General features: G+C 31.6%; 3 protein-coding genes, 3 long non-coding RNA genes and 1 pseudogene across 9 annotated transcripts; 2 read left to right on the forward strand and 5 right to left on the reverse strand.

Annotated features, from left to right (window-relative positions):
* Positions 1 to 2,182: 2,182 nt before the first annotated feature.
* Positions 2,183 to 3,382, reverse strand: LOC148206628 (uncharacterized). The gene is made up of 2 exons (XR_015786175.1): positions 2,835 to 3,382; positions 2,183 to 2,455 (listed from the first exon to the last, which is right to left on the reverse strand). It is a non-coding gene; the product is annotated as an uncharacterized LOC148206628 (long non-coding RNA).
* A 4,483-nt stretch (positions 3,383 to 7,865) lies between these two features.
* On the reverse strand, positions 7,866 to 10,483 carry LOC148206629 (pentatricopeptide repeat-containing protein At1g11290, chloroplastic pseudogene; annotated as a pseudogene).
* Positions 10,484 to 15,644: 5,161 nt separating this feature from the next.
* On the forward strand, positions 15,645 to 18,637 carry LOC148206630 (uncharacterized). Of its 2 annotated transcripts, XR_015783666.1 has the most exons (3): positions 17,121 to 17,776; positions 17,880 to 17,950; positions 18,023 to 18,637. It is a non-coding gene; the product is annotated as an uncharacterized LOC148206630 (long non-coding RNA). The 2 variants fall into 2 exon arrangements; XR_015783665.1 differs by having other exon boundaries at positions 15,645 to 17,950.
* Positions 18,638 to 26,228: 7,591 nt separating this feature from the next.
* LOC124845726 (transcription factor bHLH91-like) lies at positions 26,229 to 27,989 on the reverse strand. Its single transcript, XM_088114055.1, has 3 exons — positions 27,226 to 27,989; positions 26,547 to 26,954; positions 26,229 to 26,467 (listed from the first exon to the last, which is right to left on the reverse strand). The coding sequence occupies exons 1-3, from the start codon at positions 27,970 to 27,972 to the stop codon at positions 26,378 to 26,380; spliced, it is 1,245 nt and encodes a 414-aa protein (XP_087970181.1). The 5' UTR covers positions 27,973 to 27,989; the 3' UTR covers positions 26,229 to 26,377.
* Positions 27,990 to 29,351: 1,362 nt separating this feature from the next.
* On the reverse strand, positions 29,352 to 34,609 carry LOC124845725 (protein STRICTOSIDINE SYNTHASE-LIKE 10-like). Its single transcript, XM_088104469.1, has 3 exons — positions 34,294 to 34,609; positions 30,069 to 30,338; positions 29,352 to 29,987 (listed from the first exon to the last, which is right to left on the reverse strand). The coding sequence occupies exons 1-3, from the start codon at positions 34,548 to 34,550 to the stop codon at positions 29,474 to 29,476; spliced, it is 1,041 nt and encodes a 346-aa protein (XP_087960595.1). The 5' UTR covers positions 34,551 to 34,609; the 3' UTR covers positions 29,352 to 29,473.
* Positions 34,610 to 38,111: 3,502 nt separating this feature from the next.
* LOC148206631 (uncharacterized) lies at positions 38,112 to 40,225 on the forward strand. Of its 3 annotated transcripts, XR_015786188.1 has the most exons (4): positions 38,112 to 38,352; positions 38,425 to 38,549; positions 38,686 to 39,559; positions 39,669 to 40,225. It is a non-coding gene; the product is annotated as an uncharacterized LOC148206631 (long non-coding RNA). The 3 variants fall into 3 exon arrangements; XR_015786187.1 differs by having other exon boundaries at positions 38,112 to 38,549; XR_015786189.1 differs by having other exon boundaries at positions 38,139 to 38,549; positions 39,437 to 39,559.
* Positions 40,226 to 52,222: 11,997 nt separating this feature from the next.
* LAG13 (LAG1 longevity assurance-like protein) lies at positions 52,223 to 60,433 on the reverse strand. The gene is made up of 7 exons (XM_088104470.1): positions 60,161 to 60,433; positions 59,813 to 60,042; positions 59,550 to 59,705; positions 59,057 to 59,242; positions 53,680 to 53,864; positions 53,117 to 53,183; positions 52,223 to 52,663 (listed from the first exon to the last, which is right to left on the reverse strand). The coding sequence occupies exons 1-6, from the start codon at positions 60,290 to 60,292 to the stop codon at positions 53,155 to 53,157; spliced, it is 918 nt and encodes a 305-aa protein (XP_087960596.1). The 5' UTR covers positions 60,293 to 60,433; the 3' UTR covers positions 52,223 to 52,663; positions 53,117 to 53,154.
* Positions 60,434 to 72,089: the final 11,656 nt, after the last annotated feature.

The following is a 72,089-nucleotide window of genomic DNA, read 5'->3' on the forward strand; positions in this document are numbered from 1 at the left end:
ATATATAATATATATATAATGTGTGTCAGATTTTAGTAGACAAAAATATCCTTATATATTATGGATTCCAAGTTTTAAGGTTAAGGGTATTTTAATAATTTTCATTCTCAAAACTTAAAAAAAAAAAGAAACCCCCCAAACCCTTACTCACCTCTCTCATTGCTCTCAATCCTTTCTTTTTCATCTCTCTCACTCCAACATTTTCTCTGTCATCCCTACTGTAGCCCCAATTGAAAAAAATCAGAAACACTTGCCTTTAAAAAATTTGCCTTTATAAAGAGTTGAGTCATTGACATATTCACCTTCAAGGCAAAGGTTCATTCAAGATCTCTTCAATTTCACCATCTTCACTAACCTCTCTAATTTCATCATCTGTATTTGTTGAATCATCATATCTAAAAAAAACCCTCCAGGCCAATTACCAATTCTTTCGGATGTCATTATGCTTGTGAAAATTAGATAAAATTATATACGACAAAAATTATAAAATGAAAATTCATTATAAAGTCATTTTTTGTACAAATTCCTTTGATGTCATTATGCTTGTGAAAATTAGATAAAATTAGATAAGACAAAAATTATAAAATAAAAACTCATTATAAAATCATTTTTTGTAAGAAATTGTTTAACAGTGAGTATTTCTGATTTTTTTCCAGGTCAATTACCAATTCCTTTATTCTTGTGAAAATTGGATAAAATTAGATAAGACAAAAATTATAAGATGAAAACTTATTATAAAATCATTTTTTTGTAAGATTGTTTAACGACAAGTGTTTCTGATTTTTTCAATTGGGGCTACAGTAGGGGATGACAGAGAGAAGATTGGAGTGAGAAAGAGGAAAGAGAAAGGGTTGAGAGGAATGAGAGAGGTGAGTAAGGGTTTGGGGGGTTTCTTTTTTTTTTTTTAGTTTTGAGAATGAAAATTATTAAATTTTTTTTTAGTTTTGAGAATGAAAATTATTAAAATACCCTTAACTTTAAAACTTAGAATCCATGATATATAAGGATATTTTTGTTTACTAAAACCCGGTACACATTGCTAAAATGTACCAACTGAAAAAATAGGTGTACGCGCGTTAGCAAACCCATATATATATATATATATAAAATAAAGAAGTAAAAATAATTGTTTTCCATAAATTAAAATTGACTTAAACGTTATTATTTTATTAAATATATATTTTAATTAAAATAATTATCTTATTAATTTTATTCTGTTGGTAATATTTTGTAAATTAAATGTTATTATTTATTTAATTATTTCTAAAACTTACTATTTTGATAAACTAAAATAATTATTTATAACAAAAAATTATTTATAAAATTAATAAAAGTTATTTATATTCATTGCAATATGAGTTTCATGGATGATAAATATAATTATTTTCTATAAATACAGTTTTTATAGTAAATGATAAGTTGTAATTTAAATAAAGATCTCTAATATGAATTTGATGATTTCTAGTCTTAATTTGGCTTGTATAAATGCTTTTTTTTATTTGCTTTGCTAATGATATAAGATAATTCTTATGACAATTTTTTTTTTGCAAAGTATAAAATAAATTGAAAGAATTTAATTAGTAGTCACTTAAATTATTGGAATTTTCTATTCTTTTGTCTTTCAACATGAGTTTTCTTTGGATTTCTGTTTTTTTTACATTATCTTTTTATTGTTTGTATTTTGGGCCAAATTAATTATTTGTTTAATTTTTGGCAGAAGAAATCTGGATTATTATAGGTGTGAAGCAGTGTATGTGGAAAAATGGAATTGTTGTCGAAGATTAGAACTTCTAAAAAAACGAAATATTATATCATAATTTAAATTCAATATATAGTTTATATATTCAAACAAGATTATTTATAGAATTTTAAGTACGAAAAATAAATATTTATTTTATATAATAAAAAAGATAATTAGATAATTTTGGTCTATCAAATATAATTGGATCATTTATAGAAATTATAACACTTAGACTTGCAACAAATTAGAATTAATTACACTTTTTTTTGTATTTAAAATAAAAAAATTTCTAAAAAAAGTCCATGGATTAGTCCTAACCCACAGGACTTTTATATATATTTTGGCCCTATGGGCTTTTTCTATGAGGGGCTTTTTGGTCCTGTGGGTTTTTTTGGCCCCAACCCACGTGGGTCAGGACCAAACCATATTAGAGGAGCCAAATTGACGAGTCTAATAACATCAATCAATTTTCAAAGTACATTATCACAGTTCAACCATAACTAAGATGATTATCAGTTATAACACATGACTTATAATATATTATCATATCCACTAGTACCTAAACTTGCACACCACACACCATTTGCTCACCTAGCACCCATTTCAATTCTTCATGTCCTTGTAAACCCATCAATTCAAGCTCGATCATCATAATGTTCCAGTGATCAATTGTTGCTTTTGCATACAAACACCATGGTCGAAACATGTACCTCCCTACAACCAACAAGAGAGACTAAAGTCAATCCAACTTGAACAGACAACAAAAATAATATATGAAAATTTAATAAAACATAAAGCATTTTAGTAAGTAAAATAATCTACAGCTATACTCCATCGATCCAATATCCATCCTCTTAACTGCAACACAAGTAGAAGTAGAAGAACATTCATCAAAATCAACTGCCAACTGTCCAACAAGCCTGCCACTCATAAAGTGCCTACTTTCAAGATCTACCACTCCACAAGTTTAGGTTTGAAGAATGATAAGGTTCACCAGTTTTCATAAATTATAGAAAACACGAATTTTCAAAATCCCCTTCGAAACCATAACCCCCAAATCACAAGAATCAGAAAAAAAGAACACGATTCGAACCTTATCTGGCGAAGCCCATCCCCGTGTCGCGAAGACGTCACCGCCGTGGTACCCACAGCGCGACGTTGAGGTTGAAGGTCGCGCCTGGCTGCCGAAACTTGAGTTTCCTCTCTACCAAAACTGAACCCAAACCTCCTCCTTTGCCATGCTCCTTGCGCGAGAACTCCACACCTTGTTTGAAATCCAGAAAACGTGAAGAACAAAGTTCGAGACGCGAAGGCTTTAAGACGCGAAGATAAGCCTTTGAGACGCGAACTGAAATCCCAGAAACGTAGATAAACGACGCGGGAAAGAAGTAGGGTTGGGGAAAATGAATTCAGAAAATAAGACGTACGTAAAGAAAGGCTCAAGAAAAGACAGAAAAAAAGACTGAGAAAATATTCGTAAAAATAAATAAATTAAATATTATGGACGGTTTCTGTATAACTTCGAAAAGTTTTAAAAAATTAAAAAATAAAAACATAGCTTCTGTCTTTCGTAAACACCGTCGCAAAATAACCTCCCCTAAAATATGCTATTTTTCTTTTCTAGCGACGGTTGTTGATTAACTTGAGACGTGGCCCACAATTAGTTGTTTGTGATGCTTTTTGATGGTTTACATTTGATGACCAGTGACTCATATCTTATCCTTTCCATTTTATTCGCTTAATTTCAATTAATTATTACAAACACTTTTCATCACACAAAAAACATTCCATCGTGTTGCACATTCACCTCTTTTAAATACAGTTATATATTTTAGAAGAAAATATAGGTCCAATATCTTAGATGTGGATATTGTTCTATAATTCGAAATTCAATTTTTTTTAATATTAGTTTAAGCTTTTATCACGGAAATCACTACTCAAGTAAATTTTCTATTTAAGAAAAATACCAAAACGTGAATCTTTTGTTTGGCGTTGAAAATGTAGTTCATGCAAAACCGTTAGATTCAAACACTAGTTAAGAACTGCAAATTAAAAAATAGACTAATTTCTTTGTTGGGAGGAGAGATCCAAAAATTTTTAAAAAGTTCAAATGCATTATATTCGAATTATTTTTAATTATATTTTCTTTATTTTTTAGATATTTTATTTGGATAGAGTAATTAAAGTATTTTATATTTTAATTTTCTAGTTTTAGAGATAAAGTAATTAAATTTCTCTCTCAAGAAAATATTTCATTTCAAAAATATGTATTTTAAAATTAAAATTTACTAAAGTTATTAGTCAAATTTGAATATTTAAATAATATTTATAATTTAACTTTTTTGTTCAATATGCATGTGTTTATAACGTGTATAAAGAGAAAGTGATTAGTTATGAAATTTTAATTTTTTTTAATGAATTTTAAATTCAGGTGTTTTATTTCCTTTTTAAAATTTCTTAATTTCACATTTTTTTTAATGTTTCTCATACAAACAATTTATTTTGCTTCAAAGAATTTTAAATTTATGAGATAAATAAATTATTCTCTTAAATTATCTTATCCAAACACATAAAAAATATGGTAGGTATATTATATAGGAGGAAGCACACAGGAACTTTAGGAATATTATATTTATGAAACTTTAAATAGAAGAGAAGAAGAGAAGAGAAGAGTAAAAGAGAAAAGAAATACTGTATTGTAGTCATATTTTATTTGAAAGATATAATTTGAACTACTTGTAAGCAATAGTTGATTGCAATTTTGAAGAGAATTAAAATATTTACTATTGAATTTAGTTTGAGTTGAGGAATCTTAGTAAGGTTCCAACGTATTAGGAGTGGAGCAAATACTCAAAAGAAATATCGATTAGGATTGTTGAGTACCAGAAATAGTGTGAATACAAGGAACTTTTAACTAAGGTTATTGAGTATTAGAGTGGTGCGAATACTCAAACTAAGAGTTGTGTGAATACTTAAAAACTAGGAGTAGTGAATACTAGAGATTGGCTAATACTCATTTGTAATTGTGTGAAGAAGACATGATGTAGTTTAGTTGGAGCGAACAAGTATAAAAATACTTGTGCAATTATCTCTTATCTAAACGATTCTCTTACAAAAACTTGAAGTTGTGCTTTAGGTCTAAACACAAGAATCTTCTAAGTTAAACATTTATTTTTCACAAGAGAAGTTCTTACAAAACACTACAGGATGTATTATGAATAACACGTTAAAAACTGTTATCGTTTATTCATATTTATCAAGTCGAGCGTTTAAGCTATTAAAAGAAAATTTCAGAGTTTGATAACGTGCTAAATCGGAAAGGTTGCAAAAAGTTTTCCATTAGCACTATTCAACCCCCTTTCTAGTATTTTTCAAGTACTTCAGAGTCCACTTTGGGAGATGAATGAGTTTGTCATCATTTGATAGATGTATCTTGAAAAAAGGAGATGTGGTTAGTGCATAGTTGACTTATCATGTGTTTTAGTTGACTTTGTATTTTTGTCATATATGTGGTTTTTAATATCTTGATAATGTTATTATGCGGGAGTGCTTTGTATGTAGCTACAAAATGTGTGGCAATTGTTTTCGTGATTGTGGTTTAGCTTAACGAGAGTGTCACGGTACTTAACCGACCATGAGATAGAATGGTGTTTATGTGTTTGGGTATGACTTCTTTTTATGCTTCCTTAATATGCGTTGGTAACTTTCCTCTTGTGAGTGGGTAGAAAGGTGAATCTCTTCATCTTTAAGAGGCGGTGAAAGAGAAGAATCTCTTCGTCTTTAAGAGGCTGTAGAAGAGATGAGTTTTTTCATCCATGATGGGGCGGTAGAAGAGATTGAGATTCAAGTGCTACCCTTTTTTCTTTTGAGGGGGTAGAAAGGGATGGATGTTTCACCTGTAGGTTTCCAAGTCATATTGAGTTTAGTGCTGATGGGAGCATATTGAAGTTTTACTCATAAGCCTTAGGAGCAGAGGAGATAGGTCTGAAGTTGTGGTGGAAGACCACTCGAATCGATCTGTTTTGATAAACATGAATTGTACGATGAAGTATTGAAGTTGACATATGTTTATAGAGATTGTTAGTAATGACACTGGTTTCCTTTAAATGACAGGTGGTGTAAATCTAATGGGTTGATCATGATTCGCTTTTAAGGGAGAATATGATTTGATATTGTATTGCAAGTTATAGTCTTAGTATGTATTGATATTGTTTGTTGTGATGAGATTGCATTAAGGACTTGATAACTGAGATATGAATGTTGTATTGATATTTTAATGTTTATTCTATTAGTTCACTCTTGGTTGCTTGTGTTTGTGTGATGATCATATAACTCGTGTTGTTATATAGAAATAAATGATAATCAAGCAGAAACTTAAAGCATCAAAGTTATCAAGAAAATGATTTTTTTTTGAGTTATTTTGAAAGTTGTTGATTTTTCCTATATTTTGAATGATTTGCTGTTTTCTTTGGATTGTAAGTCGTTGTTTCGAATTTTCGTTTAAATAGTTTTTAAAGGATTTAGATTTTTATTTACGAGTTGATTAATTTTTTTTTTTTGCAATATAAACGGTTTTTCCCACACTTGATCATAGATGTTACAAGTTCCTTACCGGGGTCATGTAGACTTTCTGCATTTAAAGTTTAGGGTAATAGTCTGGATTTAGATATCTTCAAACGGTAATCGCGATGTGGATTGAAGGATTCATGAAATTTGAAAGGCACGATGACAATTCGTTCCGTGTGGAGAAGAGATTTAATTTGACATTAATTTGTTGGCACATGTGTAAGTAGTACTTTATTTCATCATCTAGAGGTTGTTTTCTAAGACCATAATTGAAGATTGATTCCAGTTCAAACCAAAAGTTTCAGCATATAACCATAGAGAAACGTTAATGCTTATACTTAGTAATTTTTATATCCAAGTTTCATTAAATTAACTGTGGAATTTGTTTTAACTTTGTGAAAAGGGAAGAAAAGTTGCTATAAAAAAGAAATAGAATACATATTTGGCAATTGAATGTAGACACTAATGTTGTTCCTTCCATTGGATTTACTGTTGAAGGGGATGGAAAGGTGACTGATAACTTTGTTCTTTTCTAGTGATTTGGAGAGATAAAGATGGATTTGAGGGATGTTAGGATTGATTTATCCTAACTCAAGTGAGGGATGTTAGGATTTTAGGAATGTTCCTTCCATTGATTTGATATTTTCTATCTATATGTTATATGTTATGTATTATCAGAATTTATAATATTTTATTTAGTAATTTTATACTAAACGTGATATAGAAAATCTTTCAAAATTATTTATTTTTATAATTATCTTGTATAAAAATTACTTTATAATTTAATAATATTTTTTATTTCAACAATTTTCATTATAATAATAGTAATTTATTATTATAATAAGAGGAATGTAGATATATGCGCGTAATTATAAACTTCTTGAGTATTCATTTCTGAAATATTACACTTTTGTAAACTTGTTAGATATTCAATTCCAAGATATTCCACTTTTGGAAATTAATTCTCCAACTAGGTCCTTCCAAATAGAAATTATATTATAATATTATATATATATATATATAATATATATATATATATATATATATATATATATATATATATATTTAGTGTGGCTATTGGAAGACAACATCTGTAAAAATAAAAAATATTTAGAATTCTTAAAAAATTAACATTAAAAAATAATTTGAAACTGTCAAACTCTCTTAAAAACTAAATTGTCCAGTATTTCTTATAAAATTATGTTAACCCAAAAAATTCATTTAAAATTAAAGTGTTTTCTTTAATCTTTACTTTTAAAAACTACGTCATTGTCCCCCTAGTTTCATATGTTCATACAAAGTACATAAAAGAGTTTTTAAATGAAAACTTCAAATACTGAAATACAACATTCAAATAGAGAGGACTTCAGGAGTTTACCAAATCTCCAAAGAGTTCTAATGTTCTTGCCATGATTAACTAATTGAGACGATTGTCAAGTTCACCAACTCCCATGTTACCTACACAACTACCAAAGTATGGAATTTCTAAAGTGATTCCCACATATGTAAAAAAAGAATTACAACACACCGCACTAACACAATTGACTGGTTGGTAAAGTTAAACGATGAAATAACTATAGTTCTCTTATTATAAGCATGTAATGAATAGAAGGGTACCAAAGGGGTGACATTAGTCATGTTCATTCTCATTAAGGAAGCTTTTGTTACTTTTGCTCAAAACTTTTCAATAAGTCCTCATTACCAGTAGTCATTACATGAGCATTTCCCATTAACAAAGTGATGGAAACGATTAGCATCCCTGACTATAATTTCCCTCTGAACTATTTTTGATATGTATTTGGTAATAGTATGACAGTCAACACATACACGAAGATTTTTTGTGATCCTAATCAAGCTTCCATATGGAGTGCTTAAAAGACCAAATGCAATGGCTAGTCTCTCACTGTGTCCCCAGAGTAACTTAACCTTCATTGGCTCATTTACATCACGAAGAACACAACTAGTATCAGGAATGTAACCTTCTGCCTCCACCTCGAGTCTCAAATTTTCTAATACTTGATAAATATCTGACCAACGAGGATGTGAATCGTCACTAGCAAAAAATGTGTATACCCGATTCCCTATTTCTATCAAACTATATCCAGGTACCTTTTTTAGACCCTGCATCCTCATGAGGCCTCGTATGTAATTCACTGATTCCCATCTTCCTGCTTCAGCATAAATATTTGATAACATGACATAAATTCCAGAGTTCAAGTAATCTAAGGAAATTAATCTATCTGCTATCTGTATCCCCATGTTAATATTCTTATGGGTTCTGCAACCGCTGAGCAAAGCTTCAAACACATCTGTGCTGGGTTGGAAGGGCATTTGTTTCACCAGAGCATCTGCTTCCTTGAGGCGGCCTGCTCGACTAAGAAGATCCACAACACAAGCATAGTGTTTGTCCTGAGGCTTAATATTATGATCCCGTTCCATACAGTTGAACAAAGCCTTACCCTCTTCAACAAGGCCCGAGTGACTGCAAGCTGTTAGCAAAGAAATAAATGTTGTTTGACTTGGCTTGAGACTTTCCTCTATCATTCTATCGTATAAAGATAGAGCATAATGCCCAAGACCATGCATTCCATAACCCATAATCATAGTGTTACACAGTATAACATCTTTTAAATGGAATCCATTATTGAATAACTTCTCAGCAGAGCGAATTTTACCACACTTGGCATACATATCAAGCAATGCTGACATATTAACTGCATCAAATGCATAGCCATGTCGGATCAAATAAGCATGGACACTCCTTCCTTTCTTGAGGGATCCTAGGTGGGCACAACAATGCACAAGGCTAACAAGAGTGACAGAATTGGCGGGAACTTTTTCTTCTTGCATTTGACAAAATAATTTAAGGGCATCCTCTGCATAGCCATTTTGAGATAAACCCACCAGCATGGCAGTCCATGTAATTACATTCCTTTTCTCCATTCTTCCGAAAACAATAGTTGCTAGCTTTATGGCACCACATTTAGAATACATGTCAACAATTGAAGTGGACAAAACTATGTTCGATTCAATTCCTTTTCTTATAATACAAGCATGGAGGATTCTTCCATTTTCCAAGTCAGATGTTTGAGAACATCCTCGAATGAGGCTCACCAAGGTCCCAGAATCAAACCCAGAACCACTTTGGATTAGTCTACGAAAGAGTGCAAAAGATTCAGGTATCAAACCATTTTGAATATATCCTGAAATCATAGCATTCCACGAAATCAAACTTCTATTGAACATGCCATTGAAAACCAAAGCAGCAATGTCTGTGTCACCTAAATTGCTATACATATCAACCAACGAAGTAAGCACAAATACGTCATTCCCCATGCCTAAAGCAATGAGAACACCATGAGCAGAGGTTCCTAGTTTTTTAAGTCCACTCTCTCCACACGCTTTGAGTAAGCTCACCATTGTCACTGGACTCGGCCTTAACCCACCACCAATCATCGCAAGGAACAGTTTAATTGCCTCCCTGAAGAATCCCTCCTGCACATAACCACCAATGATAGAATTCCAGCATACAATATCCTTTTCCGGCATTCCATCAAATACTTTTCGCGCATCATCAAGATAACCACACTTGACAAAAAAGTTAACAATTGAACTACCAACATAGGGATGCACATGAAACCCCCTTCGAAACACTGTCATAACTATTTCCATACCAATTTCATCATCCAACAAGTTGGTGCATGCCTTGAGAGCAAACATGCACGTGTAACTATTGATTTCTAAATCACCAAACACCATAATTTTGAACAACTTGGGAACCTCCACGTGTTGCTGGTTCCTCAGTAACCCAGCCATCATGGCATTGCAAACAGCTGTACCTTGTAAAGAACATTGATCAAACACCTTGCGGGCAGGGCAAATAAAACCCAAATCAGAGTAGACCCTGATGAGTTTTGCGGCAAGATAGTTTTCAGTTGATACCCAATTCTTAATAATCTGAGCATGGATGGACTTGACATGGATAAGGGTGTTTGAGAATTGATGCAAGAGTGAGTAGAAAATTGAAAGAGGTTGGTTGAATGGGGCATAATGAAGAGAAACAAGTGTTGGGGATGGTGCAGAGTTGCACATACACCTGCACCTGCAGTGGATCCTGGTCTTCGCAAATGTGTCTCTGAGATGGAAATATAATAAAGGCATCAACAAACCATAAATGAGAAAGAAAATTTTAGTTAGAGTTCAAGTTAGGCGCTCTGTTAAACGACCTAGCTTACTTCAATTCGGCTTCTTCTGCCGTATAAATATGATATAACCATTATTATTACATAGTTGAGAATTTAAATATTTGGCAAAAAGTACTTTTTAGTCAAAAACAAGTATATATCACGAACTTTTAACGAAAACGATATATTTACACACAATTCTGACCACGTGTTGCTCAATGGTTGGTCCAGATAATTATATTTTTGAATTATTTTTGTACTGACGTGAAAATGAAACGTGGGAAGAACGAAAGCGTGGCACAAGCGTTTCAAAGTTTCGACTTTTCGTTCCTTGTTCGCAAAACTTAGGTCATTGAGCTTGGTTACATAAAATCTCTTGGTGGCGAGTTTGTTCTTTGTTACTTCCTTCTGACGTGATTTGTGGTTGGTCTGTGTTTGCTGGTGATTGAGAAGTGATATTATGAAGTTTTAGCCCTCAAAATCTAGGTCAAGAGCGAATCCTTTTAGCTTTGTAGTGCTTTGTTTGGAGTCACGACCTCATTGTTCGATGGTAGATTACTTTTCGTTGTTGGTCATCCTTTTTCGACCAAGCATTGTTCCTTGTGTTTGTTGTGTTTCTCTATTTTGGGGTTAGACGTTTTTTTATCGAAATGGACAAAGGTCATGAACTTGCTCAATGTAGTCATGGTAGGAAGATATGTGTGTTTGTATGGTAATACTAACAATTTTGGTGATTTGTGTATATGACTTAAAAGGAATATTGTTTTTGTAGCTGTCTTTCTGCCATTGTTGTAAAACAAAGTTACTTGGTGCTTTAAATCAAAGGTCAAGTATGGAACAAAAAACTTTTATTGAAAACACACCCTTTGATTGGTTGACAGGGTAGCACGATTCCGTTAAGATTGGTAAGAATGTCTTATCTATGTTATGTGGTAGATGGGTTGAGAGGAGGGTGACTTTTCTTTCGAGAACAAAGTTGTTGAATTTAATTATTAGATGCATGTTTAGGGTTAGGCGTGAGTGGTGGGAGAAAAAATTGATTTAAATAAGGTTGGTTTAGATAGTGAGTCTAGAAAGTACTTTAGTTGTGCAAAAGTTGATGTTAGTGTCACATGATTTTTTGTTGGAAGAACATCCAAATTTTCCTATAAAATATTTTTGTAAGATTTATATTTTGATAAGGATATCTAAGTATTTGCTGCCAAATCGTAATGGAATAGTTTTTCTGATTCTTTTTAACATTCTTGACGTTCTTGACAACTTACAGTGTGTTGGTAATTATAATTGGAGTAGTTTAGTTTATGTGGAGAGTTTGTGCATGCTTCAATAACATTGAAGAATGAAAAAACCAAAACTCACTTCTATGTTGTTGGTTGCATTTACTTATTGTAGGTGAATGATGTGTATGTACTTGTGATTTAAATGGAAATTTTTTATATTGTACGATGCTATATGATTTAGTTGTGTGATTTTGTTAATGTTTTAGTTATGGTTTTGAGATCATTTTGTAACTTCCAACCAAAAGTACAATTTCCGAATAACTAAATTTCCACAATAGTAGTATTGGATTAATGTAAAAGTAGGTGACACTTTTAACATGAGTGCTTTGGAAAAGGCTGCGGGAGTAGTTATTTTCCTATTGTTGTATTTATTTTATATAATTTTATTCCCTTAATAAATTGTTACTTTATTTTTCAGGTTGTTGTTGTGTTGGTATGTCCAAAGAAGAGTTGTGCTATTCTATTGTCAAAGTAGCATTTGAAAAATATGGTGTTGGATTTAAAAAACAAAATAGGAAACACAAGGAACACCTCATCCGTGTTGTACAAGAATAAGAAAGGGTTATTTGTAAACTCGAAGTTTTTGTTAGTAAGTTATAGAAATTGGTTGAAGAAAGGACTAAAGATAAGGCCACAAATAATGTGGAGAAAGATGTTGGTGGAAGTGTTGATGAGTGTGAATTTCCTACAGTAGACAACATTTGTTGTGGTGATGCTATGTCGGTTGAACATCACCACGACAACATGCTGGTTGAAGATGAGGTTTAGAGTAAAACAATATGTATATGCAAATGAAGACTAGACTACAAATGTGGTTCAAGAGTCATGATATTAGAACCCCATTTCCCAGTTATGGGAGTGAAAGGGACTGAAATATATACAAAAAGTTGACATCGTTGTACACTTTAGTAAAAGAACATTAATTTGTTAAATTGTTCTTTTACACATTGTTGTAAAGTTTAGTGAAAACATTTGTAACCGTAAGTGATTTTGTAAAATTTGGCATTACATTAATTTTAATTTATTGTGCAAATTTCTGTTGTTATCAGTTGTATGAGTTTTAATTGAAAATTGGTTTAAAGATGTGCAAATCTTGTTCATCTACTCAAATTATATCATGTTAATGTAAGTGAAAAAAATCCAACACAAATACCAAATTTTTTGTACATTGCTTTATACTTATCTTTGTTGTGTGGTTTCATAGTTTATGTGTCAATAAAATGAGGCTACTAAAGCACTTTCTATTCAAATAAGCCAAATGTTCTGTGGAAGACGGTCATTGATTATTTTTCATGAACAACATCCAAATGTTTTATTGAATTCTTTTGAGGCTGTACAAAATTATGTGCGTTGCTACCCACTTATTTTGCCTATGGTGTCCACTTATGTTGCAGTGTTGTTTTTTAGTTTTTTTTTCTTTTAACAATGAAATTTGACCTCTTTGTGTTGGGATGTGGTGAGTTAGATGATGTATGTGGTAGATTGGAAAGACATAACCTTGCTTGGTGAACGAACCTTGGTTGTATTCAATTGTTCAAGTGTGTACAAAATTCTATGGATTACTACCCACTTATTTTGCCTATGGTGTCCACTTACGTCGCAATGCTGTTTTTCAGTTTTTTTTCCTCCAACAAAGAAATTTGACCGATATGTGTTGGGATGTGGTGACTTAGATGATGTGTGTGGTAGACTGTAAGCACATAACCTTGGTTGGTGAATGAACCTTGGTTGTATTAAATTGTTCAGAGTTTGTACAAAATTTTGTGGGCTGCTACCCCTTATTTTGCCTATGTTCCCCACTTACCTTGGAGTGTTGTTTTCCACTTTTTCTTTTCCTTCAATCACAAAGTTTGACCTCTGTGTTGGGATGTGGTGAGTTAGATGATGTATCATGTAGAATGGGAGCACATAACCTTGATTAGTGAATGAATGTTGGTTGTTTTCAATTCAGAGCATGTACAAAATTTTGTAGGCTACTGCCCAATTATTTTGCCTATGGTCTCCACTTATATTGTAATGTTGTTTTTCAGTTTTTTTTCCTTCAACCTTGGTTGGTGAATGAACCTTGGTTGTATTAAATTGTTCAAAGTCTGTACGAAATTTTGTGGGCTGCTACCCACTTATTTTGCCTATGTTCTCCACTTACGTTGGAGTGTTGTTTTCCACTTTTTCTTTTCTTTCAATCACAAAGTTTGACCTTTGTGTTGGGATGTGGTGAGTTAGATGATATATGATGTAGAATGGGAGCACATAACCTTGATTAGTGAATGAATCTTGGTTGTTTTTAGTTCAGAGCATGTACAAAATTTTGAAGGATACTGTCCAATTATTTTGCCTATGGTCTCCACTTATATTGTAATGTTGTTTTTTAGTTGTTTTTCTCCTTCAACTAGGAAATTTGACCTTCAAAACCAAAACATATATTAATATAAATAGAAGAAAAAACCAGTAATAAACATTTTTCAAACTTGAGGTTGAAGTGCTTCCTGCTCTTAGAATGATACCAAACCAGCACTAAAAAGCAACAGGAGAATGAAGGAAAACAAAGTTGATGGAAACTGCAAATATAAAAATTGAAACTGAAATCAAAGAAAAAGAGCATTTCCCATGAGCTATTACCGTGAAAGCATTTTAGAATCCGAACAATCAATGCATAAACTGAGTTGAATGCAAATGAAATAACTTACAGATACGTAAGGCGTGGTATCGTGCTCAACCAGTTAATTTGGACCTTTATATAAATTTGAGTATTCAACCAGTTAATCAACTTTCTAACTATCATGGTTTTGGTGGGATCTGCAAATGATATTCGCAGTACACTTCATCAGTTTTTTCAACTAGCAAACGAAGACAAAAAAAGGTTGATCAAGAAAATTCTATACCACAAAAAAGGGTATGGATTAGCCTTGAGAATCCTTGCTATTTCCTTCTCCAACTCTTTGTGCAGAAGTTCCATGATCAATATCTTCTCTTTCTCGGCACCTCTTTCCTGTAATGATTTGTAAATGTCCATATGCATTTTACGCATATAGTACTACAAGAAAAAATTGAATTACATATAGCCAAAATCCGTATATAAAGCCCAAAATTCATATATAACACTTAGTTACATACAGCTTACATACAAACGAAAATCCGTATATAAAACTATCGTAGATAAGTTATATACGGATATATCCGTATATAATTTATATACGGATTTTTTTGTATGTAATTATATACAGAAAAATTTGTATATAATATTCGTATGTAATTACGTACGAAAAAATCTGTATGTAAAATCTCTATGTAATTAAAAATGTAATTACATACGAAAATATTCGTATATAAAATCTGTATATAATTAAAGATGTAATTACATACAGAAAAATCTGTATGTAACTTTATGATTTTATTAAAAAATAATAGATTATCCTAATTTTCTATTCCTTTTGTGGTCCATAAACTAACATGAACCAATAGCTTGCATATGTCAGATTCAATCATTCCCCATCAATTTGATATAACCCAATACATAAGATAACATAGGTAACATCATACAAAAATCAAGAAGCACAACTGGGATTAAAACAGATGATACAACCATGAATAGAAAAACCCTATGAAATAGTACACCTCATCATTATAAAACTATAGATATTTGTATGTTAGTTACTCAGTCTATGTTAAACAAAACCAATACCACATGTTAAACAATAACATAGCCTTAGGGAAACAATAGTTGTAAGTTTTCAGAAAAATAAAAGTTTAGTTTCACACCTCTTTTGCAGTTTTCCTTTCCTTCTCTGTTTCCTGCACTTTTCCTTTCCTTCTCTCTGTTTCCTGGTTGCACCTTTCTCCGTGGTAGAGCAAGCTCTGGAGATATATCATACTTGTTACTCCTTGTATAATAAAAGTCCAACCAACAAATATTTACCAATACTTACTAAAGAAAGTATTCATATTTAGTTATTCAAACAAATATATATATATATATATCCAAGTTTAATCAATTCAAATAAGATATAAAATTTCAATAAGAACAATTAAAATGAAAGAAGCCATCTCCTTCTATCACGTGAAAATATCAAATTTCCATCCATTCAATTACAAAACATTAAAACAACACCAACTCTGGAAAGTCTCACCAAACTTAATTTGTCTAAATTTTACATAATGCTATGCAATTCATCCACCATTATTATTATTATTGTAATTTTTATTTTTATTATTATTTTATTTTATTTATTAATTCTTTTTAAAAACAAGATAAAAGATGTACCAATCAAAATTGTCTTTCACGTAAAACGATATAATAAGTTTTCACTACTTTTAAAATATAACTTAAACATTGTATGTAGCCCAAAAGAAATTTTAATGAACTTAATTTCAATAATTTTGGTCTGCACTTATTTTGCTACCAAGGCCACTTCTGATTTCAGTCACCAACCACCAATTTAACACCTTAGATTTTAACTATCATGTTGGTCACTGTTCAAAAGTGGGTGTGATAATTCTTTATTTCTCAAAGTTAAACTCTAACCAACTCGTCATCACAGACATCTAATCTTCAATACTTAATACAGGATATTTGGTTAACCATGCTGCACTTAATAGCCACATCAAAGACTAACCAAGGAATCATTCCTTACGTCCTGCATCTTTGACTTAAAACATAAACCACTCACTACATTTTAAATTCCAATCCAATTAAATACACTCACAGTCATATTATAAACAAAGGTGCTTCTTCATTATACACAATTAACACTAAATTATATATATACTAACCTTATCTCATAAAATTTCTGCACAAACAAATTTCAGAAATAATTCATCACTACTCCAATACGTTTCAGCAGTTCTTTGACTACATTATAAGTTAGAACGTGTCTCTTCCCCAAATTCAATTCCCTAATCAATATTATCTTTCGACCATTGAAGCATAGATCCAGCCGAAAACAGAATCTGATTTACAAGCTACTGCCCTCACACGTCCATTAGAATTTCTTTCCTAAGTTAGTTTCCAAAACCAGAATAAGAAGCTATCAATACTACAATCAGATTTCAAATCAGATTAAGGAGTTATTATTCCAGGAGAGTTTGCTTTCTATATAGATCAAGTTTTGACACACATAAATGTGACAAAAGGTTTTTAGCACAAGAACGTCGCGAGCGAGCAGTCACACACGTGTGCTTAACCTTTAAAATATATTTTTGTTATTATTATTTTTTTTTAGTTTTTATGTATTATTTAATGGGTAGATATTTAAAAATGAAATAAAAGCCAAAAAATAAAATTAAATAAAAAGAACAGAATAACAAAGTGCAAATAAAATACAAGCAAACTTAAATAAAAGGAAGAAATAAAACAAAAATTATGAGGTGTGAGGTTTAGCAGAAATCGAATGGGCTTAAGCCCAAACAGAATGGGGGTGTGAATGGGAGATGGGTGTGTGCAAAGGAGAATAGAGTTTTTTTTGTTTTAAAAAAATCTGGATCTGGCCCAAGGGTTTTGCTTCCCAACAGAAACTTTAGGGGTTCTCACATTCCTCCCCTCATTCCAACATTTAGAAAACCTAGAGTCTCTCTTCCAAACGAGGCAGCCAAAGGAGGGATTTGTCTCGTCCGCCCGCTCACGCACACGCGCCGCCGCCTCCATCAAAACCGACCATTGCGAGTCGCGGCCCAAGCCGTCGCAAGCACCCCCGCTCACCGCCGGGATCATCGCCGGCCACAGCGCCAGGCCCTCCTTTCCTTCTCTTCTTCCCGCGTTAGAGAAGCTCTCACGCTCCTCCGTCAATCGCCGCTTGAGCGGTCCCGGCTGCCTCGAACCAGGGCACCACCAGCGCCACAGGTCACGGCCAAGGTCGTCGCCGGTCATCGCCTCGACGTCCTCCACCGCCACGACCAAACCCACCTCTACCCCTAAAACCGTCACCGTCGCAGCCACTCCTGAAACCGCCACCGCGCCTACCACCTCTAGGGGTCCCATTGTTTAGTTATCAGAGAATACAGCTATAAAGGTTTGCCAAGACAATGTTTGGGGGTTTAGGGTTTTTATTCTGATGCTGTGGTGTGTTTATGGTTTTTTATGATTCAATTTTGTTGATGATTGGAGATGAACAGAGGCGTTGAAGGCTGTGGAAGATAGGAGAGCTCGTGTTGCTCGGTGGCTTCGAAGCGGAGAGACAGAAAAGGTATTTTCACAGCTTAACTATACAGAGCGTGCATTGGAGTGTGCGTGTGATAATTGATTCTCTGTTTTTCAGGTGATGGGATACAGCAAGGCCATGTTTATGATGCTGGAGTTGGGGATGAATGATTGGCAAAGAGTACGCATAACCAAATCATGTATATACAATATAATTACATGCTTAATACGAGCAGACAAAGCCAGGCATTACCAAACCAACACAAAAGCATATATCAACCCAAATGAACGCAGATATCAACCCAATTATGAGTAGATCACAGTCATCTACCATTTATAGTTTGTAAGCCATAAAGCTTTAAGAAGAAGAACTTACCTTCTATCTTTGCGTTCAAGTTTTTTTTCTTGAATCCTGGTTGATGGTGGCTTGCGAGTAAGACAAGGGTTGGAGTGGGCAGAGGCTAGGCAAATGAGTGAATGAGGATGAAGGTTGGGAGAATGGTGGGTTTCTGTGATGTGCTTAATGGAGGAAATTGGTTTCTCCGGAGGTCTCTCTGTTGAGTGAGCAGAGAGTGAATTGAGAGGAGCTGAGGGTAGTTTCTCAGTGAATGATGTTGGTGCAAAACAAATTGAAATTTTTACTAAAGTTTTCCTAAAATGTTTTGAAGCGAAACTTATAAGTTTAGATTCAAAGGAATATTGTGTTTGTGCCCTAATTTATTAGACAATGAGTTGTTCACAATAATATTAAATATTATATAAGAGATTATTGCGACACTCAAGTAGTGGTATAAATAAATTCATACTTACAAGGGATTGTAAATAAAATCTATAATAAATAGAAAAATAATTCATAAAAAAATACTCACAAATAACATGTACACGTGTTTTTTATATACGTATGTTAACGGGATAAGTATAAGTATTATAATATCTATATCTTGTATATACATGTACTTGCTGATATTTAATTTACCAAAATATTTTTTTATATATTTATATACATAGAAAGAGGAAATAAATATCATAAAAAGATATCTACTGATAATGAATATAAATATTTCTAATTTACATACGGGATAATTATGTATAAATGAGTTTTTTAATTTATTGTAATTTTTTTTAGTTAATAAATTTTAATAAAATATACTAAATTTTAATAGATAAAAATGCTTAAATGTTATGAAATCTAAAATTTAAGATAAAAGTTATTTGAATAATTTTTATTTCTAAAATTAAAAAAGAAAAAATATATTTTTTTATAGTTAATAATGATATTAAATTTAATATAATTTAATTTTATTTAAAAACACATATATATATATATATATATATATATATATATATATATATATATATCATATTATTTTTAATTTTATAATAAAAAATTAATTGGTACTAAAATCATAAAAAAAAAATTATCCATGATATGTGTAACCTGTTACTCGATAAGAAAAAGGAAGATAAGATAAAAAATTTATATTATTGGATTTAAATTTTAAAATGTAAGTAAATTTTTTCTTATGCTTTGTCATTATCATATTTATGTAAACCGTGACATCTCTTGACAACCTAAACTGAAGTAGATTTTTTAGTTTTATTTTAATTATTTAGAGTTTTGTGATTTATATTTTCCATCGCGCTCTAAAACATTGTATACAGATATACTTCCTAACCTAATTCCGTCTTTCAATGATTTATCCTAAAGTTTGGGGAATTCTTTTATTAACTTTCCTAATTAAATAGAAAAAAACAAGTTTTACTTACACTAAATGAGTGTCTAGAAATTTAAATAATGAAATTTAAACATGATTTTTTAAAAATATAATATCTTATTTTATTACTTAAAATTAAAATTAAATAGATCAAAACTTTAAAAGTGAAGAGCTATAAATATAAACTGTTCAAATTAGGAATAATAATATCCATGTTTATCAATTAAATAATATGATATATAAAGATTGTTAAATTAAAATTCAATTCGAATTTAAAATGAAACTAAATAAGCTTATATAATAATACTTTATAAAAAGGTATTCCAAGTTAAAAAAGAAGTCATAATTTTGTTTTATGTTCATAAAATTTAGGATTAATCAGATTTTGCTCCATCAAATTTGAAAAGAATACGATTTTAATATTTCAAATTAAAAAGATACTGCAATTCCTAAATATTTAATTCGAGGGAAAACATTATTCTTTTAACACTATTTTTAATTTATCAAACTTAACATTTCTAGTTTTATTTTTGTCAGAACCAATAATTTCATATGTGAGTGAAAATCAGGTGTAGATGAAAAGGTTTAAAAAATTCAGAAAGTGGAAGACAGTTGTGTAGCTGAGTGGCCGATCGGTTTTTGACGGTAGTATATAAGCAAAATTTTCAAACGTTGAGCCACTTTTGCATGCACCTCTTCTCTCCAAACTTTCTGAGTTTCTTCTCCTTCTCTCTTCAATTCTCCTTCTTCTCTCTAAAAATTCTCACTTTCTCCTTCTTCTGATCATCATCTAGGTTGTGTGTGAGTTCTTCCTTGGTGGCAAGAAGTTCTTTTCCATCAATCTAGTTGTTGTGTGAAGTGGGTAAGTAAACTCATTCGTTTTTTTTAAGTTTCGGTATTTTCTGGAACATGCAAGCACTATGCAGCTTGCATGTGTTCTTATCTATCTCTCTCTGAATCGGTTTCTGTTTTTTATCCTCTGGTTGGTCCCTTTTCACCGATCGGAATTGTAGTAGGCTGCTTTAGAAGTGGTTACTGGGTTAGTCAAGTGGTGGAAGCTTAGGAAGTGCATAGTTTATTCAAGGTAAGGGAAGCTAGTGATTTAATTATATTTTTCTGTGTTTGGAATTGATGTGTGGATGCTTGCATTTATGAATAATGGTGTGTTTGATTGAATTGTATTCAAATTCTGTGTTTGGCCAAAACATGTGAACTGGACTGGGGTTTGCCTGTTGTAGAACGTTCGATCATTTCTTGTTTGGGAATGAGAATATGTGAAAATATAAGTGGTGAGCAATGTGTAATAGGTTCAGTGGAATAGGTTTAAAATAACTTAGAAATCAAGTTTGGAAGTTTAGAAATTAAGAAAAATGTCTTGTTTTGGTTTAAGAAGTGTTATTCAGAGTTTGGCTTTGATTGACCGTTCAATCGTGTTACAGGGGTTCGGTCTATTAGGTATTATCTAAGTATGATCGTTCGGTCTGATCACAATTTTCTGATATTAAACTAGAGTTCGGTTTGAGTTATGAGTGTGCAGTGTAAGTTATTCAGGACTAGATTAAGTTCCTAGTGGTCGATTTCTATAGCAGTCGGTTAATAATAGCATTCGATCATTTTCTTCTGTTCTGTCTCTTACGAAGCGTTCGGTTCTCTCGGTTGGGTAGTGGGAAAGGGTTTGGTCTCTAACGTTCGCATGTCCTCTTTATTCTATGAATGAAAATATAATTGATGAATGACAAATTATGTTTAATATGAGAATTTTGGACTTATGTATACTGTGGAAGAGAATTCCAAGGTGGAATGTCTCGTGTATGGTTATGGAATTGTAAAGTATGAATATGGATATGCTAAGTTGGCGTTCATCCTGAAATTCTATGAATATCATTCTCACATACAGAGATATTTCATTTGTGAGAATAGTAGGAGGTCCTACCTCCTCAGGGTGCCGAGGTAGGTACTATGGGATTAACCTTGGGTAGTAGCTTGGTTGGTGTTAGTTACACTACCACAAGTGTAAGGGCGACTGTGGCTACATATTCATACAATCTGGATGATCAAGTCATAATGTTCAGTTTATATATATATATATATATATATGTATGTATGTATGTATGTATGTATGTATGTATGTATGTATGTATGTATGTATGTATGTATGTATGTATGTATGTATGTATGTATGTATGTATGTATGTATGTATGTATGTATGTATGTATGTATGTATGTATGTATGTATGTATGTATGTATGTATGTATGTATGTATGTATGTATGTATGTATGTATGTATGTATGTATGTATGTATGTATGTATGTATGTATGTATGTATGTATGTATGTATGTATGTATGTATGTATGTTATGTATGTATGTATGTATGTATGTATGTATGTATGTATGTATGTATGTATGTATGTATGTATGTATGTATGTATGTATGTATGTATGTATGTATGTATGTATGTATGTATGTATGTATGTATGTATGTATGTATGTATGTATGTATGTATGTATGTATGTATGTATGTATGTATGTATGTATGTATGTATGTATGTATGTATGTATGTATGTATGTATGTATGTATGTATGTATGTATGTATGTATGTATGTATGTATGTATGTATGTATGTATGTATGTATGTATGTATGTATGTATGTATGTATGTATGTATGTATGTATGTATGTATGTATGTATGTATGTATGTATGTATGTATGTATGTATGTATGTATGTATGTATGTATGTATGTATGTATGTATGTATGTATGTATGTATGTATGTATGTATGTATGTATGTATGTATGTATGTATGTATGTATGTATGTATGTATGTATGTATGTATGTATGTATGTATGTATGTATGTATGTATGTATGTATGTATGTATGTATGTATGTATGTATGTATGTATGTATGTATGTATGTATGTATGTATGTATGTATGTATGTATGTATGTATGTATGTATGTATGTATGTATGTATGTATGTATGTATGTATGTATGTATGTATGTATGTATGTATGTATGTATGTATGTATGTATGTATGTATGTATGTATGTATGTATGTATGTATGTATGTATGTATGTATGTATGTATGTATGTATGTATGTATGTATGTATGTATGTATGTATGTATGTATGTATGTATGTATGTATGTATGTATGTATGTATGTATGTATGTATGTATGTATGTATGTATGTATGTATGTATGTATGTATGTATGTATGTATGTATGTATGTATGTATGTATGTATGTATGTATGTATGTATGTATGTATGTATGTATGTATGTATGTATGTATGTATGTATGTATGTATGTATGTATGTATGTATGTATGTATGTATGTATGTATGTATGTATGTATGTATGTATGTATGTATGTATGTATGTATGTATGTATGTATGTATGTATGTATGTATGTATGTATGTATGTATGTATGTATGTATGTATGTATGTATGTATGTATGTATGTATGTATGTATGTATGTATGTATGTATGTATGTATGTATGTATGTATGTATGTATGTATGTATGTATGTATGTATGTATGTATGTATGTATGTATGTATGTATGTATGTATGTATGTATGTATGTATGTATGTATGTATGTATGTATGTATGTATGTATGTATGTATGTATGTATGTATGTATGTATGTATGTATGTATGTATGTATGTATGTATGTATGTATGTATGTATGTATGTATGTATGTATGTATGTATGTATGTATGTATGTATGTATGTATGTATGTATGTATGTATGTATGTATGTATGTATGTATGTATGTATGTATGTATGTATGTATGTATGTATGTATGTATGTATGTATGTATGTATGTATGTATGTATGTATGTATGTATGTATGTATGTATGTATGTATGTATGTATGTATGTATGTATGTATGTATGTATGTATGTATGTATGTATGTATGTATGTATGTATGTATGTATGTATGTATGTATGTATGTATGTATGTATGTATGTATGTATGTATGTATGTATGTATGTATGTATGTATGTATGTATGTATGTATGTATGTATGTATGTATGTATGTATGTATGTATGTATGTATGTATGTATGTATATGTATGTATGTATGTATGTATGTATGTATGTATGTATGTATGTATGTATGTATGTATGTATGTATGTATGTATGTATGTATGTATGTATGTATGTATGTATGTATGTATGTATGTATGTATGTATGTATGTATGTATGTATGTATGTATGTATGTATGTATGTATGTATGTATGTATGTATGTATGTATGTATGTATGTATGTATGTATGTATGTATGTATGTATGTATGTATGTATGTATGTATGTATGTATGTATGTATGTATGTATGTATGTATGTATGTATGTATGTATGTATGTATGTATGTATGTATGTATGTATGTATGTATGTATGTATGTATGTATGTATGTATGTATGTATGTATGTATGTATGTATGTATGTATGTATGTATGTATGTATGTATGTATGTATGTATGTATGTATGTATGTATGTATGTATGTATGTATGTATGTATGTATGTATGTATGTATGTATGTATGTATGTATGTATGTATGTATGTATGTATGTATGTATGTATGTATGTATGTATGTATGTATGTATGTATGTATGTATGTATGTATGTATGTATGTATGTATGTATGTATGTATGTATGTATGTATGTATGTATGTATGTATGTATGTATGTATGTATGTATGTATGTATGTATGTATGTATGTATGTATGTATGTATGTATGTATGTATGTATGTATGTATGTATGTATGTATGTATGTATGTATGTATGTATGTATGTATGTATGTATGTATGTATGTATGTATGTATGTATGTATGTATGTATGTATGTATGTATGTATGTATGTATGTATGTATGTATGTATGTATGTATGTATGTATGTATGTATGTATGTATGTATGTATGTATGTATGTATGTATGTATGTATGTATGTATGTATGTATGTATGTATGTATGTATGTATGTATGTATGTATGTATGTATGTATGTATGTATGTATGTATGTATGTATGTATGTATGTATGTATGTATGTATGTATGTATGTATGTATGTATGTATGTATGTATGTATGTATGTATGTATGTATGTATGTATGTATGTATGTATGTATGTATGTATGTATGTATGTATGTATGTATGTATGTATGTATGTATGTATGTATGTATGTATGTATGTATGTATGTATGTATGTATGTATGTATGTATGTATGTATGTATGTATGTATGTATGTATGTATGTATGTATGTATGTATGTATGTATGTATGTATGTATGTATGTATGTATGTATGTATGTATGTATGTATGTATGTATGTATGTATGTATGTATGTATGTATGTATGTATGTATGTATGTATGTATGTATGTATGTATGTATGTATGTATGTATGTATGTATGTATGTATGTATGTATGTATGTATGTATGTATGTATGTATGTATGTATGTATGTATGTATGTATGTATGTATGTATGTATGTATGTATGTATGTATGTATGTATGTATGTATGTATGTATGTATGTATGTATGTATGTATGTATGTATGTATGTATGTATGTATGTATGTATGTATGTATGTATGTATGTATGTATGTATGTATGTATGTATGTATGTATGTATGTATGTATGTATGTATGTATGTATGTATGTATGTATGTATGTATGTATGTATGTATGTATGTATGTATGTATGTATGTATGTATGTATGTATGTATGTATGTATGTATGTATGTATGTATGTATGTATGTATGTATGTATGTATGTATGTATGTATGTATAATGAATGGTGGTGTTCGGTTTGTATGTGACTAAATGTATTCTGTGTTGCATGATGTACCGTTCGTCTTTGTACGTATTGAACTTGCATGAATTGTATATATATGTTTATAATTAAATTACGTTAGCTTACCCTACTTTCTTGTTGTCTTGTTTTGTTCGTCCGATTATCTTTTCTTTTGCAATGATCATCCTGTGGATGTGAGCAGAAAGTGATGAGTGTTCAGTGGAACAAGCATTGGAAGACGAGGACCCTGTTGCTTAAGTTAAGACCGCTCGGTCGTCGGTTGTGTATAGTTTTAGATTGGACTGTTCGGTCAATAGGTTTAGTTTATCTTTTGTAAACCGGTCGAGTTATACAGACGGTTGTATCACTGTTCGGTTTATGTCTGTATTTTTGTATCAGACTTATGTTGATCTGTAAAATTTTTAGTTTTATGGTTATTTTGGATAACTGTAATGTTAAATACTTTACTAACCCTTGATCAACTGATCGTGATTAATCTATGATATAGTGTTATGCTATATTTTGGGATGTTACCGTTTTCAAATTTAAAAAATTAAAATAAATTCTTAATTCAATTATGGATTCATTCCAAAAATTTTAAAGTAAACATATTTACACCTATTTTAAAAATCACCCTGCATAAAACAATAAATTTTTAACATCTTTTTCTTCTTTTCTAGTAAAAGAAAAAAAAACACAGTACACATATTTCATCTACAAAATACTTCTATTATTTTTTTAATATAAAAATATAACACGATTCAAACCAATACAGTTCTAATTCGATTTATATAAACTATATCCTAAACATAAAGTGCAAAACAGAACAATTAAACAAAAAAAAAAAGGCAACCAGTTAAGAAACATAACACTCATTATTGTTCCTGAATGATGCCAAAGATCATGAAGAAACTGCTGCCAAACTCGTGTCCATGACCTGAATGAGCTTGTTGGCTATGGCACTTGCATAAACACAAGAACCGTCACACATCTGCACCACCAGAAAATCAATCATATATACTATGTTTAACACACATGCATGTATAGTTAATATTCATTTGACACAAAACCTTGGTATTGAACAGATAGCTGCAGAAATCGCCAATGTGGCCACCAGCAACATGTTGGAGATCGAGGTTGAGCTGATCAAGAACCTGTGAGACATGCACCAAGCAATCTATCTTCTTCCTCTGAACAAGCTTGATTGTCACCTCGTTGTCAACAATGCGCACATCAACCTCTGTGTCTTTGGATTTCCTTTGTATCCAAGAACTTCTTAAGCTTTCATTGTAGGAACCATCATCTGGGTCGGGATTGGAACCATCTTGCCCTTCAGTTTCAACCTTGTGCCTCATCATCACTACTACCCTTTGCTTCTCTTGCCTTTTCTTCTCCACCAATAGTTTTAACTCGTCCACTGTCCTCTTAAGCTCTCTGATATAGTTAATAGCATCTCCCACCACAGATGCTCTATCACTCTTTGGTTCGGTTTCCCAAAACAAAACAGAACAAAATCAATCACTCAGTTCTACTTTCTTTATACTCAAAGACATTAGCTTTAATTAATGCTGGGTTTAAAAATAAGATATTTTTCTCAAAGTTTACATTTTCTTAACGTTTAAAACAACCTTTCCTAGAAAAAAGACATTTTAAACAATTGAAGAGTTACTGTGAAATAGAAAAAGCAGGAAAGAAAAATGTCTACAATTTGACAGAATCTCAACAGTATAATTTACTCAAAAATGTTACCTTGGAGGGGTTTGGGATGAGTTCTTTCAAAGCATCAAATTTACTACTCAAATCCACTCTCCTTTGTCTCTCAGTAGTGGTACTGGTAAACTGCTTGGTCCTTTTCCCCCCTCTCTTTTTCCCCACATCTTGAGTGAACTCCACCACCCCATTTCCAAAATCTTGGTAGGCAATTCCACTGCCTTCTATGACACCCCCTCCTCCAAAGGCAAAATCATTTCTCAGAGCTGGGGGAGGTGCTTGCAGGTTGAGATGCAAGAAAGGGTCATAGGAAACAGATGAGACGTTTGTGCTGTCTGCTGTTCCCATAGGACCAGAGAGTTTCGGAAGATTGCTGCTTTGGTTTTCAAAGGTCATTGGCAAGTGGAGAAGGTTGAGGAGATCTGGTGTTGGTGTGGAATAAGGAAATTGGTGATCATGGTGACCCCTCTCAAGTGCGGAGGAGTGAGTGGGGAAAGAATAAAGCTCCTCACATGAACCATGGTTGTTCACCACTTGCACAAACTGGGGGTTCAAGTTATTAACTTGATTGTATGAGTTTTGTTGAGGGTGTGCAATGATTTCCATAGCAACAGCAGAAGCATCTTCTCCACTGGAATATGTGTAGGCTAAGTTTTCCATCCCAAGGGTGTTTTGGGGCTGCATGCTAGTCACAGACATAACTGCCTCTGATTTTGAAACCATCTGGGAAAAACAGTCTTCTGCCACCATCCCATTCGGATCAAAGCAACTACTTTCTTCGTACATGTTTGGACCACCCAGTGATTTTGATCTTTGCCTCTACAAAGAAAAGGTATAATTAATATAACATAGGAACTAAGGCAGCTTATAGAAAACAAAAGGGTCAATAAATTACTGATTTTTAATCTTCCAAAGTTTCACAAAATTTCATAAAAGTGGTAGAAGTTTTTCTATAAGAGTGGTTGTGTGGGGGACGTGTAATTCTCTTGGTGGTTTTGAGGTTACACAGACTGTGAAGGCTTTTTCAAGTGTACTGAGCAGATACCATACATGGAATGGTGTGAGTGAGCCAAATGACCAAAAGGGGTCTCATTCTGTTACTTGTTCTGCAGATTCCCGTCATGTGGACCCCACCTAGTGATCTCCTCCTTATTGTTTCAGATGCAGACAGCACCAGCGCAAAGATGCTTCAGCTTTTTTATTTTTCTAATATCAAATTTATTATTAGATGGAATGTATGATATTAATATTGCAATATTAAAAACAACAATCACTTTCCTAGCCAATGCCTTATGCATGAGGTACCTACAAGAAAGCAAGAATGTGACACTGTTTTGCCAAAACTGCATAATTTGACCATGGGATTATGTTCACCAGTACATGGATCATTTAACATTTAATTTGCATGATTGAGAACAATGGTGAGCGTAGATCCACCAGGATGAACTTAATGTGGCAGAGTGTTTTAGTTGCACAATTCTAGGAGATATTTGGGATTGTTCTTGAGTTTAATTGTATACTGTGAGTTGCACTGCAACAATAATCACTGCATAATTTGAATATAGGTAGTTGCATGTGTTTGTCTTGAATCTTGCTGTAGTAGACTTAGGTTCACCAGTATTGTACAATACTATACTATGCATAGCTTGTTCTTGCGTGTTGCTTTCACATCTTATACAGTTTGACCTTTGTTCACATTTGATCGTGGCACCAAGTATGACAATTGCATGAGTCAAGAATCAAACGTAGAGATGTGGATTTCAACGAAATTTGGAATTATTTAACTCAGTGATTTATTTGTTTAAAATATGTTATGTAGAGAGTTAACTTTCAAGGTACATGAGATAAATTTTTTCAACCGAATGATATAGTTACCATAAGAAAAGGGGAAATTTAAGAAGGAAATATCTTCAGCAAATAGATTGGAGAACTTCAAATAGTTTATATTTATTATATAAAAAATTATTTGGCAATAAAAAACAATAGAATAATATTAATATTTTAAGCTACAAAATAAAAAAAAAATATAATTAAAATATTAATATGGTAGTTGTGAAATGATTGTTTTGTCTTTTTATAGTCTCTACAGTGAAATTTGTGGCTTGGTACGGCAATGGCAGCGGAATTGTAGTAGTTTTTGTTAGAAAGTACTTAACACGGGAGTATGACCCATTAGTGAGAATTTCATTAAACATTGGAATAAAATCAATCTTATTTCATCAAAACAAATGGAGTTTTGATATAAAAAAGACAGAAAGAAAACATACTAAACAACCAGACAAAAAAACTAGGGTTTGATGACAGCAACGTAAGGTTGCACTGCAGAACCTATCCACAAACTTCCATCATGTTCTTCCACTTCACTAACAGAGTTAAGCTGTTGTCCATATCTTCCATCCAACACCTCAACAACATTCCCCTCTGCATCAAATTTAATCGCCACGGGATCTGTTGTCCACGGAACCGTCGCTTCAACTTCTGTTTCCTTTTCCAAACCATTGATCCTTCCCCTCCCGCTGTTAAGTGCCACCCAAAATTCCCCTTTTGCGTTCCTCTTTATGTTATCTGGGGAACGCGGAACCTGCGCAAAAGTTTCTATGTTGTTGCCGCCGCGCAGCGCAATTTTTAAAATCTTAAAAGTGGTTGATTCCGCCACCAGAATGAAGGAGCTGTCCCTGCTCAGCGCCACACCGTTGGGGAATGCCAAACCTTTCACCAACACATACACTCTTCCGCTACTGGGCACGTATTTCAGCAACCTTCCAGTTCTGTCCCCGCTCAGAATTATCGACATGTAGACCCTTTTTTTTTCACAGAAAGCACAACACTGATCACTCACAAAGCATTCGAATTTAAGAAGTTAACATGGGTTGAGAATTTACCTTCTCTGGAATAGGATGCTGCTATCTGTGAAATAAACTTCACCAGTTTTGGGGTGAATGTCCAAGGCATTTGTGAACATAAACGGAACCCCTTCTGCAGAAGTGGCTAACTGCTTAGCCACGCCACCAGCTGGTCCTACCTTGAGAAGCCCAAAGTATGCATCTGCAATGTACAGATCACAAGTCACACTGTTGAATTTCAGACCCAATGGTCTTCCACAGATTGATTCCATGCTTTCGTCTGTTAACCCATCACACACTTTCTTGTCCCTGCATAATCGCATCACAAGTAAGAAAAACACTGAGAATTTTACCTAAACTGTTAGAATATTGCCAATGTAATACTTTTTAAGATGTTAGAAAGAATAACCTTGTTGCCAACTATAGTTTTCTTTAGTAAAAAAATTAACAAATGAAATCTTATTCTATCAAGAAGTGTTAGGGAAAAAGTTTAACACAGTTTTTTAAGATTAAAATATTGGTCGAACTTTATTGAGATTTATAGAATCAGATGAGAGAGTTATTAGTTAAGCAACAAGATATAAATATTTTTTAAAGTTTTTAAATAAATTTTAAATAATAAAAATGTATAGTCTATTTGTGAGCCATCGCATGAAATAAATTTTCCAAAAGGTGGGTTCATTGTTAGTCTATTTTAACCTGGTGTCCCCATTCAACCAATTAAATATATTAAATAAAAAGTAGACAGAAATAAAAAATGTTTATTTTAATTCGTTAAATATTTTTTCTGTTTTTTATTTTTTATTTTCGAAAAATCATGGTCCTACTTCCTTTTTGTTTGATGCTATACTGTCATCAAAATCGATGAACATTAAATATTTTTATTCTATTAATTATTTGTTGTGAAATGAGAAAAACAAACAGAGCAAATAATCTAATTGCATTTTGTACGAAAAATATTAACATTTGTATGTGTATTATGAAATCATAAATCTTATTATATTTTTAATTTTTGCATCATTTTTTTAAACGATAAACAAAATGAGATAAAAGACTAATAACTGACTTTAATTTGAGGTCACAAAATATATATGTTGGCATGCAAATGAATCATATACTCTCTAGATGACTCTTAGATGGATAGAAGATCCTTCATAACTTTATAGTATTTGAAAAAATAATGAAATTATTGATAAGTATAACACTTAACTAATTGCATTATCACATTTGATTCACTATTTTACATTAAAAAAACTCGTAATTTTCTTTAATATGGTTGTTTGACTAACAATTATTATCATGTGCACATTCTTTTAAATACATAAAGTAAATGCATTATCTAAGGAGTTTAACTTGTATCAAATACCTACTATAAAAATGTATTCTTAATATACATTATTATGCTTTAAAGTATTTGTTTAGATGTACTTAGAGAGCAACAAAATTTTACGCTTATTAATAGTGAAGTATCATAATACTTAAACACACAACTTTTATGGTATTTATTTTCGGAATTGTATCTAAGGTATGCTTTAAGAACTTTTTATCTACATATTTTAAGAAGAAAAAAATACTGAAAGCTTTTTGTAAATATTAGTTTTCTGACATTTAATCTCAGAACCTGAACTGCACAGCTTTAAACTTAGTTTTTTTTTTTAAAACAAGTCATATTATACGTACTTCAAATAATATTTCTGCAAGTTCTTATAATTTAATTCACATTTCAAAAGTATCTCTAACAAATGAAAAAAAAAATCTTTAAGGAGAAAATATTTTTATTTATTAATTTTCTAAAAGCCTTGTTTGCGTAATTATTTAATTTAAACGAAGTTATCTATATTATCCCATCTCTATGAATAATTTTTGTTATTAACATTTGTTATTATCACATCATTTTAGCGGTGATTACCCATCATAAGTCTCATCACTAAGGTCATATACATTCCATTATCATCATAAAACAACAATCATATTAATAATAATAATAATAATATATTATTATTATTATTATTATTATTTTTCTACAACTATTATTTTTATAACTATGTTTATTATAACTATATTATTATTACTTCTATCATTACGTATTACACTTATTCTTGTGATCATTATAATTATTATAATCATTATCATCATATTATAATTATCATAATTCATATTATCACTAATGTGATCCTGCTAATGACTATCACCATTATTGTATACTTTTTTATGACAATACTCACTAAATAATTCATAAATTAATATTTATCTTACTTTCTTATACCATAGTTTTATACATCCTTATATTTTATCAGATATTGAACAATAAAATCGTCTAAACAATATATATAGTACACTTCATTGATTCAAATAACCCATTATTAGTTTGCTAAACTACAAACCAGTACTGCACCATTATATCACAGAACTGGTCTCATATCTATATACCAGTGGTTGAACACATTACATTATATCATTACCCAAAAAAATTACATTTAACAAGCTCCCATAAACCCTTAGTTAAACAAGTATTTTGTGGTTGTAGTAAAGATGCATATTTGCATGGGAGAGTGACATTTTTTCAAGGTTTTTTTTTGAGAAATAATTATTTTTAGGATATTTGAATTTAATTAGTGGACTAAAGGAATTGACAGAGTGATTCATTTATGAGTGGGGTTAAGAGAGGGTGAGGCAGAAGACAGCAATAATTAAATGGAGGAATGAGGGTGAAATTGGTATTGTCCATTCCTAATAAATGAGCATTTGTATAATTGTCTATAACTGAAAACGATGGATAACTATCAACAACAAAAAGAAAATCCTAAAGCTAACCTACACAGCCTGGCTTCCACATCAACTTCCCCCTTTCATACAAAAACAATAATATCAACAACACTAAATCTTTATTTTCGGAGGAATTCTTGTTTCATCTTATACACCTTCCAAACTGTTTTTTTCAACTTCAATTACTTCTAAATAGAACCAATAATTACTTTTTTATTTATTTCAAAACTGCCCTAATTTTCACTACAATGTTATCGTACTTGTTATAGAAATCAACTTTTATGGTTTCTAGAAAAAAACAATTTTTTTTTCTATTTACTGACACCTTTTTGAAGTGGTTTAGGATTACACATATTTGGAGTTTCACACAAGGACATGATTGTTATATAAACTATTACTCACTCCAACTAAATTAAACTCGAAACCGACAAAAACATCTTCGTGTTAGATGATCACGTTTTATAATTCTATTTATGTGTATTATTTATAGGAACCATGAGCATACACATATGGTTTTCAAATAATGCAGTGAAGATAGTGTAAAGGTAAAAAAAATGAAAAATATTAAAATAAATTCAACAAAATTCAAAATTTGTCACTATAATTTACTCTATTATATAATATATCAAGCAAGAATCTAATATAAAATTATGAAATAGTTATTGTAGATTGATGATAGTATAACATTATATTGTATTGAATAATATATCACATAAACTAGAATTGAAGTAAGTTTAGTTCACAAACTTGTATGCTGAGAAAGGATTTTGCTTCATTGTTCATAAATAAATAGTTAAATAACAGCAACAATTTGTATGCAGATAACATGAGGACTTTCGTTAATGGAACTAACGGTTGTCGTCTCTTTATAATAGAGTATCTCTGATACTCTATATAATATATTTATTTAAAAGAAATAATAAAATTTAACAATTTTAAGTAAAAAAATTCAAACTCTGTATCAATTTTCTTAATTATCTGGACCAGCTAGTGACCACACAGATTTTCTGTTGAACAGTGCTCTTGTGTTTTTTCAGGACATGTTCAAATCAAAATGATCTAATTCTCTGATCAAATTGGTTTATGAAATTCTCTTGAGAAAAGGTTTAGTTGTGGTCCAAATCAAGAAAAAGAAAGAGGGTGTGCGAGTACCACAAAAAAAAAGAGAACAAAGGAATGATCAAGAGTGTATTATGAGAACTAAGATAAATGTGTCTGAAACTGAACCCTGGTCTTTGGTTTGAACATAGCAGCACCCTCATTGGTCTCAGGTTGGAGACAAGACAGTTCCTTCGCTCTTCCAACACAACATTCTTAAGGCGGGGACCGGTCCTAAGAATAATATTGTTGACAACACACGGCATAGCACAGTGTTGTTTATATTTTTTTTCCTTGATTAATATTATTGTTCAGCAGTAGTTGAGTTCATGCAGATGCAATTTGTATGCAGATTACAACACTCATTATAGTTTATCTATATATATATATATATATATACCTGTGTGGAGAGGTAACTGCAAAGTCAATCCAGTGTTTGTTTGTGTCATGCCACTTGAGGATTCTACCATCAGAAACTCCGACATATGGTCCTTTACCATGGCAATCGAAGGCTGCACTTTCAGAACCAAAAACCGAGTGAGGAAGATCAAGCTGGGAATAGGATTTGAGGCCATCTAGAACGGAAGCAGCTTCATAAGAAACAAAGTGAGCCACTTGGAAGAGCAGTAGAAGTAAGGGAAGAGTAGATAGGTTCATTGTAAATGTGAGAAAAAACTTGCAGAGGGTGTACTTCACATGAATAATTAATTTGAGGGTTGTGTGTATATTACAATATTAGCAGGCACACACACACATATATATAGTATCGTACCTGGACATCCTGGAACATTATGTTAGGTCAAAATCAACATTAACTATAGGCAGTTGGTTGGCTCCATATTTCACTGTCATTTGACTTTGTCCTCTCTCTTTCAGTCTCCAAAATTCAATTCTATTTGGATAGATTCACTCTTTCTTTTTTTACTTCTGAGAGAGAGAGAAGATTAATTAAGAGAATGAGGTTAGAACTTTCTTTTTCCGAAAAGATAAATCAAATGTCGATCAGCAGGTGGTTTTCTTTTTTTAGGTCATAGCCTCAGTTAGTTTTTAGTTTGTGCTATCAGTTTCGTTTGGTGTATTTTATTTACTTCTTTTCATCATTGATTCAAAATGAACTTAAGTTTTGTTGTAGGACAACCTCAAGTCTAATAAAGCATGCACTTTACAACACTTTACACATTATAGTTGTTCGTATTAAGTAGGTACAAATAATAAAATAAAACTATAATGGAAATTTTACATGTTCTCTTTAGATTAGATCTGGTGGTACTACCAAATTATTCATTCTCTTATATGATCACATAAAAATCATAAAATACACTAATGAACTAATTATTCAATTAATTATATAATAATAATCAATATTATAGATATAGTTAAATATAAAACCTACCAAACGTCTAATCAACATTAAATACGTTATTATTAATGATTTACAAATACTAGTAGAGGATTAGACTTACTACCTATCATTTCTTATTAGATCTTGTTTAACAAACTGTTGTGATAAACTAACTAACTCTAGAAGATTATTAGACTTACTAGCTAACAATACTAGTAGAACATTAGACTTACTAACTATCATTTCTTATTAGATCTTTTTAACATGTGAATCAATGATTCTTCATTCTAAAATATGATTTGTTTCAATCTTAAATGATATGATTAATCATCGCTGAAATATTATTCACAAAAAATATCATTAGAATTAATGACCACATTCAACGTATTGTCTTTTTTTGGAATGTTGAATATTCATCACAATTTTATTATTAGAAGACGTATCAGAAAGTAAAAAGAAAAACAATATATTTAAATTATTATTAACCTCAATTTTTAAGTTATATAAAATTATTAAACTTACCGAAACATAATTACATAATCTTAGTTCAGCCCTTCCTACTTTATATTTCCCAAATACGTACCAACAATTTGAAGTCTAAACTCATAATATATATTTTAAGATTTTGAGTTAAAAGAAATATTTTAATATCTTATATTAGTTTGTTTCATTACTCATTGATTTTTAATCTGTTTAATGTCTTTTGTCAAATAATATAAAATTGTATTCCAGTATAGAAAGGAATCAAAGTTAAAACAAAAATAGTTGTTGGGATTATAATTGTCATAAAACTTCAATTATATGTAACCATTTTTTTGTACTGTTTGTTTCACATTTATTCAATATTTATTTGATATTCTATTTTAAAATCTATCCAATTGTAATTTATTTTAACATTTAATATTTTAAGAAAAGGAAACATGTGTTTTTAAAAAAGTTTTGATGATATTATATATTTTTTATTTTGTAATTTTAATTATTATAAAAGATATTTAATATTTAAAAGAATATAAAAACGAGTATGAGAATGCATAGTAGTAGCAAATACGGAGAGTGTGCTAGTTATCCAAAGTCAATATCATTCACCGAATTGGATTTAGTGTTGTCCAACCTGTAAGTGCGAATGCATAATGTATTAATCAACCGATTGGGTTGTTGTCAAACTAAGCTTAAGTTTTGTTGTTGGACGACATCTTCAAAAAACTGTTATATATTCAACTCAATCAAACATACACTTTCAACATTACTTTTTCTGTTATATCTTGTTTATATTAAATAATTTAATCTTATATCGACTAAAAAAATAAGACACATTTTATGATATATAAAAGAGTGTAAACCATATTTTATAAATCAATTTTTTAAAATTAAATTAGACTTAAAATTTATTTTTAATATAATATTAGAGTCATAATTAAAGTTTATTTTAACAAATTTTGTTATTTATTTAACTTATGGTATCATCTCCTATAAAAGTATTTGTTGTTTATTGATCTATTATCTCACCTATTATCAAATTATATATATATATATATATATATATATATAATTATACTTAAGATGTATATGTGACATAAAGTAAAGAAATATATCTTAAAGTTAAATTTAAAATTTACTTCTTAATATAAATAATAAAATAAAACTATTATAAAAATTTTACATAGCACTAAATTATTTATTCTCTTATTAAAATATAATCACATAAACATGATATACACTATAATAAACTAATTATTCAATTAAATATATAATAACCAATATTATATATAGTTAAATATATAAAACTTACCAAACATCTTATCAACGGTAAATATATGATTATTATTAACTTATAAATATTAGTATAAGGTTAAACTTCTAAACTAACTTATCTTATTTGCATAACAAATTACTCTCTTTATTATATATATTAACACATTGTTGTAACAAACTAATGTTTTACACGTTCCCTGTAAAATTGATGTTATAGAAATATTCATTAGTTCTCTTCATCTAATATCTTCATTAAATTACCAAAATATGATTGCATAATTTTAGATTTTGCCTTGATAGTTTTACATTTTCCAAGAAACAACAATTTCAAGTAAAAGAATTCATAATATATTGTTTTAATATTTTGGATTATATGCGGTATTTTGATTTCATATATTAGTTTATTTTATAATTCTTTATAATTTTATAAAATCGATTTGAGATAAAATTTGTATTCATTTATATATTGGTAAATTTATTATCTTTAATTTGATGTGAAATTTTTAATATAGTTTACTTTACATCAACATATACATCTTGAACATAAATATAAATATATATATATATATATATATATATATATATATATGAATAAATGATAGACTTAAGATAAATATAATACAATTTAAGAAATAAATTTTATATCAAAGTTCTGTTTATACTCACATATAAACTATTAACTATTGACACAATTTATTTATAGCGAACATGAAATTTTTAACATTATAATTTTTAATCTTTCGTGAAAGTATATAAAAATTTATTCCTATGAAAAAAATCACACTTGAAACAAATATAATCATTGGGATTATGAATATGTTGAAACTTAAATTATGTGTAACTGTTTATTTAACATTTATACAATATGTATGTGATATTAATATTATAAAATTTATTCAATCGTAATTTCTTTTAAAATTTAAAAAAGAGAAGGTGTGTATTTTCAGTTAAAAGTGTTGATAATATCATTTAAAATTTAAGTCATTATCATTCACCGAATTGGGTTGAGTGTTGTCCAACCTGGAAGTGGGAATTCATATACTATATATATATGGGCAGCGATATTCCAACAACTGGATTTTGACAACACTTTTGACAACGCCACGTGGCGCGTTGTACTTGGTTGGGTTTGAATTTATTTTCTTAATAAGAAAATCTGCTTTGGATGAGTTTCCCAAACTGCCCTGCTTCATTTTTCACTTAATCCTTTGTCCAGAATAGTTGGTGCTCATTGCTAGGGATTTCTTTTTCAAATTTTCGTTGTCTCTCCTTCACACAGTCGTTCTTCTCTGCCCCACCACTCTCGTTCTCTGTTCCATCACTCTCGTTCTCCTTCACACTCTCTTTTTCGTCTTCCATTTTCAGGTTTTTGATTTTCATTTCATTTTATGTGTTTGTTGTGTTGACTGTGTACCCATTTGAGTTGGTGTGGTGCAGTTTTGTTTGTGGAGTTCGTGGTCTGCTTTAACCGGTCTCAATGGAAGGGTTTTTTGAAGTTTGTGGTTCTTTGTTCGTTATTTTGTACAATGGCTTCGACCCCTGACATTGGTTCCTCCAACAAGGTATGTACTTCATTCATTTTAGGTATTCATTGTGTTTTTGTTGGTTATATTGAAGCTTTGTCTTTATGGGTTGTGGGTTTTTATGGGTTCTGTGTTTTATCGCGACTTAATACATGAAAAAAATATTTATTTTCAGATGCAGTTGTTTGTTCGACATTCAATGAAAACCAAGTTTATTGGTGGTTTGAAGAAATGTTGACTGACAAACAGAAGGCTAGTATTTCACAAACTCCATTTCAATGGTTTTTAGAACTAAATGATGACATTAAGCTTGGTAGGAATATTCTGAGCGATTTATTAGAAAGGTGGGATGATGAGAGGGGTGGTTTTTGGTTTGGAGAAAAATTTGTGGAATTAAAGGAAGTAGATGTTACGTTAAGCTTAGGGCTGGGTTTAGTTGGTGAGCCGATTATGTTGAATGAAAAAACACTTGAAAAAAGTGATTGTCGGAAGTACTTTGCAAAAGGTAATGGAAAATATGAATTGCAAGTTATATATGAATTTATTTTGAAAAAACACAAGAAGTTGCCTTCAGTAGATGTTTGTAGGCTATACATTTTGGTAGGAATTTCTGAGATATTGTTACCAATCGTACCAAAACAATATTCCCAATTTTGTTTGAAAAAGTTGATAAAATAAATGATTTGGGTAGGTTTTGTTGGGGTCGTATAGTATACCAATATCTACTTAGTAGTTTCAACAAAGCTTGTACAGCTTGGAATGGAGGAAAAGGTGCAAGGACTATGTATGTGGAAGGTTGTGTGTACGTGTTCCAAGTAAATCTTTTATATGGATTGTTTCATTCCTTGAAATGTTTGAATTCATAAATGTATAATGTTTTAGTGAGCATTTTATGTATACTAATTATGGTGTGTAATGTATTTCAGGTTTGGTTTTGTGATCGTTTCGTTCCTTCTAATAATTTAGTTCATAAATACCCTAGAATTTTGCATTGGATTAATGTGAATGTAGGTGACAATTTCATAAAATCTACAATGGAGTCGGGTGTGGTATGTAATCAGTGGTTTTATTAACATATTTGATTTAATGATTTAATTTATACAATTATGTTTTTGATGAATTTGCATACTCTTGATGATTATGGTGCATCAATAACAGAAATGAGTCAGCCATTTGTGAGAGCATCATTTAGTCCAGCTGGAGAGGAAGAAAGGAAGAAAGCACATTCAAGGTCAGCAACCAATAAAAAACAGAAAAAAGATATTGATGATGGTTTAGATGGTGTTTTAGAGGAACAAGTAGTTGAAATTAAAGCACTTGAAAAAGAGTCTGAAGCATTGAAGACTAAGTTGCTTGAGGAGAAAAATAAATATTATGGTGGTTACAGTACCCCATGTAACCAACATGAGAATTGCAACAACTTTGGATGTAGGGAGAAGATTGCAGCAATGAAATTGTTATGAAGTATTACATGCACCGAAAGCGATTCAAAAGTGCAGTTTGTAAAACTTCGTACACCAGATATAGTCCCAAACTTTAATTATGGATAGTTGTATTACTGTAGTATTTTGTAGAACTTTAATTATGGAACTTATTTGTATTTGAAACAAAGATTTGGTTTGTTAATAAAGAAAGTGGTTGTTAGCAAATGCTTATTTGAATTGTTATTGTAATATTCATTCCATTTATTGATTGGTAGTGTTGTTTAATTTTCATCCTTAGTTGTTCTTAACAAATGTCCAGTTATGTCCATTTCTGTGACCCCTATATGTAGGGAAGACCCATTAAGGGTGTTTGTAAGTTGACAGCTGAATTGATGAACAATTTTGACAGAGCTGAAGCGGTTGTAATCGATTACAGAGAAGTTGTAATTGTTTACCTATTTGATAAATTGTTTTTGTACCAAAACCTCATGAGTGCTACAAAGCCTAGCTTAATCGCTCCCTGGGAGCCCTTTACAGTGTGTTAATGCAAGTGTAATCACTAACATGGGCCTGGTAATCGCTTACCATTGAAAAAATGGCCTTTTGTACCAAAATTAAAGGGGTGCTACCCAGTCTAAGCTGAACAACTTCCCACTGTCTGCAGGAGTGTGTTTTGAGTGTTTTGTGAATTGGTTAACCAAGTTGGGCATGGATGAAGGTGTGCAGAAGAAGGATTTTGAAGTTAGGTGAGTCCTTTGTTGATGGAAGACCAAGTACATGTGATCTTGGGTTGATGGGGGAGGCCATTGACCATGGACAGCCTTTGACATGCAGTTGTAATCGCTTACATGTGTTGGTAATCGTTTACAATTGGAAAAATGCCATTTTGTACCAAAAGTTGACTAGTGCTACCCAGTTTCGGCTGAAGAACTCCCCACTCTCTGCAGGACTGTGTTTTAATTTTTTTTTGAAGTGGTTAACCATGGATGAAGGTGTGGAAAAGAAGGATTTTCAAGTTAGGTCAGTGTCAGTTGTTGATGGAAGACCAAGTACAGGTGATCACAGTGTCAGTCTCGGTATTTGTATTTTGGGGAGTGGATTTTGGTCTTGCATCTGTTCGTCATTTTTTGGTGTGTCTTGCTTTTGGGTTGTCACTTACGTTGGTTATTTGTACCAACAAATATTAATTTTGTTTTGCAGTTGTTTGTTCGTCATCATTGACACAAGACTGATGTTGTAATCGATTACAGGGAGCTGGTAATCGCTTACCAGTAGAAAAATCTTTTTTTGTACCGAAAGTTGAAGAGTGCTACCCAAACGTGGCTTAAGCACTCCCCAGGAATATTTTGGATTCGTTATGACTGTCTTTTGAAGGTTTTGTGGATGCATCATTAATGGAACACTTCAAGTTGGAATACTTAAATATTAAACAAATATAAACAAAATAATGAAGGGTATTGAGTAATGAAAAATGACTTTGGGGACACAAAATCAACTTTGGGGAACAATGTTCATCTAGCTGGGGAGTACAGTTGAAGTTTCTGTACAAATTACACTTTTTCCTGTAGTAATCGATTACAAGACCCCTGTAATCGATTACCAAAGGAAAAAGGGTAATTTGTACAGAAACTTCAACTGTACTCCCGAGCTAGATGAACAATGCTCCCCATTCTCTATTTTTGTTGAATTTTTCCTTTTTTGAGATGGGTGAGTGACTTCAATGTTATTGGGTGTACTCCCTGCACTAATAATGAGGTTAGGTCATTGATTTCTTCAAAATAAAAATGTACATTTAGGTGGTTTTCTCCAATTGAGGTGAGGTGCATAACCCATGCTGTCAACTTTGACCTTTGCTGACTATTTTAATCATAACTTTTTTCACAGACCTCCAAATGATGTGATTCTTTTTTTATTAGAAAGTAGACTCAAAAATCTTTCCAATGACTACTAATTTATAATTTTTGGACATCTGAGTAGATGCAGTTAATTCCTTAAAGTTAACGTTTTATATATTTCTACCACCTCTCATCTTTGCTGGTTGTTTTGCTCATAACTTTCTCCACCGAACTCCAAATGAGTTGATTCTTGTTTTGTTGGAAAGCTCTTTGAGTCTAGATTCCAACAAAACAAGAATCAAGTCATTTGGAGTTTGGTGGAGAAAGTTAAGAACAAAACAAGTAGCAAAGGTCAGAAAAACAGAGTTGGGGAGCAGTGTTCATCTAGCTGGGGAGTACCGTTGAAGTTTCTGTACAAATTATCCAGAGGAAAAAGGATAATTTGTACAGAAACTTCAACGGTACTCCCCAGCTAGATGAACACTGCTCCCCAAAAAAAGGTTTCAATATATATAGTCGAACAACACTGGAAGAAAACGTATGGTACTCTATCAAAATTGAAATTTTATTTATATAATATATTATCAGTACATATTACCCAACATTTATAATCATAATCTTTTGTTTACAAAAAACATGTACAAGGCTTATACAATGTAAATATCTAGGCAACTAATAAACATATAATTGAAAACCTATAAAATCCTAAGTGTTGCAACACTTGTTCTCTTCACACGTTGTCATTGTGTAGAATCCAGTCCATATATATTTTTGTCTAAATACTTGCAACTGCTCCTGAAATCAACACAAGTTACTTTAAAAAATTAACACAATACCAAAATCATCTAGTCTTTTAACAAAGTTACTGATCCTTACATTGTTGTGATCAAGCATACTTTTCTCATTGTAATTGAGAACATCATCCCACAGTTCAATTTTTTAACAACATACCAAATAATAACTCAAGGTTTTGTGCCTGGGAAATGCAAAAAAACAAAAAAAAGTATAACACACCTACTAGTTAATCACATCAACAAATTATATTTGAAACATCTATTATCAAACATCAACAAATCATATATTTGATGAGCATAATACCTAATGTTCTCAATCACCAAGGCTCCTAATAAATTAGTTATTACAAAAGTCTATAAAAAAGATTACATACTTTACCTTGCTCGGGCGAAACAAATATCTCAAATCAAGAACCAAAAAATTGGGCTGCAAAAATTCCAAATATGTAAATATAGAGAAATAATTAAAAAAATAATATAATTTTCCAAAAGCAGAAACAACTAAGAGATATAAAGATTACTAACACATTTGATAATTTCAATACCCCAACCAAGAAGCCAATAGACAACAACTTACCCCAAGAAAAGGCCATGTTAAGAGAAACTTTATTCCAACCGACGAAGGAACAATAGCACGAGCGAGAGAACGAAAGCTTTGGAGAAATGACGCCAACGGTGGACCCAAGCGATACAAAGACAACACTTCAATGGCTGACAGAGAGAGACGACTTCCTCCGGAGACAACGGTGGATCCAAGCAACGAACGAACAACAGTGGATAAACACAGTACTTCGGTGGCGGAGATTCGAATGAGGAATGTCGAAGGCGGTGAGAGAGTTTCGAAGAGAGGAATAGGTTTTTCTTCTAAATATTGTTTCAAAAAGTGAAAAGTACCAAAATGTTTCTGAACATTCTTTCCAAAGATGCCCTCGAAGACAAAATGAAACTTTTAAAAAAATTTGATAAAAACAACCAATGATAATGTCACACGTATCGTTGTCAAATTATTGTCAAAAATCTGTTGTCGAAGAAACCTTTTCCTATATATATAGTGCCTTTTCTCAAACTGTCAGAATGACTACGTTTTGTGTTACCATTATTACAAAGTAACCAATTGAATCAGCGTTTGAAGATTCCATTTTTTTTTTTAAATTTTAGAAATGAAATAAATATATTAAATAATGGTTACTGTATTATGATAGTGGAAAATGTTGGAAAAATTGTTTGGACAGTTGTAATGAGTAGGAAACGAAATTAGGTGGGAAGGAAGTGCTTTGTTATTTATGGATGATTTTGGTGACAGTTAGAAGCTTCGTGGAAAATTATGTATTTTTTGTGTGGAGATGAATGCTTCTGTATTTATATAAATGGATATTATTTTAAAAACAGTTTATTGATGCTTGATTTTTGTTACACCAATTTTGCGAATTTGAGTGCGACCATCTTACACTAAATATCTAATTATTATTTTTATTAATGATTTTTTCATAACAATAATCGTACATTTGCGTATTTAAATCTTACACGTGGTGGATATATGTCAAGTCAATTTTCTAAGTACAATTTCAACATTCTTTTATTTCAATTTTGGATTACTTTTTATACATACCATGTAAAACTAATTTACTGTTGCTTAAAATTCGCTCTAATTCTTATAAATTTTTTAATTAAGTTCTTAATTTTTATTTGGTTTGATTTAATTTTTTAATTTTTAAAAATATCTTATTAGATTTTTTTTGTTAGATTGATGTTAAATTTTAGTTGAAATATCAAATCATTTTACTTAAAATAAATATAAATATTCAAATTAATGTTGTTTGTTAGGTAAAGTGATTTAATGTATAAGTTATAAGAGAAATCTAACATCAATTTAATATAAATGATTTAATTAAAACATTTTTAAAAATTAAAAGACTAAATTAAACTAAATAAAAGTTAAACATCTATTTTTTTTTTAAGAATTAAAGAGCCAAAATAAAATTTTAATCTTTACTTTGTTTGAAATTTTAATATAGTAATTGAATGTTTTCAGAGAAGAATAATATATAAATATTTTTTGTGATATTTATTATTTTAATATTTTAAATTAAAAATGATATATTTATATATTTATAAATTTCTTAATGGCTCATTGATGATGTTAAATATATTCGGTATTTTCTTTCAAAGAAGTTAGAAAACTGAAAATACTTTTACACTTTTCTCCTGGATCTATCTGTTATTATTCCACTTATTCATACAAAAATTCGAAGACTTTATCTACATTAATTTAAACTTTAAAAGTTTATTCATAGAAATTATTTCACTCACTTGACTAAATTTATAGTTGTGAATTAATTGTTTATAATATAATCATAAATTCTATAAAAGACAAACGTAGAATATAGCTGTGAGTTAATCAAGATACCCATAAACAAGTTGAGGCTACCACTTTAGAATACGTTATATATTACTATATGTGGTTTATAACTAAGAAAGAATGTGGTTTTAAGATTGTAATAATTGGACAATTGAAATCTCTAAAAGATAAATTGAGAAAAAAAGGTATATTAAGCTTGAAAGGATTTAAAGTTATGTAAGGTATTGTAATATTGAAACCTTAAAAAGAATCATTAGCACTTCTAAAAAAAAGAAAAAGGAAAATCAAACTCAGTTAAAAATTATTTTGTTCATAAATTAAAAATAAATTTTTTTAAAAAGTCAATATAAATATTTTTTACAAAGGATCTATACAAATGATTAAAAAAATAAAATGATTTAATTTAAATTATGTATTAATTGTTTATTGTTTATTCAGTGTTTCCGGAATAGGAAAACATATCACATGTTTGTGTCATCTCATGTCTTGTAGTTAATACCAAACTTTAATTACAGGATCGGATATGAATTATGCGCAATCACCAAAAGCTGGTTAATTACTTTTTATTATTTGAATTAACAATATGCCAACACACACCCAATCGAATTCTTTTATTTCAATATCTTTTCTTAAATTGATGAAAGTGATCATTATTAATGACTTTGAATTTTTATAACACTTTACTTATTTTGTTTTTCTACTCCTCAAATGTGTGAATAGAAATAAAGAGAAATTGCATTAATTCTTCTTAAATATTAAAAAAAATTAAAGGGGTAAAGAGAGGAAAAAATATAAACGATGATAAGCAACTATGATATTGAAAAAATAAATAAAGAAGAATTGATGAATAATAGACGTACTTTTTTATTTATAAGAAGTAGTTGCAAGCATTTAATTGTATGATTCTTTTAAGAGGATTTAACAATTAATGCAATCTGATCTCTAATGACAATAGGTACGTTATAGTAATTTAGAAAGTCTTTATTAACTTTGCGTAAAAATTCTGACTTAGGTAAGTGGGACCAAAGTGGGTTTACATTTCAATTAGAACATAAAAATTGAGTTCAACTCAAATAATATTAACGTATTTCTACATACTCTTGTGTGACAATTCTTTTTATGTATGGAACAAAACAATTTGGATTTTGTTTTTATTCTTGCTATGCTAACTGATTTTGATATCTTAAAATATATTAAAAAATGAATATATTAAAATCAATATGTTTTGAAAAGACTTTAAAAAGACATTAGTTACAAAAAGATATTTCTTAAAATCCAGTGAAAATTTTGGACTTTGAAACAGTATGTTCTGGTGTTTGAACGCAAGCAGTTTGGTGTGTAATACCTTTAAGGGCATAAAAATGAGTCATAGAAAATTCAACGCCATTATCAACACGAATAGTTTTCTAACAACATCCATGATATGTTTTCTAACAAGAGATTTCTTAGATGGTGAATGTAAAACGTGAAGAAATATTTGTAACCCTGCAGATAAAACACTGTAAGGCCCCCAAATATCTAAGATTCTATTGGAACTAGTTTTACTATGAGAGAAAGACAGTTTTTTCTACTTGGTACAATGGCAAGTATCACAGGCATGATTACGATTGGTTGTAACGTATGAGTATTTTGTCACCAGGTTACAATTTTTAACAGAAGAATTGGTAAAAACACATATACTATTATTTTAGTACCGTCAAAATGGGTTAAAATTCGTGAGTCAACTCGACTTACCACGGGTTTGAGCCGGATTGAGTTAAAAAAAAATACAAAATTTTGTATGGGAGCCAATTTTGACCTGACTCACTAAGAACCCAATACTCACACGAGTTGAACCCGTGGTGGGTCGGGTTGGCTCACCAACCCACTAATTTTTTTAATTAAATTAAATTAATTATTCAAATCCTATTTTTTGTATTGAAATCAAATTAATTAAATTAATTATTCAAAATGCACAACCTTTACTTAGCAATAGAGCCTTTCGCGCTGCTGTCTTTCCAAAAGTTCTCCTCTGCAAATAAAACCCCTAAGATTATAGATTGCATAATATTATAGATGGAGATAAAGAAGAAGATGCTTCAAGAGAGCATAATAGTATGGATTTATCCATTCAGGACTCCAATTTAATAGATGGATAATATTATAGATTGGATAATTCAGGAATATATCATTTGTTTTATCTTGTTTTTAGACCTATCTACAAGCATGACAGTTTTATCTTGTGCTATATATTTTTGTTAACGACTATATATAGTTTCTCGGTCAAACGGTTGTGTATGTCTCATTAAACTAAATTGGCAAAATTTTATGCTTGATAGCTTAGAATATATATAATAATATTTTTCTTTTGTTTCATTTTCTTTTATATCAATTGGTCCATTTATTATTGTTTTAATTTGATTGATCAAAGTAACATGTTATAAGAATCTAAGAAGAAGAGGGTGAAAAAAAAGTTAATTAAGTGAGCCAATGAGTCAACCCGTTTAACCCACCAACCCGTGGTGGGTCGGGTCGAGTTCGAATTTTTTCGACTCGCTAATAAATGAGTCGGGTTGGGTTGGCTCACTAAGTGACCAACCCGTGGTGGGTCGAGTCGGGTTGGGCCGGATTACCCGTTTTGACAGCTCTACTATTATTTATAGCAACATCAGAATCAAAGCATATATATAAGTCAGCCTTGACACTAATTGAACCAATCCTCTCTTTGGTTTGACTGTTCTAAATAATGCAAGCATCAGAAGAAAAAGTCAGTGTGCATTGAAGAGAGGCAGTGAGATTAAAAGAAAATTGTGGGAAGTATATTAGGGGTAACAATATTTCCATTTGGAAGATTAATGCAAATAGGTTTGATGAGATTATATGTGGTGAAAATATTGAGAGAAATGCATGTGATCAATATCACCCGAATCAAGAATCCATACAGATTTAAGATTTTTCGAATTGCAAATAGATTGGATATATTACCAATTGGAAAGTGATTGGCGGAAATAGATCCAATATGATTAATCTGAGATTGAAAACTATCGATGTTGGTGCGTTTGAAGAGCTCTGCCAAGAGCTGGTATTGTTGAGGTGTGATTCAGGTCATTCGGCATTCTTCTTTTCTTTCTCATTGTGTTTCATCTTGAGTGGTGGTGTTGTGAACCTAATTAAGGCTATTTCCCTATAACCTATGGCCTGGTGTGCTTTATATATATATATATATATATATATATATATATATATATATATATATATATATATATATAAAGTTAAAAGAATCAACCTTAATTTTACTTTATAAGAAGGGGTGATAATGTGACTCGGCCTCTAATAGTCTGATCCATCTTACATAAGTCCTGCATTCTAACCTCACGGTTTATTCAACTCTTTTTCCCTAATTTTATGTGATAAAGCCTTCAATGGGTTCATTATAGAAATTACCAATAAAATTTTATTGACAAAAATAAATTTGTTGATAAATTTAAATTACTAAAAGATTTTATCAACGGAATTTAAAATTTTAATTGGCGATAAATTCTTTTGTCGATTAATCAATCGATAATAAATATTTCATTTGTCAATAAATTCATTGGTAAAATGAGCGAAAAAGATTTCATCCAAATATCGCGTTCAATTTAGCATATATTTATTTTTTGTTAAAGATGAAGAAACAAAAAATTTCTTCATCTTCTTCCTCACAACCCATCACCACACACTACAACTTAAGACCTCATCATTATTGTCGTTGACCGAGCTCATCACACTTGGGATTAGGCAGGTCACCAATATCACCGACAAGATCTTCTTCTTTCCTTTCTATGGTGTTTGAGTTTTAGCTTTTCTTGCGAGCCCTTACTAGCATCACTTCTTTAGCAATTGGGAACATCACAGGTGCTTTTCTTCCCTTCCTATTTCTCTCTCGTATATGAGAATACGAAAACAGGTTAGAGAGATGGTTCCTTGTGATTTTCATTCACTCAAATAAATTGGTTGAATTTGTTGGATTGGTGGTTATTTAGCTGTCGAAGTACTCTATCGGTGACAAAACTCATGAAATATAAAAACGAAGGAATAAGAGGGAGGGGGAAGAAGAAGAAGATAAACCAGATTGCGATGTTTATCAACAGATTTTATTGACGATTTTTTTCATCAGTAGTTACTTACAAAAAATAAATTTCGTTGATAAAATTTACCGATGACAATTTTATCAATGGATTTTTAGTTGTCGATTTTTGATTTATCAACAAATTTAAACATTACCAATAGATTTTGGTCATTAGTAATAATAAGTATTTTATAAACTAAATAATAAATTAATAATGTAACATTTTTATCATATTCATATTCGTAATTTGACATGATAAATTATGCAACTCAATCTATCTAGATAATTTGTCTGTGTTGTCATCCCTACTTTTAATTACACATTAATTAACTCATGAAAACATTAATATTTTTTTATGAAAAATGTGTCATGTCCATATTAGTGTTGTCATCAGCTAAACATTAACAATATACTAATGTTGATATTTTAAATTTCTTTTAATATATTATATATAAAATATAAAATTCTATACATTTTGAAGACGACACGTATGAACAAAATAGAAAAATCCAGTAAAAAATCCAAATTCCTATAAATACTATTATTCTCTCTCTCTCTATATATATATATATATATTAAGTATTAAAGATAAAATATAGATTTTTATAATAATCAATAATATAATATAATATAATAATAATAATAATTCATGTATAATAGTAATAGTATAATAATAATAATGATAGTAATAATAATAAATAATAAAAGATAATTATTTTAATTGATGCAAGTAGTTTTTGTTTGGAAATTGTTCTTTTTTTTCACATAAAAAATTTATTATTTACCTAATTACTTACCATACCTCATTACCACTATTATATAATTATATTTTAAAATTACAATATTTTTAATACTAATATCTTATCTATGTGTGTACCGAAAGAAAACAAAGAAAGAAGAGATGCACACATCCAATTATTTTACTTCTTTTTAGCCTTCGATCTTTGCTTTTAATATATTAATAAAGAAGAGAAAGCATTACAATAATTAAGGACTCATTTTACTAGAGAATTACTATTTCTTATTGTACAATAAAATTAAAGGTTTGAAATTGAAACTAATTTATTTTCATTACTATTTTGAATTCTTTCTACATTGATCTCGGTAACATTTATTATATTTGACATTAATTTTTCATATATAAAATTAATATGATTATTGTTTTGGTATCTTTGATTGGGCGTAGTTGTTATATACTGCACAAATTGTGTTATAAATTAGCTATTTATGAGTTGTCAGCGGCTTCGCTCATCCAAAGTTCATATTAATTATTTCGATACTAAAGTTAATATATGATCGTTTAGTTAGCAATTAATACATATTATGTGCATGTTTTGTAAATTCATACCTAAGATCTTTATATATAGTAGTTTTGATGGGTCTTTATCTTGTCAACCCAACGATGATCCAATCGTAACTTAATATGCGTTAAGAGGTTAATTTTTCATTATCATGATAATTTAATCATACTCTGATCGATTAAGCATTATGTTCTAGCCATGCTAGAACCCTACTCGACCATGCTTGGAGTGATAAGTCTATTAGAGCTCGGCCCTAGAGCTTTGTGTAGCTCGGGTGGAGGAGGTCAGCCTAGAAGAGCTCGGCCTAAAGAAGATGTCCTAGAGAGCTCGGCTTTAGGAGGATGGTTTGGAGCTCAGCCTGAGGGAGACAACTTGGAGAGCTCGACTGATAGAAGTCAACTTGGGAAACTTGACATGATGGAGGTCGGCCTAGCGAGCTCGGCATGATAGAGGTCGACCTGAAGGAGGTCAGCCATGAGAGCTTGGCTTGATAGAGGTCGGCTTGGAGGAGGTCGACCTAAAGGAGGTCGATCATGGGAACTCAACCTGTAGAGCGCAACATGATAAAGGTCAGCCTATGGAGCTCGATTGTATAACCTTAGAGAACTCGACTTGGGTGAACTCAGCAATATGGGCATACAATACAATTATGATTGAACTTGTTGCATTATTCTTTCAAAATGATTTTCTTGGTTCTTTTCTATGTTTTAGTGAAAGAACAAACAACCTATATCGAGCTTCTTGAAAGAATTTGTACATGCTTTTTTTTTTGTGTATACGAAACTTTTAAGCACATTATAAGTTGGAAAACCAAGAAAATTGCCCCATCGTTAAACAAACACAGAATAAAGCGCTCACAATGACACTCACTAAGGATACATATGCAACCTGGTTTTCACAACTAAGCAAAAAGAAAGCTTTGAATGACATGACTTTATATTGTCACGAGGGTTATTAGTGCAAAATGCTTCCATCATAACTAAGCAAAGTCTTTGCTCTGTTCTCAATTTGTTCTTCATTATCATATCCTCCTACTTCTTTTACACAACAAGGCCAAAACTTTCTTCTAAATTGATGATTTTATCTCACATTACCTTTTTCATTGTTTACTAATATTCGTTAGTCATTAGTCATTGATTGTGGAAAAGTTGGATTTTAAGAGATGGAATTTAAGTCTAAATCAATAATGTTCACTAATATTCATTCAATAGTCATTAACGGTGAAAAAGTTGGATTTTAAAAGATGAAATTTTAATATAACTCAATTTTAAGATTTGCATTAATTTATATATATTAAAAAATTTTCTTATTTCTAGTTAATATAGAAGTTCCAACATCTCCTCAAACCGAAACATATATATCTCAAGTATAAAACTAAACATTAACAAGTAATTCGATAGGAGTAAAACAATAAACTTAAAAAAAAACAAACTTTACTATAATATACTCTAAACTATAATTATGATACTAAATTAAATTAAGAAATTGCCTATAAATCTACTTAATCTTTCCATTTGTATTAAAAATTAACCTTAATATTAGTTTATTTGAAACTTGAAAATGACCAAGTCGTGAATTAAGAATGGAGAAGAAAGAGAAAGAGAGAGGAAAAAGGTGTGGGGAAGGGGGGAATTCAAAAAAAAGAAAGGTAAACCAAAACGGATTGTGAGATCTACAGTCCAAAAGGAAAGAAAACATAGACCATTTGAACCACCTGTGATGTTTACCCATATTAGGCTTCGTGAATGAGTTTTTTGTATTTAGATTTGGCACAATAGATTTTTTAAGACCCTGACCCAATATTTTATTGATAAATTAAATTCAATCTTTTGGCTCATTTCCCCCCTTCCCTGGCAGTCATAAATGAGAAAATAAAGCATCTAAGCGTTATCAGAATCAAGTGGCAAAATAATTTACAACAAGCTTTTCCTTTTTATTTAATTGTGAATTAAAGCTGAATTCCACGAATCAACATAACCCAGAACAAGTTCAGAACCGCGGCGACTAAGACCAATAATTTTCTTCTCCAATAAATGAAAACCAAGAGGATAACATCTGTGCAGAAAACATTAATGGACACAATACTTGTAATTTGAAGGAGGGACAAATAATCAGGAAAAGTCAAAGTCTTAAGCAAATGTCAGGCAGTACGACCTAAACTTCAGGATGTGCAGTATAGACCAAGAGTTTAGAAGAATAAAAATTATCTCCATCTGTTGCCCTTTTTATACCAGGTCCGAAGTCTGTACTCCAATCCGTATAGATAGATACAATCCTCTCAAATTTGAATAAGATTTGAAAATATTAGCATTGTGGCCAAAGGCACAGAAAAAGGTTGAAGCTAATCATACATCTGCAAGAAATAAAACCAAACAGCATCTCACTTAATTGAAGGAAAGTAAGTCGTAGCCTACCCTTAAAAGATACAGCACCGGTGTTACATTTTTTTATTGCTGTGTCACCCCTAACAAAGACGAAATTAAAATTCTCTCTTTTTCCACATGCCAGTGTACCATGAGACAATGTCAGAAAAATATATTATAATTAAAGAGTTCATAATATGCAATCAGGGCGGCAAAGGCTTTAATCATATTTTCCGTGCAGTTTCCTTCTAAGCTTTTGTTACATTGAACTAGAAGAAAAAACTTATAAGTTGATCCTAGTTTATAATATAATTACTGACAAACGTAACGAACTCTTTCTAATAAAATAAAGTATGGACAGTTTAACACAATCAACATATTTACCACAAAAAATGCATTCATGTGTAATGGTGTAAAACACCATCGTCATTTCAAAAATTCACCTTTGTCTAAAGATTACATCATGCGTTTGCTTCCCTACTCAATCTTCATGTTCGTCTTCATCTGAATCTGCATAAAGAAAATGTGCAGCAGTTTGCAGATAAACAGTTAAAGAAATTTCCTGTTAACCAATACATATAATAAAAACTGACAGACTAAAGCCACTACCAAAAAGTAAATCAATTTCTAATTGATTGAACAAAAATACATTCATGTTTTACTCTATGATAAGTACATCAAAATGATCAGATCACAAAGATATGAAGTCATATTCTTTTTGTCAACTTTAGTTTTGGTAAGCCTCATTTTTCAGTTAATAATACTTCAGTGTCCACGTGCAATTAGAAGAAAAAACTATAAACTTAACAAAAGTCAACTCAATGACATTTCTAATCTAGATTCCAGATTCTGTTCATAATAACTCAAAGCTAGAATTTACGTCTACGATCATAATATATTCCTATAGTTATTCTTCTCTTCTAGTTAAATGCAAACATTAGTGGAGAACAAATTTTTCACAAGGTTGCTCAGTTTACATTTTGCCCACAACACATTTTCAACTTACCAGATCGAACATCTTCACTAACTTTCCCTCTTGCTTCGATTTGTTTAACAAGCATCCGAAATATCAGCACCCACCAATAAATATGCATAACAAGCAAGCAGTACAGAAGACTATTGAACAGATAATAATATATTGGACCATCCACTCGGTGTTTTTCCTTATCCAACGTGAGCAGAACTTCATAACTGACACAAAGGGAAAAAAGCAACTGATCAGAGAATCGCAATGACATAAATAACAGACAATTGCGTATTACTCCTCAAACTGAATTGCTAAAGTTTTTATGAAGACAAACAAATTTCTTTTATAGTGCTTACAATAGAGATTTACTTTCAAACTTGCCCCAGCGGACAAATTTTATTAACAAGACAGCTAAAAACTTACCAATGAAAAAGCTAAATGTTTTTAGATAAATTTTATGTTAAACCCATTAGAACACTGAGAACTAATGACCTGAATATCAAACAAGTAAAAAGGAAATGGATGGTATAAAACAGAAGCATGAAATACATTTTCAGAATAAGGATCGTTAAAAATCTATATATCTCTAACACAATATCTTTTGGCCAATAAAAATACTTACATTATATAGAAACTGAAGTCACTTACTATTGAAATTTGAAAATGTTAAAGGGACTCTTGAGTGGGGAGTTAAAAACAATAGTGTAGTGATACAGAATCTAATGCTGCAAGATGATACATTTTGTTTCTCTAATTTACTATTATAGCACTGACATTACCCAATCAGATTTTGCCACATTCTTAAACAGTCCAAATGACAATAAAACTTTTCCAAAATGATACAGAACAGGACCAGGGAATGTAACTGAGGAAGAATGTGTTTTTCACTGGTTATTGCAAGAAAATACACCCAGGTAATGACAGAAAATCATGCAAATGAACTCTCTTAAATGAACAGTTTTGCAATATCGTTAGCTGCAAAAGGTGTGCAAGTGCAGATAAATCAACAAATTTACCTAGCCTATCCACCACAATAAAACAGTATCCTTGACCTTGGGTAACACCCCCACAAAATCCTTAGAGGTGTCAACCCAAACTTTGATGGATTAGGTAGTGGTTGCAACAGTTTTGCACGATTTATTTTGTTGGCAAACTACACAAGATGCTACAAAAATTGTTATATATGACCTTTTGCCTTCCCTAAACATAGCACTGCTACTCTTTATAAGTTCTAAAAATTCTGAAATGCAACCCCCTCCCCATCCACTGCAGCTCATCTTCCCAATGAAATCATTCCACGCTGTGCTAATGAAAGGGAAGCAAAAGATGCACAATAAGGAGTATCTGCAACTGAATTATACTTACCCAGTCTATACTGTATATCAAAATCCTAACCAACCAATCAACTTAGTGGCCTTTATAATTTTAGCCTTGTCCATTACTCTATATTCAGTAAGAAACTTCAAACTTCTCTGATCTATTCTGATATAAAATGCCACCCAAAGGATAGTGTCTTTACTTTACAGCCAACACAACAACCATCATTTCCCTCTCAAATTGATTTATGTCGCTTTTTTCAGATAAGATTTGGTTCCATAATGCTATAGTCTGATGTAACAAAACTGCACCCAATCTAGCCCCTGCAGAGTTAGTTCCCACAACAAATCCAGAACTGCCAATAAAGGAAAAGTAGTAATAACAGCCTTAAATTTCTCAAAGGCTAGTTATGCCTCTCAATCCCAATGGAAATTCTTTCTACAGTAAGAAGTAAAAGTTAGTACCCGCTTACCATACTCATTGATGTATAAGATCAAGAAATCCCCTTAACTCCTTAATATCCTTTGGAAAAGGTGACAATCATGCTGCCTCTAATTCATTAGGAACAGTTGTCACACCTTATGTGTGATAATATGACCAAGGAACTACAAGCTAGCTAGTCCAGAGATGCACTTCTTTTGGTTAACCTTTAAATCAAGTTGCATTCGTATCAGCAAGAGCAACTTTAAGTGCTTCACATGTCCATCCATTGTATCACTATATGTAGGAATATCATCAAAGAATACAAGGGCATATTTTCTCAAAAGAGACTTCAACACTTCCGTGGTCAAGAGGAAACTTATGGTGTCCATTATGGGTGCAGAATGAAGTTTTTTTAATGTCTTGACCTCACATTCTTATTTGATAGTAACTTGATTTCATGACCAATTTGGAGAAAATTGTAGCTCCTCCAGTTGAACCCAACAATTCTTCAATCACTGGAATTGGAAGATTATTCAGCTGCATACTCTTGTTTGAAGCCCGATAGTCAACACAGAACTCAACCCTTGTTCTCACCGAAGTAATAGATCTAGCAAAGAGACAATGGTGTATGCCATCAACATCTCACTAACCAGTTTTTCAATCATTGACTTTAGGTAATAGGGCTATTCATATAGCCTTATATTTGGATTTGAGTCTCTAGTGTCAGCACTATCAAAAGATCATGTCACCTATGTGGAAGTAGACTTTGAGAGGCCTGAAGATGTACTTATCTAAATCACCTAGTATGGGTGTTATGAACTGAATCTCTCTTGAAGGTTAATCAGCAATATGATTACTATCCAAAATCAACCCTTTTCCTTGATGCTGTGAGGCTCCCTTCTTGAGCTTTATGGATGTTGAGATTTTGATTAATTCATGTTCTGTCAAAAACACCTTGGTCTAACCATCCATCTCCAACTTCAATGTCAAATCATTGAAATAAACTTTGATCTCTCATAATTCAGCCAATTATTTTAAAACTATCACCCTACACCTCAGAATAAGAAAGGGTATCTATCGCCCATAAATTTAGCAGTAACACCAATAAAACTGAGAAAGTTATGTTGCCCACAATTAACTAATGCCACCACCTTGCATCCCTTTAAACTGCCCCATAACTTTAAAAACTTCCATGTAGTGAACCCAACAATACTATGCGAAAGCTAAGTTTTCAATTGATGTTCTATGTCTGTATCTTTCATCTTGGTTTTTGTCCCCTTCTTCACTCTCCTTTGATATTAGAATTGAGGTTCTAAATTGCATACCACACACCTACTGCGGCAGCAATGTTGCTGTTGGAGAGCTATCCACAACTGCAACAGCTTGCATTGCTATGTAGATTTAAATTACATTGCCACAGTGCATCCACAATAGAGCTGCAACAGGGCTACAACACAACTTCAACACCATTCTATACCACTTTTTTGTCAAACAATGAAAATTCCAAACTGTAATCCCAAGTGTTGATGATCAAATAGGTGTTGTTGTGTAGAATGTTACAAGAGCAAGGGAGGCCTCTGTTGATGGAATATAATGAAAACTTTAAAATGAATAAAAATCTATATGATCTTATACATAAAAGATATATTGATAATTAGAATGATTATAAGATAAAATTTGCATTTGGTGGGTGCAATCATATAATAATATCATGCTGCAACGGCCACAATCTGCATTGCAACAGCCACAAAGCCCACAACTGCAATGTGACCTTAACTGTAATCTAGAGCAATCATTAGGTTGTTTTACAAATATGGTTACCTCCATCTTTGTGTGGCAATGAAAACTCCTCCCCTTTCTTACCTTGCATTTCAACACAAGTCAATCCCTGAAAATTGCTTCTGTTTCTTGTAGCGCTGCCCCCTTTGAAGACTAATAACTGAGCTTTCGGAAGCGAAATTCCTGTTTTCAGTCCTTTAAATTGGGGATTCCATTCTCTGGACGTTCTCGTGCATGCAAAGCTACAAGCAGAATTATTTTCCCTTCCCCAAGATTGCTTCAAAATGTTATTACATCTGACCATCCTATCTTACTCCCTCAGTGGTGTGTGCTTATTCATCAACTACGAAAGACTATTCCTCTTACAAAATTTCAATTCTTCTTGATCTTCTCCCTTTCCATTTGAAATTCACATCAAAAGCTTCTTATCTAGCCCTTTCACCTCTCTTGCTAGCCTATGAAATTGGGTGATGGCCGTTACCTGTTCATGTTTCAAGGTTAGAAGAGATTCAAAAGGATCACCCATCAAGACAGGTGGGAACTTCTCTAAGAAGATAGTCTTAAACTCTTCCCAAGATTGATTTGTTTTCAAGTTTGCTACTGTTGAAACCATGATAGCACATCTCCTTCAAGAAAAACCATCACTGCCCCCAAGTTTTCTTCTTCACTTGTTCCCCTTAAAAAAATACTTTGGCAGTCCATCCCAAAGCATCCCTTCGAAGATTTCCTAGACGTTTCCCCTTTCCCAAATTCGATTTCCATTTGGACTCCACTCCATCTCCTATCCCCATCTCAGCCCTAGGGTCTCATGTACTTAAACCTTTTTCAGACATCACAGACACCAACCTCTCCAGTGTCTAATGCACATAATTCATGCATGAATCTTTATTCAGATATTGCAACCAGCCGCCATAGGAACTGACTCCAGTTCATTGCCACTTTTTCCAAAGCCTCCACCCAGGACTCCTTCCATGTACTCCCCATTAAATGTGCTAATACTCTTCACGCACAACTCCTGGATTAAAAGTACTGATACCAATTTGAAATCAGAGAAAAGAACACCCATATAATTCAAGGAACCTGGCACCTCCACTCAACGTCTATAACTTTCCTTGGCCATCTCTTATACCTTTGGCCTTTACATATCCTGAGTAGAGCTGACCAAGTCAGCAACTAACTCCTGCTAGCCTAACACTTGTCCAGTTAGAGTTAACTAACTGCTCTTTTTTATTTTAATTTTGTCTCTTATAAACCTGACCAGAAGAACATGTTCTACAAGAGATTGAGGTCAGAGACTCTAGGCAATCTAACCATTAACTAAGAAAATGTCTTCATCCCTAAAATAGTACTTAAAATTGTTTTCTTTACACTCCTGGTTGATGCAGCAACTGAATACAGGTTTAGCCTAAGTAATTTTGTATTACAAGATAACATGAATGCTGACATGGGTGGGTACTGCAACTGCTTCACAAATGTATCAGTCACTGAATCATTGTCGTTCCCCAACACATAATCCAAACGACTCATGCATATAAGCACTAAATTTGTAATAAAGAAACCAGTCTGGAGGAATAGTTAACAGTTAATCTGTAATCCAGAAAAATCAAAGTGACAAAAGTTAAAAAACACAAAACAAGTACTTTTGTTTTGTTAAGAATGCATGGAGAAAAATGTATACTTTTATATAAGATGAAACTTTTTGAATTGGAAGAGCAACAGGGAGCCATCATCCTTTAGAGTGTATTTCATTAATTCTTTTTTACTCTTAATAAATATAGGTAGGGACATTAGTTTTTTATTCACCTAGATTTTAGGAACACATAATAGGCAGGTGAGGACCACAATATATAACAGAGAGAAGGGAAACAGTGTAAATTGGAAACAAAGTAATATGAACCTTGTACTCCAGAGAATCCAGAACGGGTAGTAAATGAGGCGCAATATGATCCAAGATAAAACAAATAGAATAAAAGCAAAGCTAGCCACTGTTTCAGCACCACTGTATTTGGACATTTTCCCTATCTCCAGAAACACATCGCTAGCATCATGAATTGCTAACACAACCGATCCAACACGAGCAAACCTGAATATGTTCAGTAAACATAGAACAGAATCACAATCAAATTTCCAAGGGAAATACAGTAAAATTAAATAGAACAAGTGTGATGTGAGTCAATAAAAAGGTAGTTTAAAATTTTGAAATTTTATTTTACCGTTGGTTTTACCTTAAGACCCAGTAAGTCACCAAATTGATTAGTCAAAGTAAATGTATGAAACAGATGAAAAAATTACATCTTCTGATAAGGTGCTTGAATTGAAGTCAATTCAGAGAACTCAAACAAAGATTATCAAATCGGAGGTGGGGAAAAAAGCTTGTAATGAAAATATACCTAAAAATGTAAGACAGCACAATGAGAATTACAGTAGCAACATGGTGACTCATGGACACCCCAAAGTCGGAGCGCCTGGTTTCCCAAAATATTAAAGCAAAAATGGAGTATGAGTAAAACCCAGCTGCATACATATACACCGCCTTCAATTTCAACCTGAAACGATAAGAGTTACAAACAAATAAAGGGAAGAAAAAAACCATTCAACATTGGAGGAAGTAGAGATGATATGCAGAAATAGACAAACAAGCAAACAATCTTACTTGGTCTTTTGATCTGGCCAGACCTGAGACCCTGGCCCCACCCAAAAGTTTCTCGTATTGGTAAACCAGGGTTCGTCATAAGTTACATAGAGAGCCAGAATCTCAGCAGAAAGATAATAAACACATTTCCAAGCTGATTCCTTGAATTTCCTAATCTTTTTTCTTCTCTCATCCGTGTGCAAGTCGAGATTCTCATTCCCCTTTCCAAAAATCAATCGTCTGGCCAATTTCTGCGCGCGTGTGCGATGAATAATCAAGCAGAGTGCAGAGAAGGTCAAAGCTGAAATTGATTACAATGGAAAAGCGTTGAATAATTGGAAGTCAATGCGGAGAGAAAAAGGTTCGAACCTGAAAGAAGAATCGGTCGAGAAAGAAGCGTATGGATGGAAAGAAGAGAGCGAAAAGGGGGAGAAAGTAGAAATCGCGATATGCAGGGTAAGATTCATGGTGCCAGTCCACGTTGTGGAAGAAAGAACTCATCGTCGATGAACCTCAATGCTTCGTTGATCCAATCGGAAACTAAACACCTCCTAATTTTTTTGTTTATTATAGAATCATCAAATAATTCAACACCATCATATAATATATAATACTATTCCCAGTTTCCAAAATAAGTCAATTTTTTCTTTTTCAAGTTCAGATTTTGTTTTACTTTTCACTATCATATTATCATACTCGTTAACAAAACAATAATATCAGTGAATTTTTTTTAAATCAAATCCCAACGACAATCTGTTGCTATTTCAAGAAAATAAAATGATTAATACATAAATTAATTAATTTTTATTATAATAATAAAACTTGTTTATAATATAATGCCATATTCTCATCCACTTGTTTTCCAGTAGAGTCTGACCCCAATGGTCCTTTCTGCTAACTCCTCCTCTCTCACATTCTTTGTTCTTGAAAGGGACATAACCAAACTCCAAACACACTTTCCAATTATTTTTCTGGTTCGGTAATTTTAGGAACCATTGTTTTTTATTTCAATTTATTCATGGCAAAATTTTAGAGACAGGATCATTTTTCAATCAAATTTTGTTTCCAAATAGCATTCACAAAAGCTTATTTTCAGATCACTTCAAGAGGCCAAGCAATGGTTAAAAGTAGGGATGGCAAAGTAAATTCAGGGTAAGGATATCTACAAGTAAAATATTTGCAGTGGATAGTTACTATTTACTATTACTATTTATTATCCGCTGATAACGGATAGCAGGTATTTTAATATCGTTTTTAAACAGATCATGTATAGATAATATATCATCTTATCAGCTGGTATTCGTTATCCGAAAAAATAAAAAAATAAATTAATTTATATATATTTTAATTAAATTTAATTAAAAATTAAATTATATTATATTTTATTAAGTTAAATTTAATTAAAATTAAATTTTAATTTATATTTAATTTAATTTAATATATATTATATATATTTTTTGTAATTTTATTTAAAAAATGTATAAAATATTTTTTTTCAGGTATTCATGGTTACTTGCGGTTTTAAAATATCCACGAGTATTTTCTAAATGGGTACTTGCACAAATAGAGGATCGGATAGCGGATTTAGTTTTATCGAACAGGTAAGCACTATTCATATTCGACTCGACCCAACCTAACCCGTTTTCATCTTAAAAGTAATAATGTATAAAAAAGAAGTATTAAAAAATAATAGTGAAACAATATATTAAAATAAAACTGCATCTTACCATAAAATAAATATTTTCAAATTGTTTGAATTAATTTTATAAATCTTTATTTTGGCAACTCATAGTTTACTCTGATTTTTTTTAATTTTATTTTGGAGTTCATTTGGTGTTTAAATCATTACAAGATATTCAATAGTGTGTAGGTGATAGCCAACTGGTTCCCTTCATTAAAGGTTTGAGTTGGAATTTTATTAATGAAAAAATTTTGAAAGAGAAATTTCTATAAGAATAAATAAATATTAACTATCAAAAAAATAGTTTATATTTAAATATTTTGTATAATACTAGATGTGAGACCCTAGAAAATTAGCACTGCAAATCCCTGTTACATCACCATTAATACACGCCACATCACGGCTCAGGGAAATTAAAAACCCACTTTGCACCGCATGCAAGCCTGCCATGTGTCATTTTAGAACCTTAGGAAATCTGTAGTGGGAAACAGGTGGCAGTAAGTGAGTGCAGGACCGTTTGACGTGGGGGGAGAAAATGATTTCTCTAAAAACACTTCCTCTCACTCTCGCCACTCACCTTCTTCCTCACGAAGCTCACCCCTTCATCTTCTCCAACTTCTCTCTAGAAACCCTAAACTTCTCTCTACTGTAATTCTCACGTTTCTCCTCCGATTCCATTTCCAGCACCGTAGAAACGTCCACTGCATTGAGAGCTATTCACTGGACCGAACAGCTTCAAGAACTGAAACTGATTTTATTTTGGAAGAGTCAAGAACGTAAGAAAAGCGTAGTTGGACAAAGCCATTTTCTATCTAGGACAAGCTTGAAATCCAATCCGGGTAAGGGAAGCTTTAGTAATTTAATTTAATACTTGTTTGATTTGTATGAAAGCAATGAAATGTATTGGATGTCTGAACTGCATGAAACAATTGATGTTTAAGTATGCGCGAATGAGCATGGTTGCACTGGATGTATATTATTAATGTTGTTTGAACTGTATGCAGAGAATGAAATGTGTGAGGTTGAATATGATGGAATTTCTGTATGGTTTGGAATGAAAATGTTTTGAACTGTATTGATGATATGTTTGAACTGGAAAATGGAAAATTCTGTATTGATGAGATGATGATATGAATTCTGTAATGTATGAGAATTATGTTGGAGATAAATCCTAAGTTATGGTTCGTATGAAAACTGTGAAGTTAATATGAATGAAAAATCTGAAAATCTTATCTTCTCTGATTGATCATGTACGCTCGTTATCGAACGGTCTTATACCGTTCGGTTTCCCTGGAACATCACTTAGAATAAGGATTCTTTCATTTGGAAAGGACTCTGATTAAGAACGAGCGTTATTGGTGTCAAGAGTTAAGTGTGAGCGTTCGGCTTGGCCTAGCTTGTACCACGATTGAAAATAAATAGAAGTATAGTTAGGACGCTCGGTTTTGTTTACCAGCGTTCGTCATAAGCAGCGCTTAGTATTATACTGAGCGTTCGTCCAAATGAACTCTCGATCTTAGATTGAGCGTTCGTCATCGTTAGCGTTCGGTCTGATACCGAACGATCGTTCAAATGCGCGTTCGTTCTATTTGGTGCCGGTCATTGACCTAGCGTTCGTCCTAAGGAGAGTTCGGTTTATACTGAACGCTCGTCCTTATCATTGCTTCGTGAGCGAACTTCAATAGTGTTCGTTCAATTTATTAATTAACGTTCGGTCTTTGACTGGCAATGCTCGTTTCCGAATTTATTAATACTCTGATTATTTATTTGGATTCACTTAAACCGTGATAGTCCTTTTCATTTAACCTCAAGTCCTTATACTTAGAATTTTCCTAAGTATTATTCTGATATTTTAAACTCAATCTCAGTTACATTACTCCTTTGTCTTAACGTCCGTGAATGGGTAATGGTTCGTTTCTTTTGTTCAGAAACGTGACATCAGTGTACTGTAATACATTCGTCTGGATCGATTAAACGATAAACTTGGTTTAAATTAAGAGAGTGGAACATAGAATGGAAATCTGAATAAGAGGAATGTTTAACAATGTGCGAATGATAGTGTGAATGGATTTATTGGATTGGATTGTGAATGAGCGTTTCAAGGAGGAACGTCTCCATGATGTGAATATGAGAAGTAGTGTAGTATGACCATGGTAAAATCGCTGATGGCTGTTCATCCTGATATTCCGTGATTGCTCATCCTCATGTAGAGGAGAGTAGTTCATGCGTGGGAATGGCAGGAGGCACTAGTCCTACATAGTACTTTGGGCTGATAAGGGTTAACCTCGGGTGGCAGCTGATGCGAATTCCAGTTACTACATCACCCGGGTGCACGAACGCCTGCGGTTACATGGATCATACAGTCCGGGCAGTCTTTAATTATGAGAATTTGCATGAGTTAATGTATGCGTGGATATATGTATCTAATGATGTATGAATGGTATGATTGATTTACTATGTTAAAAAATTATGATGATTGTATTGAATTAAATTACCTAAGCTTACCCTTGCAATTTTCCTTGTGTTGTCTACTGTATCTGGATGTCCGTCTTGTCAATGCAATGATCATCCGTTGTGGATGTGAGCAGATGGAGAGGCACCCCTGGAATCAATGCTAGAAGAAGAAAATTTGGAGGATGCCAACTTGGTAGAAGTTGAAGTCAAAGCTGAGCAGTAGAGGCTCGTTCCGTAGTAGATATTAGATTTTTGTGCTGTATTTTGGCAGTTCTGTATATAGTTTTGCAGAATAGATTATTCAGCACTGGCTTTGAATTGATCATGAATTCTGAACGCTGTAATTTGCTGTACGTGCTGTTTTCTTTTGGAGCAGCTGTTATAAATATTAAGACTGCACTGTATTTACTGTAAATGTGATTAGTTCTGATTAATGGTAATTACTATTTATTGGGATGTTACACTAGATATTATATTGACACATATTAAATTAGTCTCTTAAATATTAAACTATATGTATGTTGACAGTTTATGTTTTATTATATAATATTACATCATAAAATATTATAGAAAAGATTGTTTCCAAAATTTGTGTAATCGCAATCCTTTTCATTTTAAAGTATTTAGTTGTGATTTTATATATTTAATGTATACATCACTGAATAACAATAATACTAGAATATTATATATAGGTATTTTATTAATTATTAACCACAGTTTTTTTTTAATCACATTTTAGCAACTTTGTTCAAGCCCAAAATATATATATTTAACTCGCCGATAGTGAAGTCACAAGGTTTTATTACGGAACGGGTGAATTTCATTACAAAAGTATACGTTTTAAAAAATTACCAGAAAATCAAGTCCTACTCACTAATCACGATTTCATTACCACGAAGTCGTGATGTCCAGGAAGCATAAAAAATGAAATTGTACGAGTAAATAACGAGTTCAGTGTAAAGTCAATGATATTACTTAATCAAATTAACTATAATCAAATTAATTAAAGTTGTGATTGGGATGTCATTTTTCAACATTAAGTAATGTCTACGTGATGACTTCAGTTAAATTTATATTAAAAAGAAATTGTCATAACATAGGACAACTTTCGTATTAAATAAGTTTGAATTAAAATCGGTATACACAATGAAAACTTTGGTTTATTTAAATTATTATGAATTGATGGTATATAGTATTGTGAATTGGGTGTGTGTGACAATGTATATTTTTTATAACTCTTAAATTTTTCCAAAACAATTACAATTTTTTTATAACAATTATAACTTTCAAATTTTTTCAAAATATTACACCATACAAGTTAAAAATAATGAAGATAGTGTATGACAAAAAAATTTCAAGAACAAAAATAATTATAGTGAAATTTTTAATCCTAAAAATAACTACATTGAAGTCACTACAAGCATAATTTGAGTTCAAATTCACTAAATTCATCACATGTAAGGATGAGTTGGACTCGAAATCAATTTAACTAAAGTTATTATACCAATGATAAATTCAGGTCTAATTATTTTTCAAAGAAGTTGTCACATCAAATGACGACTTTAGTTGTAATTAATTTTCATAAAAATTATCATACTCAATAGAAGTTGGCCAACATGGTAGTGACTCACCTTAATCAGAGTAAGGTAATAATGTGAAAGTTGCATTTGACTCCTACAACTTCATTATTCACGAAGAAATTGTGTGCTATTTTCCTAACTTTATTTTCAAAAGTCACAACTCGTCTTTCATCTTTCCTATTGACAACTTCGTTGAAACGAAATCATGAGACATAACTTAGTCGTTTAGGTAACTTTTTAACAAAAATGTAATATCAAAAATAAATTAATCCACTTTCGTAAAGAAAAACTAAAAGTCACAATGATTAAAAAGTTTATGCAAAATTAATTAATCTAAACACTTATCACCTTGTAACAGTGTTTATATTTTATAATTTGGAAAAAAATAATAATTAAGAGTGTCAAAACTAATGTTATCAAAACAGATTGAAACCCATGAGTCAACTTGGTCCATCACAGGTTCGGACTAGGTTAGGTTGAAAAAAATTAAAATTTTGATACAAGCCAATTTGAGCCCAACCTACTAAGATTTCAACTCATTTATGTTTCAATATTATTAATTAACACTCTTTTTTAATGTATTATAGATGGGGATAAAGATGAAGATGTTTCAAGAAAGAAAAATATTCTGAAATTTTCCATTTAAGACTCTAATCTTATAGATTAATAAGTGAAACAGAAATTAACAATGATAAATACTTATTTATTTTAGTTTTTGTGCTTGATTTTAGATTGTATTTGGAGTTTAAGATGATTTTTGTATTATATTTTTTTGATTTTGAATTGTCTCTACATTCTGCACTTAAATTTATTTAGATTTGAATTAGAAAAGAATTATTATTTTTTAATTGAAAAAAAAAGAAACTTCTAATTAAGTGAGCTAGTGAGCCAACTCATTTAATCCACATACCAGTGCTGGATCGGGCCGAATTCGAATTTTTTTGGTTCGCTAATAAGTGGGTTGGGTTGGGTTGGCTCACTAAATAGTCAACTCGTGATGGCCGGGCCAGCTCGGTTCGTTTAGGCTCGCCTACTTTTAGTCCGTCAAATTTGGGTGGGTCGAGCTAGCCCGACATCATAAAATAGGTTGAAAAATTGAACCAGCCCCACCACTGAGTAGGCGAGTAAGTTAACCCATCATTCTTCGTCTTGAATCACTCGACACTACTTTTTCTTCTTCATCATCATCATCGACCTTCATTGCTCGTGATCCATCATCTTCATCTTTGTTCATATCTGCAATGAAAATGTAGCTCACGTCACAAAAATCTCAATCTACAAAAACCTCAATTTGCAAAACCCCTAACCCATAAATTCATCACAACCAAAAAATCAACCAGAACTTGTATGTTATGGAAGTCGAAGCTAGTTCGCTATCACTATGGAGAGAATGAGAAAAAAAATTAAAGTCTGTCATTATAGGTCACCTTTAGGGATGACAACGGGTCGGGTTGGGCACGAATAGTGTCTACTACAACCTGACCCGCAAAAGGAAAATCTAACCCGCAACCCGTCCGCTACTCGCGCGGGTACCTGCAGATACTCGAAAAAATTACAAAAAATATATTTTATTTATTTTTAAAATAAAATTTAAATAAAATTACAATTTATATATATAACATAAATTAAAATTAATTTTTTAATTAAATTTAACCTAACCCACAATTTGCAAGCATAAAACTCTAAGATCAGAAATGCAGTGAAAACCTTAAAACACTATAAGACCAAAAATTCCTACACTAGAAAAGAAGATTATAAACTCCAAACTCACTACAAGGTTAGGAAAAACCGCAATCGCAAGAACCCTTACCCTAAATCACGAGAAACAACAACCCTAAATTTCCATTTTCAAAACTTTCAATACCACCTGCAAAGGAAAAACAAAGAAAACTCAATTCCAAAATTGTGAGCCAAATGCGAGAATCAGACCCCTATGTTGCGAAGTCATCGTGAAACGTAGAAGCTCCCTTCCTCTACAAGATGAACCAAAAAAAAGTGAAGGGAGAGGAGACCTCCCTCCTTGTGCAGCTAAACAACACAAAGGGAAGGAGAATAATAATAAAGGTCATGTGCCCTCGCGAGACACCGGTGAAGACGATAATGTCGCCAAAGTCGTGTCATTGTTGCACTACCATCTTCGCCACCACGAGACCACCTCCTTTGCGCGAGCCACAAATGATTTTCCCCAAGCTTAATTGTCCGCGCGAGAACAGAGATATAGAAGAAGCTTGAAGCTTTGGGTTTGCTCGCGAAAAATGTAAAAGAGAAGAGATTGAGAAAAAAAAACTCCTAAATAGAGTTTTTGAGAGAAACCTACAATTAGACAATTGTGAATTTTAATTAGGGTTACGTAATTTTTAATTGAAAAGCTCCCCCCGCCTTTTAAAGAGTAATAAAAAGAAAATTTAATTTTTAAAAATATAAATTAAATTATTATTATTATATTTTGCAGGTAACGGGTATCCGAGAGTCGGATAGTATAATATCTGCACCCGACCGGTTTAGAAGCCGATATTAAAATATCGGCTACCCGTTACCACAGATAATAAATATCCACGGACAGTAACTATCCGTCGCAGATTTTATCTATAGGTATTCGTGGGTGTGGATTTTTTTTTGCATCTCAAGTCACCTTCGACATTGTGGAGACTTGCTTTTGCTGTGGAAGAAGAGAAGCGAAATTAAAAAAGAGAAACAAACTTGTATTGTTGTTGTGGGTGAGTTCCGCTGCTGCCAATGATGTATTTTGTGGTCGATGAAGTGGTTGTTGAGGAACGTCATCGGGTAGAAGAGTTCTCGAAGTGGGAAGGGAAGAAATGTGAGGGAAGGGAAGTCTCTTAATGGTCTCTCACAAGAAATGGGAAGGAAGAGAAGTGTGAGGTTTTGTGGTATCTCTCAGTGTTAGTGAAGTGAATAAAGAAAGGAATAAAAGTAAGACATAGCAAATAAAGGGGCTGACGGATTAATGCAGATTAATCTGTGTTTTGACCCACTGGGCCAAATTGCAAAGGATTGATGAATTTAAATACATAATTTGACTCACAATTTGTGTCGGGTTGACAGATCGATCTATCAGACTTGACCCATTTTAACACCCCTAATAATAATTAAATATAATAATATAAATACTTATTTATTATAATTGACTTATTACAACAAATAAGTATCAAGGTATAAATTATACAATTGAGTATAATAACCAAATTTGAATGTATATCTAGATTTCTTTCCTTTTATTTTCTTGGTTTCAAACGAAATAAAATTATAACACAATACTAGTTTCATGTTTTTATCACAATTAGGAATAACAACAAGACGGAACAGAGATGAGTTTACTTTTTAGATATCAAGTTAATTGAAGTGTTGTGAGATAATGAAAATTATTTTACTAAAGAATTTTTCAAATAAAACAAAATAAGAATAAGAAAATAAAAAAGATAATTTTTTTATATTACCTAATAAGTGAGGAGTTTCTATTATTGAAAACTTAAATAAAAAATTAAACATTGTCACGTAAAGTTAAATAATAAATAAAAATATTTAAAAGAAATTTTTTTTAATATGAAACATAAAAAATATTTAGTTTATCTACTTTATTTAAATATAAACAAAAAGTTTAATAAAAAATTATCTTAGAAATATAAATTTATTTTACGATAAGTGAAACAATTAAAAAAAGTGTAATTAAAATAAAAAGAAAGGTTATAAATATTCATACGATTTGGGGACAATCATCTTTTATACTCTTACTGCTGAGTTAATCTTGTCTATGTTAATAACAGTGTAGGCTTGCAGGGACATAATACAAGAAGCTTGGGGCCGATTTGCAAGTTCCTAGATGTTTTATTTATAATTACCAAAGTAAATAATGTTTGACATAAATGGTAAAGGGTTTGGTAATGTGTTCTAATATATTTTATTCTTTGTTAATGAAAAAAAACTAATTATTATTATCACATAATACTAATGAAGTGAATTAAGATATCCTCTATAGAGATACCACAAAATATAAAAAATACAAATCCAACAATTTCTACTAAATAACACTAAGGTTGATTAGATGTAATTTTCATAAAAATGAATAAATAATAATAATTTTAAATTTCAATTTTTGTTTAGATTATAAGGTGAAAATAGAGAGAGTAGAAAAAAAAGGAAAAATAAAATAATAGTAAAAAGACAAATTATGTAGATAAAGAAAAATAAAACAATAAAAAAATGAGTTATTTAAATTATGAAAGTAAAGTAAAAAAATATACAAAAAATAAATAAAAAGAGACACAAAGTATTAAAAAAAACTAAAATTTAGACGCTTAACAAGAATGAAAATGTTACAAATTTGATAAATCATTTATGAAAATGTTACAAATTTGATAAATCATTTTCCAAAACATTGTTAGTGCGGCCAGTGAGGTGGTTATTTGTATTTGTCGATGTAGTATTACGACTATATTAAAGTCTACACCAACCATATCATCATCTATATCTTCACCGTCCAAATAAGACAAATCTAATTCTTCTTCCATCTATATTTACTTAAACAAATATACACACTATAATTAAATTCATGCATTCATATATTCATTAAACCTAGTTTATTCATATATCCTACATTCATATATCATATATTCATATATTAAATAAACAAAATACATTAATACATTCATTAAAAATAAAGCAAAAAAATTAACATAACACATTAAGGCATTAGTATATTTATTAAAAGTAAACATTGTATAACACTTACATGTGAATATGACATTATTAGGTCATGCTTCAACAAATGATAAAATCATAACTTTGTTAAATGATAATCTACCTTCAACAAAGTGGAGAGAAATAAACAACCAAGTGCAGAGAAACAAGAAAAAATCTTCAATCTTCAACTAAAAAACTACATCATCTTTGCTGCCCGAAAAAGATGCACAAATAATCACAAACTATGTTCACCCAAACAAATAACCTCCTGCTTAACACACTCCCACCACCTTCACAATACCAACAAACAAACATGATAAACTCGTTCCCCTATCAAGAAACAAAACTCTAAATCCAAAAACCATACAATACCAACTACACACAAGGTGGTTGATGAACTTCCACCACGCACGACCTTCGCAATCAACCTTCATGCTTGACGTTCACAACACCTCAAACAACTCCATTGAACACCTGCATCACAAACAAACGGTTAGGGGTGCCCATATTTGAACCACCTCCTCCAGATCTTGCACTCTTCTCTGCATCCTCTTGTGTGGGCATCATTCACCTTCGTCCACTGCTTCAACGACCATGGCATCGTTGGTGCATCCTCCACCATGACGGACACCTTCGTCGCTGCTTCAAGGACCATCACATGCTCGCTCCATCCTCCATCATCACAGACAACTTTGTACACTGCTTCAACCACCATGGGATGTGCGTTGCATCCTCCACCATCACGGATCATGGCGCTTCCACCATTAACGTTCGAACCAAACCAAACGCTAGGCTGCAACCACCACCTTCGTCACATGGGTACACTACAACGTCCACCTTCTTCAACCATCAACGCCATAACGATTTGCAAGCATGAAGCAAATTCCTCCAAGGGAACCGAATACACCCTCTGAAATCGGATCCCCGCTGCAACGTCCTCAACATAGGCGCTCGTACCCGAATATAGGCACTCCTACCCGAATACAACTGGGGGAACCGAATACGCAGGGATGGGAACCAAATACACTTTCCCATGTTTTTCTTCACACGCCTATAACCGAATACGGCGTCTTGGAACTTAATAGGGTTTCACCTTCATCGTCTTCTCCAGTTTTGCAGACTCGTCTTCTTCATCAACCACTTTCTTCTTCATCTCATCCTGCCATCAAGCTTATCTTCTTCATCTACCACCAACCCTGCAACGTAAAAAATAACAAATACTTGCCTAAACAGCTACTATCATACTAACCTGACCTTAACTTTCTCTCTTCGTCCGCACTCAACGCACCAAACAATACTTGCCTAAACACACTTGTAGGCAATGCTCCTTCATTCACTTCCACAAGACAATGCTCTTCTGGCTCAATTAAGACAACAAACACAGACCAACCACATATTAATGGTTGTTCGATGGTCAAAAGCTATTCAAAATATTATTGTGTCTACTGTGACTAATGCATGCGGGAATCTTTCTTGTTTAATGGATGTGTGAAGCAAGCTCATCGAAAAGGCTCAGGAATTTGTCTGTAACTTTCACTTTCAGTAACTCGTGAGTGCATAGTGTAGCCAACTTCTTTTCTTAATTTATAATGCTTGGAATGATTATTTATTGCTTAGAATCGATTATATTAACGTAGCAAAATTGGAAGTGGAATTAGCAAAATGTAGAGGGGCACATCAGACTTTTGAACTGCGATCCCTCCAAATTTCGCCTTCTTCGTGGGTGATTGAAAAGTACTGAATCCCGCAATTCTCTTTCATTCCTTCCGCACATTTCCCTTAAAGTGAACACAACTTTCTCTTCTATTCTTCGCTCTCAATAATACGTGAACAGTGAATCACCCCAAGTGAACACAGTCTAAATGATAACTGTTTAAGAGATTTT

The sequence above is a fragment of the Vigna umbellata genome, chromosome 1 (assembly GCF_029865625.1).
Source record: "Vigna umbellata cultivar VRB3 chromosome 1, Vumbellata_1.0, whole genome shotgun sequence".
In the NCBI taxonomy this organism is placed as follows: Eukaryota; Viridiplantae; Streptophyta; class Magnoliopsida; order Fabales; family Fabaceae; genus Vigna; species Vigna umbellata.

Bases quoted from the DNA above. Each gene is read 5' to 3' on its own strand.
- LOC124845725 (XM_088104469.1), bottom strand. From the start codon at position 34,550: ATGAACCTATCTACTCTTCCCTTACTTCTACTGCTCTTCCAAGTGGCT. The intron at 30,339-34,293 runs GTATATATATAT...GCGATTATGCAG, and splicing joins GCAGTTACCTCTCCACACAG to GGACAAGAAAGTGTGTGATG. The intron at 29,988-30,068 runs GTAAATTCTCAA...TGAAAAAAAAAG, and splicing joins AGCATCCTATTCCAGAGAAG to GGTCTACATGTCGATAATTC.
- LAG13 (XM_088104470.1), bottom strand. From the start codon at position 60,292: ATGAGTTCTTTCTTCCACAACGTGGACTGGCACCATGAATCTTACCCT. The intron at 59,243-59,549 runs GTATATTTTCAT...GAACATATTCAG, and splicing joins GTGCTGTCTTACATTTTTAG to GTTTGCTCGTGTTGGATCGG. The intron at 53,865-59,056 runs GTTCATATTACT...CCTTTGTGTCAG, and splicing joins TGGATTCTCTGGAGTACAAG to TTATGAAGTTCTGCTCACGT.
- LOC124845726 (XM_088114055.1), bottom strand. From the start codon at position 27,972: ATGTACGAAGAAAGTAGTTGCTTTGATCCGAATGGGATGGTGGCAGAA. The intron at 26,955-27,225 runs GTAACATTTTTG...ACCGAACCAAAG, and splicing joins TCATCCCAAACCCCTCCAAG to AGTGATAGAGCATCTGTGGT. The intron at 26,468-26,546 runs GTTTTGTGTCAA...CTGGTGGTGCAG, and splicing joins GCTATCTGTTCAATACCAAG to ATGTGTGACGGTTCTTGTGT.